The 60,948-nt window shown below is 39.8% G+C and overlaps 2 protein-coding genes and 1 long non-coding RNA gene across 8 annotated transcripts; 1 reads left to right on the top strand and 2 right to left on the bottom strand.

Annotated features, from left to right (window-relative positions):
- Positions 1 to 426: 426 nt before the first annotated feature.
- On the bottom strand, positions 427 to 3,068 carry LOC108876304 (uncharacterized). The gene is made up of 3 exons (XR_001959967.2): positions 2,455 to 3,068; positions 1,831 to 1,959; positions 427 to 913 (listed from the first exon to the last, which is right to left on the bottom strand). It is a non-coding gene; the product is annotated as an uncharacterized LOC108876304 (long non-coding RNA).
- Positions 3,069 to 3,125: 57 nt separating this feature from the next.
- Positions 3,126 to 17,507, top strand: LOC108876303 (cytochrome b5 reductase 4). The gene is made up of 15 exons (XM_018665742.2): positions 3,126 to 3,639; positions 3,948 to 4,101; positions 6,276 to 6,376; positions 7,164 to 7,248; positions 8,727 to 8,808; positions 8,961 to 9,018; positions 9,425 to 9,518; positions 10,354 to 10,386; positions 10,482 to 10,604; positions 10,788 to 10,928; positions 12,875 to 13,021; positions 14,093 to 14,243; positions 14,522 to 14,608; positions 16,613 to 16,774; positions 17,034 to 17,507. Exons 1-15 carry the CDS (start codon positions 3,556 to 3,558, stop codon positions 17,086 to 17,088), a joined length of 1,557 nt encoding a protein of 518 aa, XP_018521258.2. The 5' UTR covers positions 3,126 to 3,555; the 3' UTR covers positions 17,089 to 17,507.
- Positions 17,508 to 20,953: 3,446 nt separating this feature from the next.
- On the bottom strand, positions 20,954 to 49,795 carry cep162 (centrosomal protein 162). Of its 6 annotated transcripts, none has more exons than XM_018665734.2 (30): positions 49,742 to 49,795; positions 48,523 to 48,624; positions 48,029 to 48,161; positions 45,566 to 45,622; positions 42,378 to 42,521; positions 41,894 to 42,071; positions 41,226 to 41,305; positions 41,074 to 41,135; positions 39,644 to 39,674; positions 38,859 to 38,933; positions 37,537 to 37,743; positions 36,726 to 36,807; positions 34,881 to 35,145; positions 33,365 to 33,575; positions 32,644 to 32,774; positions 31,582 to 31,713; positions 30,352 to 30,483; positions 29,802 to 29,914; positions 29,591 to 29,690; positions 29,377 to 29,503; positions 28,788 to 28,951; positions 27,520 to 27,624; positions 27,176 to 27,415; positions 26,072 to 26,284; positions 25,660 to 25,978; positions 24,183 to 24,315; positions 23,960 to 24,101; positions 23,773 to 23,871; positions 22,821 to 22,955; positions 20,954 to 21,486 (listed from the first exon to the last, which is right to left on the bottom strand). In XM_018665734.2, exons 2-30 carry the CDS (start codon positions 48,580 to 48,582, stop codon positions 21,310 to 21,312), a joined length of 4,047 nt encoding a protein of 1,348 aa, XP_018521250.1. In that variant the 5' UTR covers positions 48,583 to 48,624; positions 49,742 to 49,795; the 3' UTR covers positions 20,954 to 21,309. The 6 variants fall into 6 exon arrangements, with proteins under 6 accessions (XP_018521250.1, XP_018521252.1, XP_018521253.1 ...); XM_018665736.2 differs by having other exon boundaries at positions 32,644 to 32,771; XM_018665737.2 differs by having other exon boundaries at positions 45,566 to 45,619.
- Between the last annotated feature and the right edge of the window lie 11,153 nt (positions 49,796 to 60,948).

Below are 60,948 nucleotides of genomic sequence, written 5' to 3'. Positions count from 1 at the left end.
AGATAGATAGACCTTAGTTCTAGCTCGGCAGCTAAAGGCTTAGAACAAATGGCTGCATTTACCTGCATGCAATGTTAGTTTATAGTCACAGATTTCTCATTGTGTGTCTGCTGTGTTGGACTGCCTAAAACCTCATCCTTTCCTGTACATAGGCCTATAAAACTTGGCTAACATGGACTACAGTGCTGCATAGGAGTGCTTAGTGTCTTAAGTACAGTAAACTGGCAGACTACATGAACTGACCCCAACAAAGACTCTACGCTGACAGAAAAACAAGTTCAAACTGGTTTTGATGGTTCGTGGCAGGTCATTATATGAGCTGTAGATATAAATGCTTTTCATGGAGTTTTGTGAACTCAGCTTATTACAAAGTATATAAAACACAATTTCATTACAGGAAATAATGAGTTGTTGAAATCTTGACAGTTTTTAATTAGGCATGACTTAAATAAACACAAATAAAAGGGTAATTAATTTATTTCAGCAAAGCAACATTTCAAATGTAGGTAGTATGAACTGTACCGGTGAAAAGCTTTTTATGCTTCAGACAAGATAATGATGACAATTAGTCACAGTGGATACAGTCTTTTACAGCGAACATAAGTCTAAATAATAATTAAAAATCTCATCCAGCTTCACACAACACTCACACAACAATTTCCACTCTGTTGGGTCTTGTGATCCATGCTTATCCCAGAGGAACACCCCACCACCCACCCTCAACCCCAACCCCAGCGGTCCGGTGGCCCTACAGGGCAGACCAGTGGTCCTTGGCTAGTATTTGTGAAAGAGTCCCAAGCTGCCCTGCACCGTGGCAAATGAGGTGCGTGACTCATCAGACCAAACATGGGATTAGCTGGTAATGATCTGGCAAATGGTTTTGAAATTGTAATTATCTGCCTGTGTGCTGGATCTACAGGGAGAGAGGAAGAGATGGGTGGAGTGACAAAAGAGAGAGGAAAAGAGGTGGAATATGAGACAGCAAGAGATGGAGAGAGGAGGATAGTGTTAGAATACAGCACTATACAAACCAACAAACACAATCAAAACACAATCACACTTACAGATACACTAGTCACATGACACAGATTTTAGCTCCCATGTGTAACATTTACTTTAAAACTGTCTCTCTACATGTGTGCAATATCTGAAACTACACAATTTAACTAGGTGTGCTCACATTGCCCTGTTATGGAAGATAAAACATTTTGAAGTTTTCTGCCACTGGATCACTATTATTGATCTCTGCTGCCATCTGCAGGGAGCTGCAGGGAAAAACATGCATGCTGAAGTTCCATTTGAACCTTATTGATCCTCATGTGTTCTGGGTGATTGTAGCAGCAACTTCAGCAAAGCAGAAAACAGTCCGAATAATATCACAAAAACAGTCAATCAATCAATCATCTGATGATTTGCCAAAACTCCTTTGAATATGGGGGTATATGTGATAATGGTATAAGCCAATGTGTTGGCAGTTGTGAAACTGTACTGCAATATGTATGTGTGTACTTAGATTTATGAATGTGTGCAAAAATCTATGTGAATTCAGAATTACAAGTACTGATATTTCTGAATGTATGAAAGCAACTGTTTTGAACATGGTGCAATCAAATTCAGTTCAATTTGATTTGATTCGATTCGATTCAGTTTTATTTATTTATTATTTATTTATTTATTTCAGCAGAAGTTATATCAAGGCACTTTTCATACAGAGCAGGTCTAGACCGTACTCTTTAAATGATTATATTTACAGAGAGAGACCCAACAAGGCCTCCGAAGAAGTCAGAAAAAAATCCTTAGGAGGTGGGGGTTTGAAGATGGAGATCTTACATTCATTCCCTCCCAGGTTTCTTCATTGGTTCACAAGAGGTTATAATGTCCCTCAGCAGAGCTACATGTGGAGCTCCCAGGCAGCACCCAGAGACTTCTAGAAGGCTGGAACTGCTGATATCCATAAAACTGTTGAAAGAAATCAAATAAGATAGCTTAATTAATCAAATTCTTAAAAAGAGCAAATAATAATGTAGATTACCATAGAATTATTATTTTAGAATGATGTACATCACATTACAAAGAGCTCAAGGTTATCACATAAGTTTACATTGTTAAGACCAAAGTTCCATAGTAGAGCTTATTGACCATCCAGTCAGTAACAAAGACCTCTGTTTCTCTCTGACTTGTGCTTTTACCTTTTTATTGATAAGAAAAGCATCAATAACATTAGAAATGACTGTATTCTATTTAGGTGAGCTACTTCCAGGGCTCTGTATTGAGCATGTTGGACCACTGAAATGGCTCACTCAGACACTTGAAACAGAGCCATCATAAAGTTATTATCCCCACCTGTGCTTTTCCTGCAATGACAAGCCAAAATATATCATCTCATCATCTCATCAACATTAAACATAGTCTCTGCCAAGTCAGCCTATGGTCCTCATGGCTAGATGCTTGTACCTTTATTGTGAAGTTGGAGAACTCTTGAATCCTCTTAGCAGATTAGCCTCTTTAAAGCACACCCCTCAGTTGCCATGATGGAAGTGAGAGGCACACTTTACACTGTAAATAAATACTACATCAAAGCTGTGTGAGATACCATGTTTTAACAATGTCAGATGAAAGCCAGAGAGATTCAGAAGAGGAAGACGATGCTGACACTGACAGTGGCTCAAGTGGATATTTCACTGCTTCCTTCAACAGTTTAATTTCAGGTGTGTTACTAGCATTTTTCACGTCAGTTTTAGTCAAACAAGTATAATTAATAAGCACAAGTAAAATTATCACCACTAATGAAAAAATTGCTCCATTTAAGTGTGTCAACTATGTTAGTGAGCTAGCACGCACAATATTGGACTGAATGTAATGCAGCCGTTATCAGTTATATTAATGGCACCTGTGCTTCTCTTGCTGTGACATGTTAAAATATCAACGGTGACAAAAGCATATTTTAACAGGAACTGCCACCAGTGTTAGCTACTGTACTGACGTGATGTCGCTTATGTAAATACTGGCGTTGTTTGTAACGTATGATATGAACACCAGAGAGACAGACAACGAAAATCCGTCGCAACTTGATGACACCATTTGTTGACGATGTCGTCAGAATGTGCGACAATTATTGTAGTCCCTATGGTGGCGGAACCTGACACAGTTAGCTCGCAGCCAACCTCTAGATATCGAGCAACGACTGTATTTGCGTGTTAATTCTTGAATTATAATAATACTTTTTCTCGGTATTTTAATGTGTCGATGTAGAATTTGCTGTTATGAGTAAGGTTGCTAGTACGTAATGTCTTGTTAGCCTAGCTTAGATTAACCTTCTAGCTAAGCAGCATTGCTCAACACAGTTTTGGAAGTTATGTGTTGCAACCAACGACTGCATATAAACACCCACATATATACATATATTCAAATTTATATACAGTCATTGGTTACAGCACGGTGAGGACTTGTGCCAGTATCACCTAGCAGTCAGCGTCCATGTGTTATTGTGGTTATTTAACCGTTGGTTAAATAGGTTTTCTTCGAAACTGGGGCTGTTTCCGAAGCGTTCAGAACATGTTGAACATTCCGACCCAGTCCTTCCCTGCGCCGAGCTCCCAGCAGCGGGTCGCACCGTCCGGCCAGTCCGGGAGGAACAAGGTAACACTCCAACCATAACAGTATAAAACAGTTGCTCCCGTTACAGAAAGTATACGGTGCTTTGAGATGACAGCTTAAAGTTGAGTGACAGATATACCCCTTGATAATGGGGAAGTTCACGCTAAATCTTTCATTCTATGGGTGTTAATTTAAGATGAAAGCATCATAAGTAATTGGTGTGTAAGCAATATTATGTAACTTCTGTAGTCTCATTGTGATGCTTTTGTACCTTCACGTGCTTTCAACACATCTGCAGATGAGAATAAATAACGCACTTGTCTGCTTCTTGACTGTCGTTGCTTGCTCAGGTGGCCTTAAAGCCTGGCCACAGTCTGATGGACTGGATTCGATTCTCTAAGAGTGGCAAAGATCTGACTGGGCTCAGAGGGCGTCTGATTGAGGTTACCCAGGAGGAACTTCAGAAACACAACACAAGAGATGACTGCTGGACTTGCATACGAGGTAAGACTGAGTGGTGGACGTGGAAGAAGGCTGGTTCACACTCAAACAGAAGAACAACCTGCATGGTAGCTGTACTACTTGGCAGATTTGGAGGACACTTAATGTCAGCTCCATGATTCTTGATCCCTCTTTGTCTTGTATAAGAGAAGCTAAGATAATCCTTTATTAGTCCCACAACAGGGAAATTTACATTGTCGCAGCAGCATAAGTGATTGAAAAGAGAAAAAAGGCATAAATACGAGAAAAGACAGGTATAAGCAAGATAATATTATAAAAATATAAATGTAAGGACAGGAAAATGTAATAAAAGTATGAACAAAGGAGCAATATACACAGGACTATATACATAGAGACAGAACTAAATACAGATATTGCACATTTTGAAATGGTGCCATGTGCTGTGAAATGTAGAGAGATGTGCTCCAGACAGGATGGCCCACTATTAAGGTCAACTAGACCAGAGCAATGAACCCTAACACTCAAATTAACATGCCCTGTGTGCAATCAAAGTTCCTCATGATAAAATCAAATTTTACATGGAGGCAAACACATTTATTTGGTCAGGTGAAGTTTAAGTTGCGCGATTCATACAAGAACTGGACACCTTTGTGCTGACTCTGTACTTTAGCACTTTTGATTTAACAGGGCATTATAGCAATTTGATATATACTTAGACTGGGGGAATGGTCAAAATCGATGCAACAGAGGTATCCTGACCTGTAGTCTCTTGTTTAGATTAAACTTCAAAAACACTGGATTTCACACTTCTCAACTCAGTAGTTAACTTTTGTTATGATTGTATTTCCTAGTAAATGCCAGTGTTTTTTTAAACTTCTTAACTTCTGAGACGCCAAGATGACAAAATCAGGATTCTTTTTTCACACTCCATAAAGCTCCTCTGGCACCACAGAAGACACTATACTGCTGTTACTACAAGCCTAGTAGTAGTTCTTGTGAAGTGTAAATGAATAAATAAACTAATGAACAAAAACTAAAACATGTCACTGTGAAATGTTTTAATATTTTAGTTGCAGTCATGCCATTATCAGTAAACACTAGTGAGGTAGAGTCCCAGACCACGGCATGGCTTACATACAGAGTAACATGTCTTTGTTTCACCTGTCCGTAACACTTGGCTCCACACCTCTTGTAGTATCTTTTTTTTGCAAATTGGAACCTGATCTTTCTATTGCTCAAACTCACCACAACTTTGCATTTAGTGTAAGAGTGAGCTACTCATTCCCAACAAAATAACAAAGTGTTCTCAGGCTGTTGGGACAGTTGTTGCCTGCTTTACCAGCATTGATGCTGGCTGTCTACTCTCTGTATGCCTGCTTTGGTCTCTAAGTACACACACTGCATTGGTAGTTATATGAGATTTCTGTGATGGTAAACAGCAACTTAACTGACACATAATCCCTCTTCAAATCAAAAACTCTTTACTGCTGGAATCAGTGTCTGTCAGCAGAGGGCACTGGACTGTTCTACAGTGCATTCAGAAAATATTCACACACTCTACACTCTACCCCATAATGTCAATGCAAAAAACAGATTTTTTTCAAATTTGTTAAAAAGGGAAAAACTGAAGTGTTAGAAAATATTCAGACCCTTTACTATGACACCTGAAATGAAGCTCAGATTCCTCCTATTTCTCTTGATCATTTTTGAGATGTTTCTACACCTTGATTGGAGTCCAACTGTGGTAAATTCAATTTATTGGACATGATTTTGAAAGACAGACACCTGTCTGTATAAGGTCTCACAGCTGACAATAATATCAGGGCTAAAAACAAGACATGAGGAAGAAGGAACTGTCTGCAGAGCTCAGAGACAGGGTTGCGTTGAGGCACAGATCTGGGGAAAGATACAGAAAACCTTCTGCTCCATTGACAGTTCTCAAGAGCACAGTGCCCCCCATAATTCTTACATGGAGGAAGTGTGTAACAATGAGGACTCTTCCTAGAGCTGTCTGCCCAGGCTAACCAAGCAATTGCAGGAGACGGCCTTGGTAACAGAGGTGACCATGAACCTGATGATCATTCTGGCTGAGCCCCAGAGATCCTGTCTGGAGATGGGAGAGACTAGAACATTACAAAATGTGAAAAAAGCAAAGGGGTCTGAATACTTTCAGAATGCGCTGCATGTACAGAGGATTTTTTTCTCTGTCTTTTCAGGTATGGTGTACAATGTGACCCCCTACATGGACTATCACCCTGGTGGAGAAGAGGAGCTGATGAAGGCAGCTGGGATAGATGGCACTGACCTGTTTGATCAGGTGTGGAGAGTGATAAAGAAAATAAAGCACCAGTTTTCATGTTATCTTTTATAGCTGAAGGTGCAGTCCTGCATTTCCAGGTATTATGGTGATAATAAAATGACTTTTTCACATCAGTGGTTAAAATAGTCCAACAGATTATACATCTTAAAGACACTGTAATTATTTGAACATATTTGTGAAGATTATTATTATAAATTAAAAATCCATTTGGTATAGTTGTAGTGATGGCTGATGAATGGTTAAATTCCTAGTGGTCCACCAATGTAGAGAAGATAGCTTCCCTGCTAATGAGCCCACTGAAGGGCATGCATTTGTTATTGGTGGCCATCCATTGTTATTTTCACATTTAAAAGTTTCTAGATTTTGAAAAATTGACCTCATTGTGATGTGTTTTAAAATCTGTTTAAAATCTTTTTCTGTCAGCTTTTGTGTGTGTTTTTCCTCTTTTTTCCAGTTTCTAGTTTTTAATGTCCAACTGGGACAGCATTCGCTACTGGTAATAGATAGTATTCTTAGCTGACAAATGTTAGTCCCTGCTTTCTCTTTGTGCCTCACTGGGCCCATACTAAAGGATACCTGCCAAAATGTGACTATAACATGTTCCTGAAAAAGCTCAGGAGTAAAAACAAGCTCCAGGACCTCAGGAGTCCTAAAACATGTTTTGTTTTGGTGACCTTGAATATGCTGCAAAGTTTGATGTAGTTCTGTGAGCTGTTAAATGTGAGTGTGGGCAACGTGATGGGCTTACATGTGTTTCTATGGTAATATTTGTGTTTGTGCACAGGTCCATCGGTGGGTGAACTATGAGTCCATGTTGAAAGAGTGCCTGGTGGGCAGGATGGCCACTAAGGCCACAACAGCTATCAAAGGTACACACACACACACACAGAGCTTACAGCTCTTAGCTCAGTCTTAACCAGGCTGTCATGCACTTTAATTGGCAGTCAGTGATTGCAGTCACTGTAGTTTCTATCTTAAACAAAAGCATGGTCTGGTTTTGTCAAGTGTCTCAGAATCTCTGCTGAGAATCACCCTGGTAGTTCAAAAAGGAGAAATCAAATGAAAGTGAATTACAGAATTTATTGAGGTAGGCAACAGCAAGAGTTTTGCCGACTGGACTCCATCAATGTGAAGCATCTTCATTGAGTGTAGGCCCATATGAAGACTGGAGATAGGACAGGACGCCAGATTCTAGATTCTGGTAGTGGTGGAGTAGAGTGAGCTGTCAGCAGGAGAGGGTGAGTCCTACCAGGGAGTGTAACATAATAATACTAATTACTACTACTACTAATAATAATGATAATTGTTTTGGTATAGCACCTTTCTCATAGAATCAATAAAAACAAGGGTAACGGAAACATACAACAATTAAAGCCTCATAAGCTACAAGATAAAAGTTAAAGAAAAGACCATGAGAACATAGACTGAAGACACAGGCAACTGAAACACTCCAAAGAACAAACACTAGACATGTTAGGGTGTGCAGGCTTTGTTTGACTCTGAGACAGGTTTTGGAATGGTGTGGCAGGCTGAGCAGTACCAGAGACACTGAAGCACAGGGAAGACAAGGTTTCTATGCACACAAGAGACACATGGAGAATAATGTTCAGACCTACACAAGAGACTGCGTGACTGAAAGTCTAGATAGCACCTTACCGGCAGAACAGTCTGGTGACGAGTGGAAACAGAGCAGGGAATCTTATACTGTGGCTTCTTGCAGAGCTGCACCCCCAGGAAACACACACATACACAGACAGAGGAGAGAACGAGGAAACACTAGGTAATGCAGGAGTCACAGGTGGAGCTGTGACAAAGGCATGTTTGTCAGACAGAACTGTTTATATAATTTGTTTATGTAAAAAAAAAAAAAAAAAGAAAAGAAAAAGAATATTGTAAAAGTTCTGAAGATAACAAGGATTAAGTCCAGTGTTCTAAACAGCATCTCCCAGTCGACTCAAGTCTGTTACATTAGAGTTTCTTACACTTGAAAAACAGGGAGAGATTGCAAAACAACCCCTGCTTTCAGACTGGATTTCCACATGAGGAGAACAAGTTTGACATAATAATAAACACAACTGAATGTTTTGCAGGATTTTAAGCAGCTTGACTTTTTTAATATTATATTAAAACTAGTGAAAAGCACTGGTTGCCTGGAAATCAATCTAAAGAATTATGGTATGCTTTCATTAATAGAATGTATTAATGTACGGACTTTACAGTGTGGTTTTAATTGAAGAAAGCATACTAAATTCTTTAATGAAAAATGAACACTGGTCTCGGAATCTGTAATAGCAAAGAACTGAACAGAAGTCTTTGTTGTAGTGATATTTTCTGTTTTTCTTCTCAGCTATCATCCCTCCTCCACCACTGACTGGCCTCACTCCACCTATCCCAGCTGCTCCTCCGCCAGATAAAGATTTGCGGCCTCGGTATAAGAAATAGTACATCAGAAAAATATATATGATGCACACTTGTCAAAGTTTAAGACATAAATATTTATATAAATTATATAAATATAATATATATAATCTAAATAATTATAAATAATTACATTATTATCTGCTGTCTGTTGTTGATGCAGGTACGACTGGTTCCAAACAGATGTGACTGTTCATCTAGTTGTTTATGCCAAAAGAAAGGTACCCACTCATACATACATCCATGGACATCGAGTTAGTAGCCGAGTAGTAATTAACCTTTGTCCCTACATGTGGAGGTTGAAGGGGAGGGGATGATGATTGGGCCACCTTTCTCTTTCTGTTCATCAAATACAATTTATCAGAATAATTCATCAGAATTTCTGGTGAGAGCTTTAAAGCCTGGAACAGTTTCGCAACTAGTCTTATTTTAATAAGGTTTGTAGGCTGCAGTTACCAGTTGGCTAAACAGGTGCCTTGGTCAATAGTTGAAGAGGATGAAATAAGATAAGATAGGATAAGATAATCCTTTATTGGTCTCATCGTGGGGAAATTTACATTACATATATATATATGTGTGTGTGTATATACACACATTATATTTATGCATATTATTTTTTTCTGTCAGATTCCCAGCTCAGGCTGTACAGTTGTTGACCTGGAGGCGGGAGTTCTACGACTGGAAGTACTGCTGGGGAAAATGTCCTACATGATACATTTATGTGAGTAGAGATATGGCTAGTTTACTCCCTCTTTCTCTCATCAGTCCCTTTGTAAAGTACAGTACTGTATAATTAAAGTTTACTTGCTTGCTTAGTGCCAGGATTGGCTATTTTTTTAGAAGGTGATCATCCAATAAAGTGTGACTAATAATATACAGTTACGTTTCTATATGCCATTAAAGTCTGTCATTCCTGTCTGAGAATGACAGAACAAGTACACGTGTAGAATGAAAATCAATAGAAGTTGACAGACAGTGCATTCAGGAAGTATTCAGACCCTTTCACTTTTTTCACATGTAATGTTGCAGCCTTATGCTCCTCATCAATCTACAATAAATACCACATAATGACAAAGTAAAAACGGAATTTTAAAGGTTTCTTTCGGTAATTCATTAAAGCTCAGCCAGACTGACCATCAGGTTCTTAGTCCTGATTGCTCTGTTAGGCCAGGCAGACAGACAAGACAAGAATTATGGAAGCCACTGGAAGCCCACTCTCTTGGGAACCTTCGATGCAAGAGAAAGGTTTTTGAAGCCTTCCCTAGATGCCTGGACACAGTCCTGTCTCTGAGCTCCACAGACAGTTCTTCGATGTGTTGGTTTTTGCTCCGATATGACTCTTTTAATATTCATAACTCAAGAATTCATGTGCTAGTTAGGACAACATTTCACATAAATGCCCACGAGGTGGGAATTCTAGTTTGGAAGTATGGCATTAGACATGGCACTGACACCAACCATGATTTGCATGAAAGCATGACACAATGTACAGAATATTATTCTGTTGTATACAAGTTTTTGGTTGTAAAATCAGGGTTATTTTCCTGCTCTTTCAGGCCTAGCTGATGAAGTTGAGGGAAATGTTTCAGGTAAGACAGCTTGACAATATTAAACAAAAAGTCAGTCAATCAGTGTTGAAGTTCACTGGCTTGTTCTAATTCCAAAACTCTAATTTCTTCAACAGTCCACACTGCTTTCTCAGTGGGAAAGATCCAGGTCAGCATACGCAAGCAGGCTAAAGGAAAATGGACGAGTCTTGGTCAACCACAGGAATTCCACAACACATTTCTACGCAAAAAAGACAGAGGTGAGATCCAAGACTGAAGAAATCAGTAGGAGATTGTGGGTTCATCTCAGCCAGAGCCATTTCCACCTCCACAGTCTGCATTGTTTTTTAATCTTTCATCATATAACATTTGCTTGTTTGCTAGTTAGAAACCCGATCAAAAGGTAAAAAATTAACCTGCATCACTGATGTCCTTTTTCTCAGCTCCCTACTATCGGGACTGTGTGTTGCTGTCTAAGACTGAGGTGAACCACAACACCTATGTGTTCAGACTGCAACTCCCACGTGGGACTGTCATGCATGTGCCTGTTGGACAACATGTCTACCTCAAAGCCCTCATTCAAGGTAAGGAACCAAGTAGATGGGCTTTATGAAGGGAGCATTCCATGAGATGGCACCAAACGATATAAAGCAAGTCTTCATTATTAAGAAGAGATTATCTGCATTTATATGTACATTTGTCTAAAATATGGTCAGATCTTCATTTATAGTCTATCTACATCTATATCTCCAATTATGAAGAAATACTGTCTATGCTATCATCAGCTATTAGTGATTGCAGTTACTTTATTCTTAACCTACAGCACCATTATTTTCATTTTGGACATTTTTGGTCACCAACTAGTCGTGTATACTTTCTGCAACAGAAACCATTCAACAGTCTGAATGTTCAGCTCTTTGAGCACATTCCTGCTATTGTTTCTGTTGCAGATATATGTAAATATATGTCAGTTTCAAATGAATTTGATTTAAATGTATTAATGAATGGGATCCTATGGGAGTACAGACTCAATTTTCTTCAAACTACTCAACTTTAAAAGCTTACAACTCTTACATATATGCAGATACGGACTCCACTTATGGTTGGAATTAGTTGAATGACTTCACACATCACCACCTAGAGCATGCAGCAGTCTCTTTAGTGACCAGAAAAAAATGTTTGAACTGCTGTTGGCACATAATAGACATCAAGATGCAGCCACAGGCCTCCTGTCTCTTGTAATGGACACATCTAACTCCACTGAGGTTTCATATTTGAGATGTAAACCTTAATTGATCTGTAGCTTGCAGTTAAACTGTCACTCAGTGCAAGAGGAACTGCAGCCTTACTGCAGCTTCCTAATTCTTAAACTTCAAATATCTATTTAGTGTGGAAACATGATGTATCTTCTCAGCTGCTGCTCAGCTACTCATGCTCTAACTAAAAGTATTAAAATCACAGCTGAAAAACACTTTTACTCTTATAGCAGTGCACCTGGCCACTGTGACCAGCCGATACAGTGTAATCCTTTGGAATGATTGTTCAAAGAATGTGGGCACGTCGCAGAGCCAACCATACATGATAGGGAGAGAAAGTGAAATTGTTTTCGTATACTATGTCATGGAAAATTAGGAAGATAAAAATAACAAGCTTTTTCTGACTCAGGAATCCTACATCAAGTTTGCACAATCATGTATTTTTGAGAAATTATTTCAGTATAATACTTAAAGGTTAGAAGGCTCCCTGATGTTGGCGGCTGTGTCCCTGCCAATCATTTATATTCAAATACATGGGAAAACAAAATACTGGCATTATCCTTAATAATCCCACCTTGTCAGCAAAATGTTTTTGATCAACTGACATACAGGTCAATTTAACAATATTGTTTCATTGTTACACACAATAACCACACTTTGTTGCTTCCCCCTTATTGCAATATTTTTAGTGCAATACCACATCATTACATCAGTTTTAATAACGTCCTTAAGTAAATGGAAGCATCCCTCAAAATTTTACAACCTGATCACCAAACATAACCAGACCCTTTACTGAACAGTGAAACCAACATGTACTTTGAAAATGTACAGATGGTGTACGTCTCAAAATTCTTACATCGAATCATTTTCTATAAAGACTCACATCTGTAATCATATATAGAGAAATATACGCACATTATCCTTATGAGTCTATTCATCACTTTCTTTGCTTTAAACTTTCCAACTTCACCATCTGAGAAGTTGCTGATTGCTGCAGGAGAAGTTAGTCGCTGTATTACACTAGTCTGTAGCAGTATGATAACATCCTTTTTCAAGTGTCGACTGCAGGAAGTGACGGCAGCAGATGGCAGCAATCAAAAAGCAGGTCGATCTAAAGGGTTCACATACTTTTTCTCGCCACTGTAACACATCAGCACAGATTTGGGGAAGTTCTCTTTGCTAAGACTGAAGCTTGTCTGAAGGAGCAGAATGGACTTAACCATATATTTCATGTAATGATAGTAAGTTTTCTTTTCATTTTGGTCCATATTCAGACACTGAGGTAGTGAGGCCATACACTCCAGTTGATCAGAACCTGGCAGCAGCCTCCCACCTCTCCTCACAGGAATCACACCTCTACCTCATGATCAAAGTCTACCCTGATGGAGTGTTCACCCAACATCTCAACAGCCTGCACACTGGTGAGTCACAGCCAGGCCATCACATGCTGGGAGTCTGCTCTAAGTGTGTGTGCGTGTGTGAGCAGAGCAGAAAGAGGAGAATGTGGGAGACTGAAGGTCAGATGTACATACAACAACACCTGTAGTTAAACTCAATCTGAGAAGAAGCCTCTTCACTTTAATCACAGGTCTATTTATGTTTTTAATGTAATAGAAGATTTTAAATGAAGTAAAGAGCAAACTAAAAAAAGATGAAATGGCATAAGACACACAAACTAAATATAGCCTTTACACATTCACTATTTGCAACTGCTCTCTATAGGTAGAGAATTATTCATGTCTGTATCATATCTCCTATTATTTGGCTTCCTTAGATGAATATGCATAAAGAGAGAGGTCATGTTTGATACACATGTAACAGGAAACTGTGCTGCCATGCTGATGCTGTACCTATTAACAACCAGCTCCTGGAGCAGAATGCATCAGTGGTTTACAAAATCCTGAAGAAATGTGGCAGTGAGAGAGGAGGGAGTGTGCAGCTGGTGGTCTGTTAGTGAACCTCCCATGATTTATGACATAGAATGCAAAAACGTTTAAGACTGATAAATCATTTTAAAGGGGAACATTAGTTTCAACAAGTCTAACTTAACAATGAAATCGCCTGTAGACCAGTGAAGATAGTTAAATACTAAGTGAAACACAGCTGACATGACTTTTTTTTAGACCAGGCCTCCTGATATTATCCACAAAAAAGGAATGGCTTTCCCCCCGGAGGGAAGTGGGCATCAGGAGAACCTAATACTAACCTCCTGCTGACCTTTAGAGCTCAGTAATAAATGCATTTTTCTCTTTTTGTGGTTATGATGTCATTTCTAAAGTGTACGTTCTCCATACTGTCAGTGGTTTTCACTGTATAGGCTATATTACTCACTCTTTTTAGCAATTCTATATTGTCGACAAAATGCTGACTGTCCAAAAATCTCTGCGTTCCCCTATTCATTTTGAAACTCTTGAACTGTATAGAATGTTTGCACTGAGTTCTACTCTGTCTGAGTCATTTTATTAATTATATATTATTGTTCACTTCTCCAGGAGACCATATATCTGTTAGTGGTCCAGAGGGTACGTTTGCTGTCCGCCCCCTTCGTGATGTCACATACCTCTACCTATTAGCAGCAGGCACAGGATTCACGCCCATGGCTCGTCTCATCCAACTGGCCCTTCAGGACCCTGACACCATCAGGTGGGAACTAACACACGACTCAGATCAGGAGGTGGAACACTTAATTGGCACATCCATAAATATATATTATTATTCTCAGTCTTTTTCATTGGTAAAACCCAGGCTAGATAAATGTATTTCTCTCTCTATAACTCAAGTCTTGTTTGAACAAAGTATTCTTCTTGTCCTTCTAATCAGCCTCTCAAATCCATAGTACAATTTAGTTTTACTGTGTGTGATACTTGTTCCAAATCCAAGGCTTTGCCTGGTAAAGTCCTAACATATTTGTGTGTTGTCAGAAAAACCAGGCTGCTGTTTTTTAACCGGCGAGAGGAGGACATTCTGTGGCGCTGCGAACTGGATGAACTGGCTGCTAAAAATGAGAGGTACTGTAGCTGTGTATTTGTGTTTAAAGCCCTCTACTGTTGTTGCTGTCACAATCCAACCTGCAAATGTTTCTTTCAAATCATAAATTAAAGAAATGAGATGGTGGAGAGTGTAAGGCAGAGCATGTGTGAGAATTGTGAGAAGGAATCTGAAGAGAACAGAGGGGAGGAGAGACCATCCTTTACACAGACTCATTATTAAGTGATAATAGCTGCACGTGACAAGGGTGGGTTTCTGATTGGATGCTTAAGATTAAGTGAAACCTCCCTCTCTATGGCTTTTAAGCAGATTTTAGGTCTTGCATGAAGTGATAACTTGCCACAGCTGCAGCATCATATTAAAAAAGTTAGGTTTCACAGCTGTGGCTGTTTAGATGATGCTTGATAATAAATAAAATGTATGGTTCCTGGTGCTGTCCCCTTAAGATAAATGAGTTGATGCATCAGTTGAAAGGCGGCATAAATCACTTCTGTTGTCTGCTCTGATAATTCAATTCACACATTCAGTGTGTGACACGACTGAACATGGTTGCAGGAGTCAGCCACAGCAGTGGTGAATATGAAATAGTTAAATATGAAAAATTCAGTCACATAAAGCAAACTGCAGGTCCTCAACAGTCTGGTCATTCCAGGGCTGGACGCTCACTGTTCCCCCGAGGAGCACATAAAGAACTTTAGGGGCACAATGAAAATGTATTAAATGATGTGTCCTTAATAAAGGGATTTATTTGAATGCAAAAAGTGGGTGGTGCAGTGGTTAGCACTGTCGCCCCATAGCAAGAAGGTTCCAGGTTCGAGCCCGGGGCTTTTCTGTGTGGAGTCTGCATGTTCTCCCAGTGCCTGTGTGGGTTCTCTCTGGGTTCTCCAGCTTCCTCCCACAGTCCAAACACATGCAGGTTAACTGATGAGTGTGAATGGTTGTCTGTATATGTGTTGGCCCTGTGATGGACTGGTGATCTGTACAGGGTGTACCCAGCCTCTCAGCCAGTGTCAGCTGGGAGAGGATCCAGCCCCGCAACCCTTAATGGATAAGTGGTATATAGTGTGTGTGTGTGTGTGTGTGTGTGTGTGTGTGTGTGTATAGGGATGATAGTTACAGTTACATATTTAGATATAATATATTATAGTTAAATAGGGATACCAGAGGAGATGGGTTGACAACTCACTGTTAAGAGTAAGAAAAGCTCCTACAGATGTTGTCAGTCTCTGTAAATCATAGATGGACAGACACCGACCTTAAACGTCAGAAAGTCTTTTATTAGACTTTTATCAGGTGCACTATCTGCCACCAGTAACTGCAGTATACCAGGTGTGGCTATTAAAAAATGATGCTAATACTGTAATACAATTTTATTGAAGAAACATTTTTCAATTCTTTCTCCTTCAACGTACTCCCCTTCTGCATCATCACACCGCTGCATTCAGGTCTTCTTCAGACAGGGATCTCAGAGCCTGCTTTACAGAGAGCAGTGTGAGCTGGTGTGTTGTCTTGATGAAGAATGAAACCATTCTTCCACAGCTGAGGAAGGTATAGGAGGTAAAGGAGATAGACACTGAAAAATCTTTATGTTCAATAAAATTGTATTGCAGCATCAGTCTGGTTATTAGTCATAGTTGTAAAATGTGATTGATGTTGGGAGAACATTGTGTACATGTGCAGAGTAACAACATCACATGTGTATACCCAGTGTACCCCTCTGTTAACTGTTCTCTGTCTCACGGTTGGCTTTGAGTCCTGACAGTTGCAGCCATGTAACAAGAACATGCATGAATGTGATATGTCTTTTTGTCTATATGTTTATTTTCTCAGTGCTCCCAGCAGATCACAACTGAATATGTATGATTTTATGAAACTTTTTTCAGATGTAATAGATGAGACACTGAGTGACACTGAGCGGCAGTGTCAATGTACATCAGGCTTTACATGCCTTTGTAAAAATGTTTGAAAACGATTTTTCTGGACGTCGGTGTCTTTGTTCATCTTGTGTCGATGCTGCGTGTCAGGTTTCAGGTGGAGTACGTCCTCTCTGAGCCCTCTGAGGGTTGGACCGGCAGGAAGGGGCGAGTGGATGAGGCCATGCTCCAGGACTTCCTCAACAGGCCAGAAGGATCCAAATGCTATGCGTGTGTGTGTGGGCCCACTGCCTTCACAGAACTAACAATCAGGTGTGTACTGAAAGCTTTATTATATAACCCTCACTGCACCGTCCTCACACAGAGAAGACAGCGATCAGACAGGTCTGAAATAAAAGAAACAATATGTCCAAACAGCTTTATCTGAAGGCAAATCCAAATGTCTTATTTCTATTTATAAGCAGTGTAGATATTCAGTTTATACTCTCTGCCTTGAGGGTGTCAGCTTTGTCTCATTTCTTTGCACTCAGCGGTTTTTCACTTTGACCTTTCCTCGTCGTTCATCTTTCAGGTTGCTGAAGCTGCAGGGTTTCGGTGAAGGAGAGCTCCACGCCTTCCAGGGCTGATGAGCTCTGCCTTGACCCAACTCCACTCTGCAAAGACTGTGTGTGTTTGTGAGTGAGAAGAGAGAGTGTGAGTTGATTTTAATTTATAAAGTTGTGTTTGTGAGAAATGAAAGGAAAATTGTATTTCTATGCACCAAGGACCTGATGATGCCGACAGCAGACCAACACCACGCTCCAGGCTTTGACGGGCTGTAAAGAAAATCACAGTGCAGTAAGATTAGTCTAATTCTGGACGCTTTGGCCAGTGTGTTGAAACATTGTAAAATAAAAAGAAAAATGCAACATAGAGAGTGAACATGAGCCTGTGTGTGTAGCAGAAGGTGCTCTGCAGACACTTCTGGCTCCTGCTCCTGTTACATGGATGCAGTTTGACCACTGCAGTCAAATAAAATATATCATGGTTTTTAACCAATCCCAAAGGTTAGTCTCCTGTTCATTAAGACAGGGGCAGTTTTCATTATTGCCTCTGATTGTAGTCCTGACTCACCCAAGTTTAATTTTGACTCGACCTTTACAGACACTGAAACCTGTCACTGCTGCTTAATGTCACTGTTATATTTGATAGTTTGCACAGTGGTGTTACATTCCTGTTTGCAGGTGGCATGTCGCTGTGTCGACAGTCGAGTGTTAGTGTGTTAGTGTGGGTGCGCTGTAGGAATCTAACCAGCACAGAGTGACAGGACAGGAGATAGCAGCAGATACATTCAGGTCGGACAAATCATGTTCAATCAAATGAACATGACATTAAATGGAGGGAGCATAGCACACCGGGTGATATTACAGCACAGCCTGCTGTGGCAGTAGATCAGGTGTTCATTCATTCTTCACCACACAACTGCTTTTCATGCACTGAAAACATCCACAAAGCTGAGCCTCCCGGTCTGTTCCACAAACAGAACGTTACAGTGAGTCTGAGATACAGTGGCATCAGAAATTATTCAGACAGTGTAGTGTGTTGTAGATTTCATTTTAAGGGAATACAGAGGCCATTTTGACTTGTCAATCTACACTCAGAAATCTAAACTGATTTCTCAGCTGAAATCTCTCATTTACAGAAGTATTCAGAGTCTTAATCCAGCTTCTCTGCAGCAGTTACAGCTTCAAGTCATAGGTAACTTTCTACAAGCTTTGCACGTGTAGATTTGGGCAGATTATCACAGATCCTCTGGAGCCAGTGTTGACAGGAAGCATCTGTGAACTGCCAGTTTCAGATCTCTCCACTGATGATCTGTGGGGGGTTGAATCAGGGTTTTCTCTGGTCCATGCAAGGACAGTCACAAACTTTTCCTGAAGCCACTCCAGAGTTGTCTGGGCTGTGTGCTTTTGATAGGTGAACTGTCACCTCAGTCTCAGGTCTTGTGCCCTCTGGAGCAGGTTTTCCTCAAGGACCTCTCTGTATCTGACTGAAATCATCCTTCACTCAATTCTGACCAGTGCTGCTGTCCTCAGACCAAACCCTGACTTGTGTCCCTGCAGTGCTGCTCTTCAGGTCATTCCTTGTGATCAGAAGCCTCTGATATGGTCCTCATGCCTTGTCTCTTTCCCTCTTCTGTAATGCCCAGCAGCACTGCAGGGTGAGGGGCCACCAAAACCTCTACACCCTACATCTGTGGGTGGAAAGCAAATTCTGCATCCTGATTCCTCGTCATCTCGGCAGAGCACAGTCGCACTCGAGATGATCTCCTGCGTCAGGGCCTCAGACAGCGGGACAGTATCAGTATAGTATAATGGTTTTAGGGAACCTGAAGTGTACCGTACCTAATGGTACATACTTGCATAGGAGTGCGTTTTTTTTTTTTTTGAAGTTGTCCTTTAATGTAGAGAGCAGGTCAGGCCTGTCAAACAGACTGTGAGCTCCTCAGCTCCTTTTGAAAGCAGGCATGAGCACCTTGTGCAGAGCGTCTGCCTGGTCATCATCTCTATGAGTCTGATGTCGTGTTGATTTGTGTTGCTTCATGGCCCTGAGGTTTAATACTTGTGCTTGAAGCTGTTGAAAACAGGCTGGTGTGTTTGGGTTGGTTTGTACCACAGATGTGTTGAGCGGTGGCTCATGCTGCCTGCTCAGTTCTTGGTTTTATTCCAGAGGAATTACAAAAGGATTTCACCTGGTACAGACCCAGCAGGCTCTGCATACTAAGAACAGACAACGTGTCTGATGAGACATCAAGAGTTTTATTATTTTAAGTATTGCACCTTTTGTAGTCCACCATTTAAAACAAAGCTAGATCCTGCTAGAGATGTGGTAACATGCTCAAAGTCAGTCCAACCTCAGGTCCAGACATCTGCTCCCAGGTTACAGGTACATGACAGCAGCTTATTTCCCTGATGAATACAGTTCAAACCAGGGAGGAGGAAGTCAGCAGTGAAAGGAGCTGTTGACTCTGTCCACAGAGTGAGACACCACAGGCTTAAAGGAATCTTTGTTGTTGATACTCAGGCTGACTGTTCACCAGGAGCTGCTGTACTTTTTATATACCACATACCTCCTGTCATTCTGTCATGTACAGACAGTTGTTTTAGAGTATTGTGCTTACAGGGCTTAGACTGATACACAGGGTATTGTGTATAGGATAATATAAAGGACAATAATTGGCCTTTCATTAAAGGTCTACCAGTCACTACAGTTCACGTCCGGAAGAAAGATTCAGAGACGTGTTCCACAACATTCTGGCAGCTTGGTTTCATACAAACCCTCATTATCCCATGTGAACTAAACCCCGGAACAGGCCGCCATTTTCCTTTCTAAGTTTTCTTCTCAAGATGAAATCACCCCTATAGCACAGCGAGTCTAAATAAATCTGCTCTTCCTTCTCTGAGTGCTGTTCACCTCATAGCATGTCTTAAAGTGACAGTACATATATTTAGAAACAATCAGAATCCCAATTGGAACTAGAAACCCTGATCTCAGTGCAGTGATAAAGGCAGAGTAAAACACCTGGTTGTATTAATAAGTAGGCAGGTTTTGTTGCTTTCTGATTAGTCAGACCTGTTCACAGAGTGAACATCAGAGTTTCCACAATCACTCAGATAGTTCCATCATCCAAACAAAAAAGTTGCCACTTTAAGTACAAACCTCCACAGAAGATCAGTGAAGTGACTGAGTGCACACCTGTATGTATAGAATGATAATTAACATGTGACAGTAATATGCCCAGTCATGCACTTACTCTGATCACACAGTACTGTAATGCAGTATATTTCCAGAATGCTGTACAGTATTTATAGATTCATGTGGTTTTGAGCCAGATGCTCTCTGTGTAGGTATCCTGCTGGACCTCCCAGAGTCTTGACAGTGCACATAAGATATTAACATGTATGCACAAGATCTGTACCTTGTGCAAAGGTCGTGCACACAAATGATTATCTTCAGGGCTGCTGCACATAACTAACCTTATTCAATCTTGAGCCATGCTAGCAGCTCAATGATGTAACACTTTGACAACACCAAGTGCAGCTGAGGCTGATGGGAATGTTGTTTCTATCAGGACAGACTCAATTGGAGGAAAAGCTCGGAAGGTAATTCAGTGTATTTGACACGGAGCACACAATATTGACATCTGAAAATATATGAGAGGAATTTCTGAGGGGTCAGGCCATGAGTAGTACAGGACCATCCTCCAGTGGAGTCTAGACACTGGTGGTGGTGAAGAGGTGAGTCTCCAGGTTGCTGCATCACCAGGAGGAAGGAGGACATGTATGTTTTCCATGTATGGAAAATATTACACTGGTCACATGACATCATCACAATGCACAGCTGCTGTGACCAGAAATGTCTACTTCATCCTATAATGCAACTGGGGTTCCAGTGTAAGGAGTGACTCAATACAATGAATACAATGAATATATAAATAATATAATAGTTGAATAAGACTTGGGAAAACCATTTATTTTCACTACCTCCTAAATAAATTACAATAATTTAGATAAAGAGTAGAAAGTAGCTACAAAATATAAGAACCAGGTGCAGTACATGTTAAGACATTCTGTGTTTCAGTGTTTCTGTAGCTTTAGTTCTGGCTTTCATATAAACACTGAAATATTGCTAATATTTAACCAGCTAGTGATCTGGAACAGAAAGCATTGTTCATCTCTGATGTGAGAGATGTTGACCGATAATTATACTGGCTGTCACTGGGAGTACACAGTTAGCATTCACTTTCACTGACATCTATGAGTAAGATCTCGTGTGTGCATTAACTGAGGGGGGCTGTGATGGAGGGGTCAGGAGGGGGGGAACGCCACACCCTGTCTTTGAAGGTGTCTCAGGATGTCCAGGATGGAGTCGAGCTCCAGACGGAAAGCCTCCAGCTCTCTGCTCTTGTCCTGAGCCAGATGCTTCCAGCGGTCAACCTCTGACTGCTGATTAGTCTCCAGCATCTGCAATGAGCCACCAATCACCTGCAGGCAGAGGGATGGACAGTTAGTGAGGACACCCAGTATCTCTGTTCTGTAAATTCTTCAGTGTCTTCAAATGTGTTGGAAATTTCAGAAAGAGGGAGAGAGTGCAAACTATAGCTTGTGTGCACAGTGGTGGTGAGTAGGTTAAAACTTTGGTTAAATTTCTTAGTAACACTTATAGTAGTACAGTAGCACTGATACGTCAAAAATCCTGTTATGTTTCCAGGAGTGAGCGATGTTTTCCACCCAGCAGCAGGGCGGCACAACCATCAGTGAACCGCTGGATTTTCTTTTCTTTTGATGTAAAAATGATTCTCTCCTCCTTGTTTCTGCACCATCACTTCCTCATCTTCTTATTCAGGATATAATCAAGCAGTACAATGTTTGTGGACAGCTGCCTCATTCTGAGGGTCACAGTCTGCTTTAGAAAGGCATGGCAGGTAAAACACATGTTACAGGTTGTTATGTTGCTATAGTGGGAAGGCCTGTGTGACTCAGGAGAACAGCAGCTCTAAAGTGGCCCCAAAAAGCACCTAACAGTGATTTGTCATTAGCAGCAAACAATCATGGGGTTGAAACATCTACAGTGTATGGGTTAAACAGAGAAGGTCTCTGGCTTTGGGGCCTTTATCTTAAAGGAGCAGTGTGCAGGATTTAATGGCATCCAGTGGTAAGAATGCAGATTGAAACCAACTGAATACCTGTCCCCTCAACCCTGCTGGAGAGTCTACGGTGGCCATCAGGTGACAAAATGGCGGCAACTACCACAATGATTAGTCTGTCTGCACTGTGTGTGCAGCCTCTCCACACACAGAGCAGAGGAGCAGAGGAAACAGGTTGATCTCTGTAAAATCATAGAATGGACAGACATCAACCCCAAACGTCTCAGTCAGGCTAATAACTCTGATCCATCGACCTCCCCACCTCCACAGGACAACCCACCATCCCATAATAGTCACCCTAGGAGAAACACTGTATATTTAGGTACTATATTTAGTTGAAAACTGTGGGTAATAGCAGACATATAAGCTGTAACAAGCTGCAGTGTCAACATGAAGACTTTAAAGCCACTGTTTGGTTTGTTGTGTCTGGCCTGCTGTAGACACATGGCGGTGCAACATGGTGGACTCTGTGGAAGAGGATCTACTCACTGTGTAGATATAAATGGCTCACTGACTGAACAAAAAGCAACAGTTATTAGTTTTAGGTGGTTATACACTAATAACATCATACTTAAATACATTATATCCCCTTTCTGCCAATAGGTCGCAGTAAATGTTACACACAGCTCCTTTAAGCTTTGTATATAGAATCAGTTGTTCAGTCGTGTCTACCTGCTTCAGCTCTTCCTCTCTGTGTTGGTGTCTGAGCTCCATGTTGACCATCTTTCTCTCCAGGCTACACAGGAGCTTCACCTCTGGGCTTTGAGTTTCTTTAGCTTCCTTCAGCTCTTTCAGCAGTTTGGTCAGCTACATACAAGGTAGAAACAGCGACTTAAGAAAAAATACAAACCAAAAGAATGAACATTTCGTTTAGGTTAAAATGAAATATGATAATCCAGTGCTGTGACAGAAACCCATATATTCAGACAGAAAACACCAGCTCTTCACACTAACAGATGAAAACCAAATTATTACTGATAACTGCTGATGAAACACAGCTGACGAGGAGCAGAGACCGACTTCAGCTCTCTGTTGCATTCAAATGATATTGGGACAAATCGAATAGAGAAGAAAAGATTTATGTCATTTTACCTTTCAGTGACACTTATTTCCCCTGAATTACAACTCAGGCAACTGCTTTTTGCAAATGTACCAAGTCCAAATGTGAGGAGGTCTGAAAGCACACTGCAGCTGTGAGTTACATTCTAGAAACCAAAATACCAAACGGCTCAAAAATATCAAGTCTGAATGACCTTTCTAATTTAGATCGCTCAAGAAAAACAATATTGCTAGCAGCTGCTGAAATAGTGAGGTGCAAACGCCCTCTGAATTTTTTCCTCAATGTATTTTTACTTGAGTATGTTGAATATAGTGTTTTAATTAGTAATCTTATTATTCTGATATGTATCTGGTGCCTGGAGTCTTCATATATTTTATTTTAGTGGAACATGTGTTTGTGTTGTCAAGACATATTGTATCTGAGTGAGTCAGATTACCAATGCAGTGAGGGTGGGCAGCAGTTTTTACTTTCCTGTCGTGAAGTCGAACAAAAACAGTCGACAAACGATACATGCGTTAATAAAAATGAGGAATCTATCTATCTAGCCACCATCAACCTGCTCACCTGTTTCTGCAGAGCGTTCTCTCGAGTCCTGGATATTGCCAGTGCATCTTTGACTCCCTGCAGCTCTTTTAGCTGCTCTTGCAAATGTTTCACCATTATCTGCAGGTAAATGTCAAGTTTAAAGCAACAGGAACATCTTCACTGTTCTTCATCCTGATGATGAGACTGGCTGGTTAGTGACGCCTACCTCCTGAGTGTTGAGCTTACTGGTCAGTTCAGCAACCTTTGAGGATGAGTGTTCCAGGGCATGGGTGGCACACAGCTGCTCCAGTTCCCTGAGGTGCTCTGCCTTCATGGAGGACAGCTGCTCTGCAGAGTGCTCCTTCAGCCTAAAAAAAAAAAGTCACTATTCTGTTGTTGACTCACACTAAGACTGCAGAGAACGTTTGTTAATGTGTCCACACAGATACCTGCACAGCTCCTCCTTGGCTTGTGCAGCTTCAGCCTTTAAAGCCTCCTTCTCCTGCTCACTGTGCAGCTCAAAGAGCTCCACACGCTCCCTCAGAGCCTCGTTCTCCCGCAGAACCTCTGAGATATGACTCCCTGTCACAAGGAGCCAACATCAACATGGAATATTCAAATATCTGAAAACAATAATATCATGGCTGTATGAACACTGAAAAAGGCTCTGCTCGCTGTAATTATTGCTCCTGTTCAAACTGGCAGTAAATTAAGCTTTTGCTTTGAACATGCATTCTCTCCTCTCTGGACAGACAGTGAAGGTAACATGAGAGAATTATGATCTCTGTTCCTAGCTCCTTACAGTACATGTGCAGCAGCATTCTGGATCAGCTGGACAGTCTTTAGAGACTTGTTGTGGCAGCCTGATGATAAATCGTATCTGGTAAAGAAGTGCTAATTAATGGTAAAACTTCCTCCAGCAGCCTGGTTGATGGTTTCTGAAATTAGCTGGTGAAGCTAATGTGTAGCTGGTCTAAATATGCATCTGACTTTACAGCTGTTTCTAAGGCTTCCATGTTAGAAGAAAGATTAGCACTGGTTGAGGGCAGGAGGTGAGGGATCTTGTCTCTAATACTTAGAATGTTATTATTAATGAAGCTCATGTGGTTACTACTGAGAGCTACAGGAAAACATGGATCAATAGAGCTGTGACTGTGTCAGCCTGTCGACTGTGCTGAAGAGAAACTTGGCTGTTTTAGTTTTCTTCTATTAATGATGAGTAATAAGCAGCTCTGGCATTACAGAGGGTCTGCAGCACTATCAACAAGATGATCAACTGACCGACACATGGCACTGAATTAAATGCTGACAGAATTACCTCCTTAAATTACAGATCCAACAGACCAATCTAGTGAACAGTGTGTAGTCTGGTAGCACTGACTTCATTTAGGCTAACACACTCCTCAAGACAGAGCCAGGATTCAGTGATACTAAATACATCTGTATGATAATCTGATATAAGATTATTTACTAACAGCTTTAGGTGAGATGCATATTGTTTTCTTTTCACTTTCACCATTAGGTTTGCTAACTGACTTTTCTTTTTAACATTACTGGCTTTTCTCTTAACAGTCAACTTGTCCACTACTATAACCTAACCAGAGAAAACTGGAAAATAGAAAGTGAACCCTGACTGAGAACCACAGTATCCAGGTGGCAAATGAAAGATCCCAGAAGCTGAGGGGAACACAGACATAAAGACATCTCTGGACATACCTCCAACACAGACATTGGTTTGGGTTTGACTTAATCCCAGGGAAGTGTCCCTTTAATTAAAGACAGTTCAAACTGACTGTGCTGACTGCTAAACTCAGCTATTTTGTTATTCTGCCTTTCTTTTTGAATATCAGGGCATACATAATATATACATAACATATTTTCGTATTCAGAGAAAAGTGGACAGTAAGAAAATATCCACATTCATACCTGCAAAGACAGTGGGCTGGTAGGTCTTCTCATACTGAGCAGATGGAAATGTTTCTTCCCCTCCACGTGTTTCTCTTGCAGTAGCAGAGCAGAGTGTCTTGGTCTGGCCTTGTTGTCGTTTGGTCTCTGTACAGTGGGTTTCTGGTTGTGTGTTGGGAATAGACAGCATGCTCCTCCTCTCCTTCTGCAGTCTCTCCACAGTGCGGCTCAGCTCCTGAATGGTTCGTGTTTTGGTGGCAAGCTCGTGGTTCAACCGTTCTATCCGAACACCAAACGCTGCCTCGGCTTGAATCTGGTGCCTGCTTGGACTCGGCTGGGCCTGCAGGGGGGAAGGTTTCCATCAGTTTGTGGAGGAAGGTTTCTGTGACAGGTTGCTTTGCATTTTAATAACCTTAGAAGCTCCTGTACAAACCTTGTTTTTGAGCTGCTGCTGGAGAGACTCAATCTGGTTGCGGAGGGATTTCTCTTTCTCCTGGTGGGTTTTCTTCACCTGCTGTAGCTCTTCCTCCAGAGTTTGAACTTGTGACATCCCTGGCTCGGCCCCAGCTGTTGAGCTTACTAATTCAGCCTGCTGTTTCTGGGTCAGCTGGTGCTCCAGGTCTGAGATCTGCTGCTCGTAGCGGAGCTGAATGGACACACACACACACACACACACACACACACACACACACACAATTATTGGCATACTCTTGAAATGTCCTGTTTTCTGTTATCTTTAGCATTTCATCTTGTTCATTTCACAAAGAAGAAATTCATTCCTGAATGATCACACTCAGCGTTGTTTTTGTCTGCTTTAAGGGGTCTGTTCACCAAAATTAGGAAAAAACTAATCACTTCATTATCTCTAGTGAAATCCATTGCTGCATATATTTATAGTTCAATTTGCCCAGGTTTTGGAGTATCTGTCTCTTAAATGTCTCCTTTTATCCCAGTACAATGGAAATGAATGCAGATACACTGGCCCAATTACTCTGTATAATCCACAGAACACACAGAGGAGAGGAAACAGACAGAAAATACAGTAGCTGTTTAGACCCCTTTAGTTTCACTGTAGATTTCACAGTAAATGGAGAAAACTGCCAGTTGTGAGTTTTCTATAAGGACCACTCTGTGTTTTCATCCATCCCTCAATTCTGACCAGTCTCCCTGGCCCTGCTGCTGAGAAGCATAGTATCATAGCATATCATAGCATTAGTATCATGATGCCACCACTCTGCTTCACCATAGAAAATGGATTAGCCAGGTGATGATGCTTAAGTGTTTGCCAGACTTGGAGTTCTGCCCAATTTTGTCCCATCAAACCATTTCCTCATGCTCTCCTTTAAATGCCATCTGGCAAACACCAAACAGGCTGTCATATGCCTTTTACTCAAAATGGTTTCTGTGCAACAAATGCTGCTTTAATAACAAAATATATGACTGATATATATTCATCTGATAATGACATTTTAATTGTTGTACATCATAGATTAGTTATTACAATGTTGGTAAATCTGTTGTATCGATTGAGTTGTACCTTGACACTGTGGAACCGTTGCTCCATGGCTCTCAGACTGTGTTTGGCCTCCTCATCATGGTTTTCCAGCTCTGCTTCCAGGCGCTGAATCCTATCTTCCAGCAGAGCAATGATCCGGCTGGGTGCAGATGTCTTAGCAGTGTCCACATCCTCCTTACCACCAGCGCTGGCTGCAGCGTAGATGAGAGCAGGCAGGGAGTTTGGGTTTCTGCTTCTAAGTATCTGCTCCAGCTCCTTCACCTGGTAAACAGAGAAAGACTCTTGAGCAATGAAGAGACATAAACTGATGAGGGGAGGGAGTGTGACAAGATTGATTGGTGAGTTTGCTTGTTTGTGTGAGAAACCTGTCGCTCCAGGTCCTGCATCCTCTTTGTGTCCACAGATTTCTCTCTCGTCTTTCTCTGCTGCTCACTGCTTCTTTTGCCCACTTCCATTTTCAGTCTTTCAACCTGAAATTAGGTCAGCAATAATAAAGTGTTATGAGGAAAATTAGGAATTCAGGCTGTAAATTCTGTTTTACATTTCAATTTGCACAAGAGAATCTTTTCCCTGCTTTCCAGCAGTCACTAGACCCACACTGCCCCCCCACTGAAAAAAACTATAACTACACCAGTCCTGAAGAAACCTTGTCCTGTGGATGACAATTTATCAGACCTGTAGCTTTAACCTCCACAACAATGAGTGCTTCCCTATTTAGAGCCCAGTGTTGGATCCCTGGCAGTTGTCATACAAGCAGAGGAGGAGCACTGATAATACACCCAGTTTATCACCAGCCATTTAGAAGACAGTGAAACATATGTATATCTTTTTTGTTGACTCTAGCTCAGTGTTTAACCCTCTTCATCCTTCTTTATTATCTGAGAAACTAAAAGAAGAGTGTTAATGCCTTTATTATTAAGTGGTTTTCAGTGGTGCTAAGCTTTCCAGTTCTCTTCACATTATATACAAATGAGTGAGTCAGCAGGAATGCCCATAACTACATCATAAAGTTCTCTGATGATACAGCAATTGTTAGTTTGTAACACAGAACCAGAGATGCATCATCCCACTTGATTACAAGAGAACAATCTGTTAAATGATGTAACTCTCATCACCATCACTTTGGTCAGGCCCTTTTTGGCTGGGAGGTCAACTCTAGGAAGAGTCCTGGTGCTTCCAAACTTCTTCCATTTCATAATTATTGAGGCCTCTCAAAGCTTCAGAAATGGTTTTATTCCCTTGCCTTGCTTGATGTCTTCCCACAATTTAATCATGGAATTCTAAAGAGAGTTCCTTGAACCTCCTGCTTGTTTTTTTGTCCTGACATGCTGGGTGAATTGTGGGACCTTATATACATAGATGTGTACCTTTCTATACTATGAACTATCAATTCATTTTGAATGAATGAATTCGCTTATTCACACATTCAATAATTATGGAGCAAAATTATCACTGACTTGTAAACCCAAGGGAAGCTGCAGATTATTGTGTGAAGAAAGGGAAATACAGAAATACTATGAGTTGATGTGTCCAGTGAAAAGAACATAATGGACTTTGTATAGATTATAATGAAGATAAATGAAAGGCATTGAGAAAATGAATACACACACATATTATGACAGCTGAGTCTCACCTGCTCTTTGAGTTGATGTATCTCTGCTGTAGCAGCTTTCAGTCTGCCAGCATCTCGGTCCAGAAGCTCCTGGTTCTCAGCAAACCACTGCAGCTTCTTCTTCAGGGCTGACACTTCCTCTCTGTGCCTGTCCTCCACTGTGCGCATCTCAAGAGTTTTGTCACCTGACACATTTAGAATGGATACATGTTTTCCAAATCACCTATGCATATGCAGTATGAGGGTTGTGTAAAAACTGGGAGCTGCCTCTAAAGACCAGTGTATAGGATTTAGGGGGACCTATTGGTAGAAATGGAATGTTTTTCATTATTGTATAATCACCTGAAACTATGTTTTTGCCATGTTTCAACAGCAGGGACAGACAAACCAAATACTGGCTCTACAGAGGGCCTTTCGCTTTTGCATGTTTACATTTCCTGAAGGCAACTGTGGATTCCCCTATGCACTTGGAAAGAGAGAGATGAGGGGAGGGGTATTCAGTTGCAATCTGCAACCTCACCGCAGATACCATTAAATCCTACACACAGGTCCTTTAATATTCAAGTTGGTCACTGGTTCCACCTCTAGCACTGTTTGTATTCAGTCTGACCTGAGGTGGAGATGGCCTGCGCTTTAGCCAGGTCTCTCTCTTTCTTCATTAGCTGCAGGTCTACCTCCAGAGCCTGCTTTTCTTGCTTCAGTCTGTGAATGTCCTCAGACAGCGTAGCCTCATTCCTCTGCACATAGACACATAGTTGTATGATAAGTGAGTGGGCAGAAACAGATCTTCATTCTAACAGTATTTCAGTGATAGTGGTACTTACCTGAAATGTATTTATTTGAGCTAACAAGTCTGTAATGCGTTGAGTGTGATCCATTGAACAGATATTTCCCACAGGCTTTGAGATTTTACTCAGCTGCTCCCTGATCAACATGGAAGAAATGCCTTAGAGAAGTTTCACAAACAGGCTGACAGTAACTTTAAATGAACACTCTTATCTGAAGACATACGCAAACAGTAATGTATTTACAAACCTTGTGAACTCCAACTCATTGAGCAGCCTCTTGTTTTCATTAAACATGGCCTCCTCATTGGCTTTACTCTTGGCCTGCTGAGCCTTCATCTGCACATACAGCCTCTCATTCTCCTGTAAAATAACCTTTGTATTACTGCTATTTAACAGCACAGATATTAAAACACGAGAAGAATGTGAAAGCCTTGTTCTTAGTCTGTCACATCCAAAAGTGGAAAACATGACAGCCAATTCTATTTGTTATAGTATACTCTACTACTACTACTCTACTACTACAGTATACTTTTTATCTGATTTCTTAGCTTTTACCCAGTTTAGTTGTTAGTTGAGGTAAAGTAACTGTAGTAGGTGATTTTAATATTCTCTCTGTTTTAACTACACCCTCGACCTTGTTCTGACTTATGGCAAAGTAGGTACATTTTTTCTAGCTTAAAGCTATAGTAGATATTCTGTAAGAGTTGAAATCAGGATCAGAAGGAAAGCCAGATAAAAATGAAGGACAGAAATGAACAGTGAGGACAGTTATAGTAGGACAGATCAGGGGGACAAACCTGCTGGTAACCTTTTATGAGTGTCTCCTGCTCTTTAATTTCTTTATCAATTTGTTGGAGCTTGTCCTCTGTTGTGGGGCCAGTGGCCACAGCCAGTCTATTCCTCTGACTGGCTTCTTCTGCACTTCGCAGCTGAGGAGAGAAAAAAAACACGTTGATACACAGTTGATACAAAGCCTACATTAAACCTACATTAAAATTACTAATGCAGTGTGACAACTAAAGAGCTGTTCTGCATATCCACAGAGATGGGAGTGTTGTGGTGGAGCTGCTGTGGTAGGAGAGTTTAGACAGTATTTGCGTAAACTCTCCTCATCTCCAGCAGGAACAAAACACTGTTCTCACTGTTCTGAAAATAGAAGGCAACTGTTTCTAAACTCAGAGCAGCTATGCTCACATGGCTCTCTGACTCACTTTGTCATGTCATTAATTAAAACACCTGGCTGTCATGTTGTGCAACCAATATTATCAACACACTCCTGCTGGTGTTGCTTTTCTTGTTTCTCAACCTTTACGTTTTGCATTTTTAACTGAGTTGAGTTGTTATTTAACGCATTGATATCAAAGAGTAGAAGGCAAAGAGATGCAACACACACACACACACTTATGTAACTGCACAAAATTCAGACTGGTTCACTTTTGCACACTATTGTGTATGTTGGATTTTGTTACCATTAGCAAATCTGCCCATCAATCTACTGCATACCCAATAATATATGATGTGAAAACATATTTTTAGAAACTTTATTAAAAATCTAATCTCTCATTTATAAATGTATTGTGGCAGTCCATTTGGCAGCAATTGCTTGGAGAAACACTTATTGAGGTCACTGAGCTCCTGGGAACAATCAAAGCTTTAGAAATGCTTTAAACCACTGACCTAATCTATGCCACACCTTACCCAATGCTGTGCTTTTTACTGCTGACAGATATCTTTGAAAAATAATCAGGCAGCTGTGAGAATGATGCAACTACTCAGTGTTGAATATTCACCCCTGAGGTTGTTGCATAGCTAAACCTGAAAATGAGGTGTTCTGAATGTCCAGAATTCATAGTCCAACCAATGGTAAATAAAGTCTACAGCCAACTGTTCCTGCTCCAAATCACACAGAGTGTAGTGAACACACAAAATGTGACAGAATGTGAACATCAGTGGTAAATTTTTGTAATAAACATGGCCACATGGCATGGAATAAATATTTTGTTTGGAAAGCTTCTGTGTTTATGCACCTTGCTCTGCAGAAGGTAGTTCTGCTGTCTGAGTGAGTTGAGCTCCTCTGCTCCTTCTTTCATCACCTGCAGCTCCCTCTCTTTCTGAGCCAGCTGCACTCTCAGATCCTCCACCAGAGGATCCTCTTCCCTCTGCAAGTCAGACAACACCATTATCAGATGAATCATGATCTGTGTTGAATCAAATCAAACATAATGGTGTTACTAAAGGACAAATTGTCACAGAGGAAAAGCACAGCACACTGTTAATGTGCACAGAGGTTCATAATTCCATTCACTCAGGGGCTGCAACTCTTCAGGAGGATTCACTAAGATTATGATCATGATCCCCCACCAACACCTGCAAACACTGACAATTAAGGCTGGATAATAAATTGCATTAATTTAATTAATTCTAATTTGTGCACTAAAAGTGAAGTTATTACAATTTGCACAAAAAGGCTACATTATCGGTCACGAGTCACTACAGTCGCATAACCTGTGACATTCTGTGATTTATGGCACTGCTGTGACTCCAGTCGTCCCCTGACTCCAGGTGGCTATCTGCCTCTGATCTGTGCTCTCGGTTTGTGTTTGATAATGAAGAACCAAAGCTGCCACAGTCAACTTCATGTAGTCAGGCCCTTCCTGCTGGGTACACAGTTAATGATAGCTAGCTGTCTGCAGATATGCAGAAGGTTGCAAAAGGTTCAGGTCTCTTATTATTGAAAAATGTAATGCACAATATGTCCTATAAAATAAGATGTTTCAAAGAAATTATTTCTAAAAATCTATTTGAATTATGAAACAGTGACTGTTCAATACCTTTGCAATAGTAGCCAAACATGAGTCAAGCTCCAGAATCTTCTGGGTCTGTACTGTACTAATATTAGGGTAAACTTCTCTACACTGTCTGCATGGATCACTAACTAGTGGGAATGCTGACTTTTTATGTGTAAATATCTGAATTTATTAACATTTTTAGTCTTCTGGTGCTGAGTTAGCATTACATCATGTATGTAGGTATCAAATGCATACTAACAATCTTTTTGCAGGGTTTTCATTTTCAAAGTATTTTCTTACATTGTTCTTTGGAACATGATGTATCAGTCGGGTTTCCTGGTGACTGCTGGTGTCCATCTGCTGTTGGATGACAGCCACCAAGGACTGAACAGATGCCACCAGCTCACTGCTTGCCTTCAAACCTGGCTCTGCTAATTTAACAAATAGAAATATTATTCAGTGTCTTTACATCAAACTCACCACCAAATATGACACACTGATTTCACACCTCCACACCATGCGCCTGTATTATGGAGATGCAAAGAGATTATGGTATAGTGAGTGTGCTGTTATGTGAGTATGAGCTGTTGTGTGAATATGTTTGAATATTCCTATGTACAAGCGAATAACGGGAAGTGAAAATAATAGTAAATAAGAGACGTCAAGTCTCTTGGGAGATTATAGTGGAAAGCTGTTATCAAAGCATCATGCTTTAAATACTGGAGTTATTCTGGTCTGTTCAGTTTCTCTGTAAATAAACTTATTTGAATCCACAAGTTGTAGTTTCAGCCTTTTCATGGATAGAACATTCTGCATAGATTTAAAAGACAAAAAGACTGAAAATATTCTAAGCTAATATTGTAGAATGATATAATGTGCAAGAAAGAAAGGGGCTGAATATCTTATATACTGTAGCATCTGTATCATGGTATTATGTACAACAGTATCATCACAGAGACACAAACCCTTAAATTAAATCAGTGAGCAGTTTGATATTTTGTGTGTGAATGCCTCTAATAACCTCTGTGGTCATCTTTTTCTTGGCTCTTTGTTGATTTAGCTCTTAATGGATGCTGCGCAGACCGGGCTTTGGCTGTAGTAGCAGCTCTACTGATCCATGATGACCTGGAGGTCACTGCTGTTCTCCCCTCCACTTCCCTGCCTCTCACAGGAGCCGCACTGGGTTTCCTCACTGAAGATGTAGGACGAGAAATGGTGGAGCTATGGGAAGCCTGAGAAAAATGTCCATGATTCATCATGATTACACAATACTGTATCGAAAGACATGGAAGAAAATTATACTCTTGACGGATGGTGTGGTGGAACTGTTTTCTGGTTATTATATTAATAATATTAAGTATGTATGTTCTTATGTTACAAACCACTAAACAATGCCACTCTATCATTAGGATAACTTTGCACTGCTTAGGCACTGTACCATTAGCCTATTCCGATAAACAGAGTTACTTTCTTGTGTTTTATATATATATATATATATATATATATATATATATATATATATATTTTTTTTTTTTTTTTTTTCCCCTCATCAATCTACACTTAATACCACATAATACCGAGATCAGAACAGAATTTTAGTAATATTGTCATATTGACATAAGCATTCAGCATTCAGCAATCAGGGGAAACAGACTTGGTAAAAGAGGCGACCATGTACCTGATGGTCACTCTGGCTGAGCTCCAGAGATCCTGTGTGGAGATGGGAGAACTTTACAGAGGGTCAATTTATGTTAAGTGTTAAGGTTTCCTCTATGCATGATGCTTAGAGGTGAGGCGAAACAGTTCAATCTTGGTTTCATCAGACCAGAGAATCTTGTTTCTCACAGTCTGAGAGTCCTTTAGGTGCTTTTATTTTGCAAACTGCCAAGTGGTCTCTCATGTCTTGCAGTGTTGCAGTGATGATTGTCCTTCTGGAAGTTTCTCTCATCTCCACACAGGAGCTCTACAGCTCAGCCAGAGTGACCATCAGGCTGGCAGGTGGCTAGTTCTAGGAAGAGTTTTTTTTCCATTTAAGACTCATGGAGCCCACTGTGCTCTGAGGAAACTTCAACACAGTGGAAAGTTTTTTTGTAGCCTTTGTAAGATCGGTGCCTTGACCCAATCCTGTCTCTGAGCTCTGCAGGCAGCTCCCTCAACCTCATGGCTTGGTTTTTCCGCTGATATGCATTATCAGCTGTGAGACCTTATACACAGGTGTGTGCAGTTCCAAATCACGTCCAATAAATTGAATTTGGACTCCAATCAAGGTGTAGAAACATCAAGCTGATGATTTTTTTAAACCATGTTTTTACTTTGTGGCATTTACTGTAGATTGATGAGGGAAAAAAATATCATGTAAGCATAAGGCTGCAACTTAAAATAAGGGTCTGAATGTATGCACTATATGCTGAAGTAAATCATAAAGTCAAATTATATTTAAATTGCCAAATATCATAAACTTGCCTCTTTTTCTCTGTTAAATCTATTTAAAAAAACAAGCATTACTGAAATAGAGGAAAGTTTGAAGTTTGCCTCACCAGTTGTTTCTTAACTTTGCCAGTCTGAGAGGATATGTAAGAAGACTTCTGATCCTCCATCAGCCTCTCTACTTCTTCTCTGATGCTCCATGTCAGATCATGATGGGGAGGGTCTGGGGAGCTGGATGGGTGGCTAGTAAATCCCTTAGTTCCCTTTACCTCTGCAACTGGGTCAGCCATTCCTGATCGTTTCAGCTGAGACTCTGTATAAGTCACATCTGTCCTTTCTGAGCGGGATGTTTTTTCTTGGTCAAGATTCAAAGTTCTGTTATTGGAAATTGTAGAGAAGAAAAACATTTTGTGTTACTGATGTAACTTGCTATGAACTATTTTTTCTCTACTGATATACAGTACTAGGCTCAACAATGTCTCAAAACACTTGACCCCACTTTTTAACCCTAAACATGTTCTTTTTATATCTCTACACACAACGCCAAGGGAGGAAAATGACATAGTCTTTTTCATTTGTCTGCAGGTTTATTGATAGCAAACAAGTCCATGTGTCAGACTGTTCCTTTAATAAAGACAGAGCTTTTACGAGAGACACTAATGGTCCTGAAGGGAGTCTTTAGAACAACAGAATGTGCACCAAAGGCCTGCAAAGGTGTCTAGGTAATCATAATTAACAATAATTCGTTTTTTGGTTTTGGTTTTAAATTCATCCTTCCTACTGACCGCTGCCTCCTGACCAAGACCTTTTAGGGTCAATCCCATACATGAACTAGTTTTCAGATACAAATGGCCTCCTTTCTTAGACATATAAAGACAGAACAATGAGAATTATGATTTTTGATGAGGACATGCAGGTTATTATACTTAGTCATCTGTTGATTTCCTTATCACAGCTTGATTGATTAGATTTATACATGCTAAAACATAAAACAAAAAAAGTTTGTACACACAAGAAAACACAGTCCAGATTTTGGGGCATTGTAAGCAAAACGACAAAAACTCTAAAGACTAAGTGTTTGAGACCAAAGGAGACAGAAAATATAGCAATGAATTTGGCATTAAAATAAGACTTTGTTTCAATTTGAACAATTCAGTTAATTTATTAAATCATTAACTGCAGAACTCACTTTGGCAAAATTGTTCATGCATTTCAAGCTTTTTTAAACATGATTTTAGATGAATTTTTAAAGTATGCTTATAATTAAAATGTATTTCTTCATGATCCAGATAACTATCAATAAGCCTACACTTTTGCAGGTTTGGGGTTGTTGCTCTGACAGTTGCAGGTGTATTTTAAAACTGTTTCAAAGAACCAAAAATCCAGATCATTCTAATTTGAATAACTCGGTTTTCCACATTTGAGGAAGGGTCATCAAACAAGAAATTTGGGTTATGGGTATACAATATATATTCTATGTATGTGCTGCCATATACACCTCTGTCATTATATGTCTTACAGAGCCATCTGAGTTTCAATAGGTTAAATAGGCTTTCCCTCCATATTGTTGCATTTAAATGATATGTAATGGTATTCTCATTTTATTTCTTCATTATTTTATTCAACCTTCATTCTTGATTGATTTATTATAGTTTATTATGTTTAATGTGAAATTTCAGCTTTTATTGTACTGCTACAAATTTTTTCCATGTAAAAAGTGAGTTAACAGCTCTGAGTGGATGACACTGCAACTGTTAGAGTGATTATTACTATTATTCATTTACAATTAAGTGTACTCATCTTAAGTACAATTTTAATGAATGAATGAACTGCTTAGGCTAATCAGCAATGCCAGAGCTCTGTGGTGCATGTGTAATGTCCCCAGATATGTTAATCCAGACGTCTGAGATACTTCACATGAATTTTGGATAATTCCAAGATTTTGCAGTCCTAACCTGACAGGCTGGAGTGTGAACCCTCTGATATGGTCCTGCTCTGGTCGAATGGGCCTCATCAGCTCTTCTGCAGTGGGTAGCTCTAAATACAAATACAAAATAATTATTCCAAATAGTTCAGTCCTGTCATGATCTTGGCATATGGAAACACCTCAGTGCAGGTTTCCTTCAATGGACATGGCCCGTAATGCTGTGACCTTTGGACAACTGAAAACCTTGTCTGCTGATCCCAATAATAATAAAACCACCCAGGCTTTGAGAGACCAAAGGCAGAGTCTGAAATCTATAAGTATATTTTATTTCAACTCATGACAGTTCAAGTAACAACTAGCAGAGGTAGTAATGTTGCAACTGCTTGTAGCAACAGCCATGTACTGGTGAAAATGCTGCTAACAAGTACAAACAGTGAAGACTCTGCATGTTGATAAGGTGTTTTATTGCCTCAGTATTTAGGAGGAGACAAGGACTGCCAAAAAATATCACTAAAGAATTTACCAGAGTATGATGGATTGTGGGATACTGACAGCTGTAAAGGATACGCTGGTTGTGTCCTCCAAATTTGGGAAAGAGAAGGCTCCATTTCTCAGGTGCTTTAGTGGGGAAAATTTGCAGGAAACTTTGCACTGAGACAATTGTGTTGAATAATGCAATCAGTCTTTATATACAGACTTCAAAGGAGTCAAGTCCTTAACTGGGGAGCAGTTTTTGTAGATGCATCCCTGCAGTTAGACCAGTGAATTATACAGACAGACAGACAGACATGGACTCCACAGTTCCCCCACATACTGTTTACAGTAGGGCTGTAACTGACCTGACTCGTTGGTAGAGACAGGCTGAAGAGACTGTCTGGCATGTTGAGGAGGCGAGGACGGAGACACAGGTCTGTGGATCCGGCCCCTCCCTTCCAGAGACGAATAATGGTGATTATAGTCATCTGAATCCTCCACAACATGGATCTGTCTGTAGGCCTCCTGCAGAGCCTCCATCTCTGAGCCACCACTCTGCACATACGTCTGGCCTGTACAGTGAACACATTCAGTGTGAAGTGGTGGTGAATCATAAAAGTCTCCATAAGAAACAATCAGAGGCTCAATGACTTCATGTGAAAAAACACATTTCCTCAAACAAAAGTAGAAGGAAAGTGGGAGGAAAGAAAAATCACAGATGAAAGTCTTTATGGACTGAAATGTATACACAATGATTTTTGTTGAGTAAAAGCAACAAAAATGTACAAAAACAACAACAGCAAAAAACCTCTCAAGATTTAGTCCCATTTTTCTAAACCTGCTCCTTTGCAATGACATTTATGTACTACTAATTTTTTTACAGCAAATATGTTTTCAGGGAAAAATATGCAACCTTATCAACTTCTCTGGGTCATTTATTTAACCAGTAGCATGAGTGAGTGTCTCACATTGCAAATGCCCTCAGCGTAACCTCAGAAGTTCCCTGACAGCCTGGATTGGCTGGAAGCAGGTGTGTTAGTGTCAGGAAGGATAGAGACCCTCTCCACATAAAAAGGATTGACAATACACTGACAGTCTGCCTGGCCACACACGAGCAAGGAGTGGAGGAGTGAGGACTTCTTGATTTCTTCTCATAATGTGAACAATTACATCTCCCCCAAACACACTTGGCAAATCCATTTAGTAGTAAATAAATTATGTTGTTTCATTATATCTATAGAGTCTGCTCATTATTAAGTATCACATCTGGGTGCTCTAGGTCTAAATTCTTTTTCTACAATATCTTTCAAGGGACACCTAGCTATAAACTATGTGATAAATCATTGATTCGGATTTGGTGTTTTGGGAATATCTGCTGTGGAAGTGGTTTGGGATAATTAGGCCAATTTTAATAATGTATGGAGGAATGTGTATTTTAAATTGGGATAGCAGAGAGCCATCCACTGCCTTACTACAATGACAGCCTCCTCTCTTGGAGAGAACTTTGTACTTCTCACTGTACCTGCACCTGTGCTCTTCAGTCCCTGTCCCTCTGACCTAGGGGCCTTGCTGTGCAAAGTTTGCATATTCCCCCCCATGCCAACGTGGGTTCCCCCCAGGTACAGTGAGCATGAATGGCTGTCCATCTCAAACCTGTGATAGGCTGGTACCCGTCCAGGGTGTATACCTCTGTCCAGTGATCCTGCTGTATCCTTCCCTCTGTCTTCTCCACCATTGTCATCCAAAGAATCATACAGAGAAACTGACACAAAGGTTAAGAGTGAGCATGTTTAAGACATACTTGACAAAATAATAATAAAAACAGAGAACACTAATGAGACATTTCAATGATTTTACACACACATACAGTGCATTCAGAAAGTATTCAGACCCGTCCCTTTTTTTTTTCTTTTACCATTTTGTTATGTTGTAGCTTTATGCTAAAAAACAAAATTGCTCCTCAATCTACATTCAGAAAGAAATAACTGATCATCTTTGAGATATTTCTACACTTTGATTGGTGTCCACCTGTGGTAAAATCAATTGATTCTGATGTCACAGCTGACAATGCCATCAGATTGAAGGAACTGAGAGCAGAGCTCAGAGACAGGACTGTGTTGAGGCACAGATCTGTGGAAGCCTACAAACAAATTTCTGCTGCATTGAAGGTTCAGGAAACAGCCTTGATAACAGAGGAGACCAAGAAGCTAATGGTCACTCTGGCTGAGCTCCAGAGATCCTGTGTGGAGATGGTAAAAACTTCCAGAAGGATTACTTTTTTTTATTTTAGCATAAGGCTACAACATATGTGAAAAAAGTTAGGGGGTGTGAATATTTTATAAAGGCACTGTACATATTGTTGGTAGTGATGTTATCATTAGTATTACTAAGCCATCAAACTCATTTCTCTTTGACTGAAAGACTATATTCCTTTCTTACCCACAAATGACTTCAAGGAATTTTTTTTCTTACCTTTGGCAATAATTGAGGACATCGTAGACTTCTGAAAACAGATAATAATGTACATTTGTGATATTTCAAAATAAACAGGTAAAGCTTAGAGCATGTCTACACTTTGACCTTGTTTTCTGAGCTGACTTCAGCTTTGAACCCATCTAAACATTATCAGCATCTTGCAGTCCAAAGATAAGTGCACTTCTACCACGTTATCCTTGTTAAATGTCACCAACATCGGCTGTAACTTTCAGGGGACATGTAACATTTAACAGTGTGTTGCACTGTTATCGCATCCCTCTGGATTTCATGTTTGCAGAAATCCTTAGCAACATAGACACACAGATTTTTTATCTTTTCCAAAACTCATGTCACCTTCATTGCTGTCCCATCAGCCATACTCTTGAAACTATGTTATCTCTCTTTGCAATGCAGTTAACAAGAAGGAAAGTGTATTTTCAGGTGACTCCTTATCCTTTGCCCAGGGGTTGGAACTGACAAGATGCAGACTGTAGTAGATTATTTTTATAATTTATCATCATTGTTATCATTTTCATCTCAAGATATAACTTGTGCACACACATTATTCTCTTGTTTGCACATGATCCATTTCTTGGCACAACAAAAACAACTGCATTGCATCAATTGAAAAATGTTTTGGGATTCCAGAGACTGTAGTTGGCTTCAATATAACATTGCTAACATAGTATCAACACTGTGTTGTAGCAGCACAATGTTGGTTGATATTAGCTCATGGCACATATATCTGTACTGATGTACAAAATGTGGTGTACTAGTATAATTTCAGCCAACAAGTAACAAGAAATTGCAATACAGAAACACACACTAGACATGAAGAAACAGAAACAAACAAGTTCCCAGTGGTTAAAAATGTCCCCTCAATATGTACTGTATCAAGGTCACAATTTAAAAAATGCAAGGAATTAATATAAAAATTGTTCATGTTATGTGCCTATATTTAAAAATGCTATCAGCTGATACATTTCAAACTCTCTATATAGCAGTCTAAGTGTCATCAGTTGAACTAGTTTTTCATCTTGAATGGTAATGTTGTGTTAACAGCATCCAACATTAGACACACCCCTTGCTGGCATATGAACCTAATTGGTTTTAAGTCACAAGAGCATATACTACACTCATCCATAGCCAGATGCTGTATCAGCGAATACCCCATTACTGTATTAACTTCTGTGTGTTTGTCTACTCATATGATCGGTTGTTTTTTTTTCTTTCACACAAAATATTGTAATGTTCTCCTTAGCTTTCACATCCATCAACAGAGAACATTAATGAACAGAGACAGGTTATGATGTCCCAGCCCTTTATGGCACACAATGTCCCCAAGATCAGGAAGGAGTTCTCATGCTCAAACTTGGATGACCATGAGTGACTAAGGCCCAAACTTAACAAAGTCTCTAAGTACGTACCTCCTCCAGTGGCTCTTTCGCATTCTCCTCATCTTCAAAATCCTCACTGTAGTGTGGAGAGCCTGTAAAAACAGAAGGAGAAAAGACCTGATTAAGATGCACAGAGAGTGATAAAAAAACAAGGGAGTTTGCCAAGGATTCATTACTCTTACCTGGAGAAGTTCTCATGGTCTCTGTGACTCTGGCCTTCCTTTGACCATCATCACTCTGCTCCACTGCTTCTTCAGCTTTCCTGGAGGGAAGATATTCATCCTCATTAATGATAGTGACAACTCTGAGCTTCAAGGACAGAGAGGCAGCAAAGCCACAGTATGAGATGACCCATAAGCTGAATGAACTCTGACCAGGACGCATGCTATTATTTTGACTGCATGTAAATCTTATGTTTTCACATCACAGATGATGTGCAAGGAAAATACAATGAGAGTCTTTTGGTTAAAATGTGAGATGAGCATGATGTAGGAGTTTAGTGCGGCAGCTACTCTACACTCACTGTCAGTGTGACTTTGACCTTTAACCATCAAAATTTTATTAGCTAATCCTTGAGCCCAAGTGAATGTTTGTGCCAAATTTGAAGAAATTCTCTGGTGAAGTTGCTGAAATATCACATTCACAAGAATGTGACAGACAACCCAAAAACACAATGTCTCCAGCCACAGCTGTTGCCAGCACAGAGGCATGAAAAACCTGACGAGTGGGTATGAACTGTTATGTTGGCACCAAAACAATCTTTTTGTTATCGTATATGATGGGAGACCACTAGATTTATCTGTTTCAGTCTTTTAGTGGGTGTAATATCAAACCGAGGCCATTTCCATACCTGAGGTTAGGACCGATGGTAGAACTTGTTGAGTCAAGCTCTCTGTTCAGCTTGGAGTAATCTATAGTTGATGAGGCTCCTGCCTCTAGTTGAGCAAAAAACCTGGCCTTCTCTTCTTCTTCCTCCAGAGTGTCCATGCCCATGCTGATCGTGTTCACAGCTGGTACCATCACTGAGTCTGCATACATGTATAAGAAGAGCACACATGGAAATCACAACTGTGATACTTCTGAACTTTAAGGTGGAATGTCCCACACTCAGACAGGATGTGGATCACCAAACAGAGGGACTGATACCCTTAAGGCTGCTGGGTGCTTCCGTGACTTGTTACTTGGAATACCTGATCACACTGAAAAGCTCCTCTACTCTCACTGGACAGATTAGAATAGTTTTGTGATATTCCATAACAAGTAGCCAGAATAGAATATGAGAGGCATGCAGGCAAACTGCTCCAACCAGAAGCATATATCTGCACAGTGCTCACCATCTGTCTGAACGTTATCTATCCTGAGAACTGCCTCCAGTCCATCTTCCTTCAAACCAGTATCTCCTGCATCCTCATCCTCCTCTTGAATAGGGTGAGACTTCCTCAAAGACTTTCTGAAAGACTTCCCAGAGCCCAGCAGTCCTGGACAAAAATGTAATTGAAAAGCATATATGAAGTTTGTGTTGGTTAATGCAGGACATGTGAAGCCACATCAGTTAACCTGAGGTTATGATTAACAACTATGAATACACAACCTATATATTTTATTTACAGGTATTTATTTTAGTGTATTTTTTTCTCAAAATATAATATGATCATGACATGTTCATGTAAAGGATTCAACATCTGACCCAATCGCAGCAAAAAACATCACAATAATTGGTGCATTTGTCATAGAGACTATATCAGATGTTAAAAATTTTACAGGTGTGTTGCGTCTTTAAACCAGACATAATGTTTTTTCCTTCCAATTTTATCCATCCATCCATGCAAAGACGTGTCTATAGTCCTTACCCTGTTCAAAATCACATGAATCATCTACATTGTTGTTTCTAGCTGATGTTCATATGAAACATCAAAATGGGAAATAAAAGTCTCAGTGACTTTGACTGTGGCATAACTGCTGGTGGCAGATGAGCTGGTTTAAGTATTTCTGAAACTGCTGTGAAATTTATCATCTTCTCATATCTACTTCTACCATTATAATGCATCATTTCATTTGGGAAAGAATCATTTCAAACTGGTTTCATGAACTAGATCTGATCTGCTGAAACTATGTGATGCAATAATATCAGCACAGAGCAGAGTCTGAAAGCTCTGTTTCCAACATCTTGTGGAATCCATATCACTGAGAACTGTGGCTGTTTTGAGAGCAAAGGAAGGTCCTACCCAGTGTTAGTATGGTATCCTAATAAAATGCTTGTGGTGTAAATTTGCTAACTAATCTATTAAATTAATTATATCCATGAGCTGCAGGTGGGTTCCTTGGTACTAACTGGGACCACTGGTTGATGGAACCCAAATGACTCGAGGCTTAATTCCTGACAAAGGTATTTATAACAGTCCACAATTACTCAGCACTAACTATCAGCATGAATATCTGACTAGTACTGTATACAGCCTCTGACAAGAGCAATAACTTGCTTGAATTTGTCTTTCAATTTATTAGGGACATTTTCATAGTCCTTAATAAACTGCATGCTAAATGGTGAAAACGTCACAATTTACTCACATATGTTAAGATGGGTAAGAGATGAAACTTTTACAGGATACTTCTGTGTCACTAATAGCCCCATACTGCCACCCAGTGACATACAGACCCACAGTTTTAGCAGTTGACAAAAGTGTAAGATTTAACTCTACAAAAGAAGCCTGTTGAATATTTATGGACTCAATACACTGTCAATAAGATTTTGAGCTTGTAAAGTGATGTCCACAATTATTTTAAAAATTTGTTTAGTTGTAAACATACATTAGTTGTAGACATACAAAATAAATCTACATGAGAAATTTGTAGAATCACCAAATTATATCAGTGGATGTTACAAATAGATACTGTGAACATCTGTGTTCAGATGCAAAGCAGAAAACTGCATGTAACAATCTGGAGCTAAATGTTTCCACACTTTGTGACACTAAAATTACAAGTATGATTTTGACCCTGACTTCTCCCTTTGAATCTGATCGATCAATGAAAATCCAATCACAAAACGCAGTCAAATTGTCCAATCAGAGGGGAGGTGGTTCTGTAGCCTTCATCTCCACCTCAAGTCCTGAAGGGAATAGAAGATTTTCAAGATGGATGACGACACAGGCTCTTGTGTGACCCAAGTAGGTTTGCATATACACACATCAAATGTTAACCATTATTTTCTATTGCATCATTAAATATAGTTAAACCCATCTGTGTTGTGGAGGAGCCCATGCCATCATTCATCTTGAAGATCTACTGCAGCTTTTAGGCAGAGGAACCATTTGCCCTCTGACCGAACTGCTGTGTGATTAGTGTTTTACATGCTGTTTCCCGCTCTGTATCTGCACACAGATGGTCGTGAAAGCACTTATTTTTTCAGTGTCTAGTATTACCACTAATAGGATTTTCTTCACAGATTTTTTTTTTTTTCAGTCTCATTTTTTTTTTTTGCAAATACAAATCTTTTCTCCAAATGCAAATCTTTTCTAAATCTTTTTTCAGAGAGGTTGATTTAAAGCTACTTTCCAACAGTAAGAGAGAGATTTCTGCTGCCACCTGTACGGCTGTCAGAGTGAAAACAGCAGCAGACACAGAGGAAAAGCCAGCTGACCCTCTTGTGTATGCACCTGGTTACACTCAGCTAGTGGACGATGGTTGCATTTGCCCAGCTTCACACTGTGTGCTACCATGGCAACAACAGGAGCCACAACAAGAAAAATAATTGAACAGCTCATCTGTAAGCGAGGTATAGATTTCTGGCACCTTTACCTACTTAAAGGGTGTATGGAAAATTGGGTCAATTTATACGACAACAGCGCAGTGTGCAATGATACCTATTAACACCTTACTGTGTGCAACATGTACACCGCCGAACAAGACTGACAGATGATACTGCTGTTCTGAGAATATGACCACATAAATCTGGCTAAATATAAAAACTACATTTTCTCTGCCCTTTGTGCACATTTTGCAAGCGTTTTCTTACCACAACAGCGTCCAGAATGTTAAATCTGGAAACACTAGCTTGATAGTGTGGACAAGTAAAACTTAGCTTGATTACAATGCAACTTGATTCCATAAACCAGTCATGTGAAGATGTGGCTGAAAGAGGACAACCTTTTATTGCCTCTAACTTTCGCTAAGTCGCTCTATTTAAATGTCAATATAGCCAATCACCAAGAACAGCTGTTGTCACTTGCCTGTATTTCTGTTCTGGAATGAAAATCACTATTTCATACTCATTCTGTTGTATGACAGCAGAGACAGAAAACAGATAAATGAGAACAAGTAAATCATAAGTTTATCTGAAAACAAAGTATAGGTCATCAGTGAGTGAGCAGGAAGGGATGGAACTGAGTTTTAAACAACTGAGACTCAAAATAACCATGACCTTTACAGAAACATTACAGCATTTTCAAATGAATCCGCTGAATGTGGAAGTAGTCTAAAAACTTAAGCGCTCTGTGGTGTGACTCTTTCAACTTGTTCTCACCTTCATCCTCAGATTGGGACTTTTTGGTTTTGATAAATCTGCTTTTGTCTGTCTCTGCTGGGACAGGAGGAAAGACACAAAAGAACAATCAATCAAATCAGGAGATTGTTAGCAGACAGAGCTGTGAAAAGTGCATCCAGTTTTCTGCACATTTGCTTGTTTTTGCAGTGAATCTCATGTTTTAATTTTATCAGTGACATCAAAAAGGGCAACACTTCCAAAGACTCATTAGATGAGTCTGATACTGGTCTCTGAGAAAGTAATACAAATTTTAGCTTAACCGGCTTAAAGATTTGTGTTAATGTGTGTTATGGACACAGCGTGCTGTGTATAGTTGTTCAACTGCTCACTGAGCATAAAGCTATAGTATTTAACAAATCAAACTGAATGTCTTCTTTAAGACATTCAGGCTCTACAGTGGGGCATTCAGCTGCATAAGGCACTGTAAATTAGTATGTGAATATGAAATTTAATCTGGGTATAGCAGTGACTGACTGAGTTCAGACACTGAGTGTGGAAAAATACACAGATTCACTACGCTCTAATTATTAGCTAAGCAGTGTATAAAATATTCAGCTGGCAACTTCTAATTTTCAGCCGATACTGCGAATTGCTTTTGTCACTTAAAATGACATCACTGGCAGAACATCATATCAGCTGTCACTAATTTATGTTAATTCTGTGAGTTGGTGACAGGCCTAAATTAAACTTGGCTGTTATGGATTCATGTAGTCTCTGCACGCTGCTGTGTAGCAGTGTCTGTGTCTGGGAAACACTATGTCGATATTAACACTAAAATCACAAGGAAACAGAGTGTTTGTTTAGTGAGGTGTCTTCTGTTCAGTGTCATGTTGACTGTGTCATGTCACGGTCAGTGGTGACATTCTTCAAACTCAACCTCCATCATATCATATCAATAATTTAAACTTGTTAACTTTATGATTTTGAACCATGAGCCTAAATATAGTTATGGGATTGGACCCCCATGTACAACAACAATAATAATAATAAATGACTCAGACTGGGGCCAGACAACTTGATAGTGACATCCCTTTACTGTACTCTTCCTAAGTAAGGTCAATTTACAACTTGGTTGTCATTAGCAAGTAATTTGTGATTTTTTTCTCAATTAATCGTTTGTACCATCCATTATCTACACTGCTTATTCTCTGAGGGTCATGGGGTGCTGGAGCCAACCAGATGACATTGGGTGAGAGGCAGGGTACACCCTGGACAGATGTGGATAGTGGACAAACTGTGGACACAATATAAATATTGCTCTTCCAAAGGCTTGTTGAACAGGTGGTTTGATAAAGTTCTTATTGGCTTTTACTCTGTATTGCACTTAAACTAACAATCATAGTTGTCATCAGCTCAAATTATCTTAACTACACCTCGGTCACTGTGTCCACAGCTGCCTCTCTACTCAGCTGATCACTCTGTGTGTGAGTGTGTGTGTGTGGTGCATGCATTGGACAGAGGAGCAGCAAGACATAAATAATGAAATAGAAAATCAATATGTGATGGTCAACGTTGATACTGACGCAGTCTGCCACAAATATGGGTATACGGTGAGTATATTTGCAGCTCATGCAGGGGGTCTGAGTTGTAAAATTTTGTCGCACTGTCTCAAAAAATGGTTGCAAAATGCGACTTAACGGTAATGGTCTGCAGCCCTGATTTCCTACAGCTCAAGATGTTCAACTCACAATCCAAAAATCCAAAGATATTTGATTTACTATCAAATAAGAGGAAAGAGAAAGAGCACATTGATCAACAAACTAATCATTTCAGTTCTTACAATAAAACAAAAGCTTGTAGATAAACTCATAGTGTAAAAAACTGTGCCAAAGTCAACATCTAAACAATTACCAACAAGTTTCTGTTACAAACAACCAAATGGTGCCACCAGTAATTCCTATCTGAGTGAATTACAGCATTAAATCACACTTGTGCTCTCACCAAATCCAAATAATAATAACTGTACTGCACAATTTCAAACACACAACAGTGTCATTATAAATATAAAAGGATGTAGTTTGTAGCAGAAAATGCAGTCCCAGTGTATATTTACAACCATATTCAATAAAAAAAAAAAAAAAATCATGAATAAAAAATATATCTGCATCCAAACTTTACATACTGGATCTACAGCAAATTAGAGGAATTCTAATGCTGCTCTCTCTCTTTGTCCTCTCTCACTCAAAATATTCCCTGCTGAGCCAGTGACCTCTATTTAGCTTTTTTAGACTATTTATATGGGAATTTGATGACTGCCAGCTGTTAATTGCAGTTGTAAAATCCTGTAACATATGCCCAAATCCTCTCTTAGTTCCTGTCTCGATTGCACAGCTTCAGCACTGACACAACTGTAGCCAATGACATTACACAATGTCATTATGAAAAGTGCCAAAGGCTAACATGTCTAGTGTGATAGAAATTATAGGGTTCTCTCATTATTACCTTTCCCTGTTCCTCCCCCACTGCATTCGTCATCTTGCCATGATATTGCTGGTTTCAGGGCTGATTTCTGACTGCTTTTAGCACAGGGCTGCTTCTCAGAGCTGCCCAAATCCACAGAGTCATCTGAAACAGACTGACAGGGAATCAGGTTTAAGTCAGAGAGATGCTCTCAGGATAACACTGTGTTTTAAATCATGACATCCTTTGTATTTGTCTCCATCTCAGGCAGATTTAGAAACTCAGCTGTCAAACTAACAGTAGTTGAAGGTAAAGATCAGTTTCTTGCTCTTCTTTAAGGCTTACAGTACTTTTAAATAAAAGAAGTGACCATCCAGTCAGTGTTTTAACTTGTAGGAGAATTGGAGTTGGTGTCTGAAGCTGTGAATATGATATTATGAATAATACCTGATGATTAATTTCATATGCTGCAATTCATGCAGTGCTTTTAGGATCACATCATAATCCATAATGGCTTGTACAGAATGTTAAGTTACCTCCTTTAAGAACAGCTCAAACTGTTCATCCAGCTCCTCTTTAGTCAGTCTATGAGACATAGTGGTACTGTCCACTCCATCAGTCAATGGGAAGCCAGACAACTGACAGAAACAGAAAAGCAATTTGGGAAAAGAAATTACACTTCAGGTGTGTAGCATATCTTGCTGAACAAATGTTATCAAATACACTGAACATCGAAGTGCCTAAATGTGATAAAGTGCAATATATTTACAGACACCATATGTTCTTTTTTAATTGTGTATACCAATACAAAATACTGGCAGAGAATGGTAATATAACGAAATAATGAAAAGATATCCTGGATATGCTGAGCGTAGTACAGGCCTTTGGTGACCAGGATTATTTGCTCCCACCATAAACCATGCTAGAAAGGCAGAATTTCACTGAAATAATATGGTGCTCGCTAGAACAATGCTTACTAAATCTTTCATGATAACCTTCCGATTACTAAACCTAAGGCCACTGTAGCGGAAAATTGTCTGATTTACGAACAAAGACTGACTTTTTAAGATACATTCATGAGGGAACTGGACGTTATCAGCAAGGAGTAAAGAAAAAGCATAAACAGTACCACTTCCGGTCACAAGTTACTGTCAGAATGTATCAAAAAGCGTCGACATTTAGATTCTTTAAGTAAATCTCACACACTAAATGACTCAAGTAAATCTTTGGCTATCTACACTAAGTAGTGTCAAGAGAATCTAGTACAATTTCATTTAATTTCACTTGAAGAATGTCAATAAAAAGGGGAAATTGGATTCTTTTTTTAATCCTATAAAATAATGTATTCAAATAGTGTCGAGTTATACTGCCTAATCTTTGTTACAGGAAAGTCAATGGCCGGGCGATTTCTTCGTAATTGTCAAAATGTCACTTGGGGACAGTTCAGATTTCACTGCAGTAACGCGCCTCCCCATTTCTATTTTGAAAAAATATTCCCTTACTTCCGGTATGTTTCAGGCAAATTGACACAGCTAACAGTAGCTAACTCGTTTATCCCTCTCTAGCTAGTAGTAACGTCAGCTGGCTAGAAGAGGGACGCTAACTTTTCCTGTTGCATGCGGAATAATACGCTATACTTATACTAAACTTTAATTAGCGTACAAGTATCAGTCATATGTCGACAGAACCCACATGAAATACTCCACTTTAGCTGCTCTTTCAAGGTAACACTTGTTGAGGCTGGCTGATACGTACCCTTGCTTGTTTTGTTTTTTGGAGAGTGTGGTAGTTCCCGCGACAACACCCGGGTGAATAGACCAACCGGATTGGCTAGAAAAGAATGCGTCATAAGAAATGAAAACCGCAGCGGCTTTGGTTTCCATGGATTGGTAAAAGCATATACTGACGTAAACGTTGTGTGCCATGTGACACAAAGAGCACCTCATGATATTCATCTTGAATGGCTATTTCCATTTTTATGGTGGACTATGCAGATTCGGACGACCAGAACCCAAATAAACAACATAAAGATAATTTATGTTGTTTATTTGGAATAAACAGGAATATACCACACAAAATTGAAAGGCCACTAGAAGCCCACTACCCAGTCACATACATTCTTGAGGACTGCCGCCACGACCCACTACACTGGGACCAGTGTACAGTATTTGGTTATTTGATTTGTGAAGTGTTAAGTGTGTGGTGTCACCCTCAAATCTTTTAACTGGGACTAACGTACCTGACAAAAAAAATCTAATCCATTTTCATATTTTGTAATGTTGTCAAATCATTGTAGCCTCATAAAGCTCCAGTAATGCTGTATTTCTTCCTTCAGAAATGCCACACAAAAATCAAGTATTGATTAAGTCATTGATTTGGACAGTATTATAGTTATGTTGCTGTAGATCAGAGTCACCTACTGCAGTTACACAGCAGGAGTTCTGACATTGAAATACCTTGTCACATTTTCTCCACTTGGTGGCAGTACTGAGCTAAGGATCAGTCTGTTTCTCCATGGATTGGTCTCTCCCCTGTGACTGTGTACCTGGAAGGGCAGTCCATCACCAGAGATCAGTAGTAATCTAATAAACTCCCCTGCTTGCTTTTCTCTTTCTTTCAGAGGTCAGAACAGATCCATATAAACTCTGTTTTCACCTGCCTGCTTATATGGCTCTGTCCCTCGTAACCTCGCACACACTCCTACACTCACACTGTTTGTCAAGGATACAAGAAGGGAAAGAGACATCATGTAGGTTGTTGTTTTCTCTGCCCTCATCCAGTTTATGAACCTTAAACACATCACACACACTGTAAACATAATGTTCTACTGCAACACAATGTCTGGTTATTATTATTATTATTATTATTTGAGGTGAAGCCCATAAAGCAATGTAAGGAACAATAACTGCATGACAATCATGTGTTTGAAGGTTATTCTGATCTGAACATTATATAAAGACAATGGAAAGTCAATATTTTGTGGGGTAGCATAAAAATAGACTTTTTTCACAGAAGACGTTTTATGTCGACAGTAGGAAGAACATAATAAAATGAATGATAGCTGAATTCCATTTTGCTCTTTCAGTTTCAGGGTGCTTATTTGTTATTGTACATACAGGCTTACTTTCACACTGTCATGTCTTAAGGTATGGTCAGAAGGAAATCTCAACAAGTATTTGATGATTTGCCATGAACAGGCATTCATGGTACCTAGATGATGACTTTGCGGACCCCCTGTTTTTTTTTTTTTTTTGTTTGTTTTTTTTGTAGCACATGAGGTTGACATTTGTTGTTTTGAATGAAATGTCATGGGTTACCATGAATTCCATTCAGACACTAATGTCCCCCAATTATCATGAAACATGCTGAAATATTTGCAGGATTATTCCTTTATCTTAAAAATTACCAGGTTATAAGAAAATGAGCACAGTCACACAGCCCCATGGACTGTTTTATACATGTGTCTTAATTCTGAACTTTAAATCATGAAGTATAAGCCACACTGTTTGCTTTCCGTCTGGTTTTACAGTTGTGCTTGTTGTTGGTTGTGCTCTCTGTGGTTAAAATATTTACGTGAGCCAAGAGAGGTAGTAATGATATTCTGTGACCAATTTCTAAGAGCAGATGTACAGTGTATGGTTATAATAAAATACCTATTTCCTAGAAGCAGTCAGACATACATCATGTTACCTTTACTTCACTTGCTGTGTCATTTCTGCTGTTGTCATAAATTAGAACAATAACAGGGGGAAGCTAACAATGAGAAATGCTTTCCCTGGTCATCTAAATGAGTGTATAATGTCAGCACACTTTTATTTTGTGGTGGTGGAACTTGGATAAATGAAGCAATAGTTCAGTTCCTACTATCCTATAACTTTTATTACTCACATACTGTATTTCAGTGACAATGTAAAGTTGAATAATGTTTCACTTCAAAATATGAATAGGCCTACCACACTGTTGATTAGTTAACAAAACAAGTCAAATAAATGACAAAATGAAAAGTCAGAATTCACTTCACTCTTCTAGAAAGAAAGGCCTATTGCACCATTCTTTACAAGCTTTGGTTTACAGTTAAAACTGAAAATGGCAAAGCCTTACAGCATCGGCAACTCTTTAAGCAGTGGACTGGTTTCTGCAACTTTATTACTGCCTCATTGTCTATGGACAGACAGATTTCCTTGTCAGTGTGCAATAGCATGGAAGTCTCTAAATACTCCTGACTCAAAGACCATTTCCTCTTTTTAACAAATCTCAGTGTCTAGAAGATTCTCTCATATGTGACTGAAGTATTTGAAAGTACCAGCAGAAACTCATTTGCCAGTCCAATTACATGGTCGGCACCAGTGAGCAGGTTGTTCTGTGAGAGGATCAGATGAACACAAATGATACAGTTACAGCAGAATGAACAGGTCTGCTCTACAGGTCTACCTCTGGTTCCATATAAGATGGTCCAGCTCTATCCTCCTCACTTTTTATGTTATCTCACTACCTTTCCTGGTAACCATGTGACCCTTCAAAGCGGATTCTTCAGTCTCTTCCAATGGGAATGTCAGGCGAGACAGCTCAGCATGTTATGTGCCAGCTGTGGCTCTGTCATGAAAGTGAAGCAGACATTTGCTGATTTAGCTACACCATCAGTGGAGTTGCCCATACATGTGCAAATGTCTATACTGAGCTTGTGAAATGTGTGTTTCAGTATCTCTGTGAAATATTTGCCTGTGGATGTTTCACAATCCACCACAGCAACCAATCACTAATAACTGGCATCTGTATCATATGTTAGAATGATTGAAACCTCATCTGCAGTTGCACCCTTTATCATGTGGCTGATGATATCCACAACATTACAGATAATGATGATGACTTGCCTTGACTGACTTTAGTTACATCTATGTGTACTCCATCACCTGATGCTTCCTCTTCACTTGCTGAGGCAAGGACATTTGGTTGCCAGTCAATAGGCTTTTCATATCTGCCTTTTCAGCCATTAGAAAATAAGCATCTGTTCTATCACTGTGGATCTTACTTTTTTCCTGCTCTTCTATAATAAGTCTATAATAAGTCAACCACTCATAGTCGGTTCCATCCTTCCTGTGAGAAACTTTTTTTGGGATGTTTTGCTGGCTGCCACAGATGATGACTGAAAAACATGTCTAGATGGCATAATGCAGATTCCACATAGAGATTTAAGTGTAATATTAACAACAATAATAATGATAGCAATGATAATAATGACAGTTACAATAGTAATAATAACAATAATAGCAATAAGACTAGAAGTAGGACTAATAATTTTAAATATAACACCAGCTGTTGTGCAGGATTGTAGGTGCAGATGGAGGCATGCCTTCATAGACCAGACTCTACAGCTCCAGAGGCAGAAATACCTGCAGAAAGAGACATATACGTACAGACAGAGGAAGAGAGTGGAGCTCAGTGCATCATGGGAAATCCCCCAACAGACTAGGCCTATGGCAGCATAACTAGACAATGGCTCAGGCCTGAGTCAGCCCTAACTGTAAGCTTTATCAAAGAGGAGAGTTTTTAGCCTGATGTAAGTACAGAGGGTGTCTGCCTCCAGGACCCAAACTGAAAGAAGGTTCTATAATTGAGGAGCCTGGCAGATGAAAGCTCTGCCTCCCATTCTACACTTGGAAACTCTAGGAACCACCAGTAAACCAGCATTCTGGGAGCGCAGAGTTCTAGTGGGATAATGGGGGGAGTCTATGAGCTCTAGATACTATGGTGCCTAGCCATCAAGGGCTTTGTAGATGAGGAGCAGGATTTTACAGGGAGCCAATGAAGAGAATCTAAGCAGGAGCGATATGATTTCTTCTCCTAGTTGATGTCAGTAATCGTGCTGCAGCATTTTGGATCAACTGGAGAGTCTTTAGAGACTTGTTGGGGCAGCCAAACAATATGAATTGCATCCTTTTGAGACAGAGTTTGCCTGATTTTGGCAATGTTACACAGGTGGAGAAAGGCTGTCCTTGAAGTTTGTTTTATGTGGGAGCTAAAGGACATATCCTGATCAAAGATGACTCTGGGTTTAATAACAGAAAATTCCCTCAGATGGTAGCAGCAGTAGAATATTGAAATCATCCTTTTAGAGCAGGCTGACCAGTATGATGATTGTTAAATTAAATTATTTTGTTTCTGACCGGGTCACCAGCCCACTAGCTAGCAGCCCATCTGGAATGTCCGTGGAATTCCTGATTGGCTAAAGTCCTCTAATAGGACCATCAGTGTTTTATCAAACCATGTTGCTGCATGTTAGACTGACTGAGTTGATGGAGATGGTAATGCTGATCAGCACATTCCTTATTTAATGAGCATATCTGATGTAAATGCATCATATCCCTGCCTTAATGAAGGCTTTGTCCTATCCTGCCATACTGACATTGGGATCACTGTGAAAACTGGACAGGTACCTTCATCCCCCAACCTACCAGCCCCATATTCTCATTCATATTCATGTGTAGATGTTTCTTATGGAAAAGTGGCTTATGACGGTGCACTTCCATCACATAACATTGTAGTGACCTTAAGTGAGATTCAAGCATACCTCCAGCATTTAACTTCATGTTTTTATAAGGTATGAGGATAATGGGTGCTGCCTCACAGCAAAAAGGTTCTGGCTTTGAACCCCAGTTGGAGTTTGCATGTTCTCCCTGTGCCTGTCTGGGTCCTCCCCAGGTACTCTGGCTTCTCCCACAGTCCAAACACATGCAGGTTAATTGGTGACTCTAAATTGCCTGTAGGTATGAATGTGAGTGTGAATGGTTGTCTCAGCTAGCTTGCAGTTAGTCATGAGACACATGATAATTTTATCATTTCCAATCATACACATATGATAATATAGGTAAGTATTTCAGCAGTGTGCATGTCCATTATCCATTTCCAGAATTTTGGAGGCCTTAAGCAGAATCTGACTTGGCCTTTATCAGCCGTCAGTGCATGTCAGCTACCTTCTGCTGGAAAACACCTCTTCCCTCTTGTAACACACCACAGGTATAGGATTTCACTATTACACATATTATATAATTGAAGGGAAAACTACAGGTTATTATAATTTAATTCCTGGTTATTTGTTCTATTAGTAAGGATAACACTATACAACAATGTAAATGGCATTTATGACACTTCTGCTGCCATTGAGGACAGCAGTAATATTTTATCTTGACTTGGTGAGGACCAATCAGCTGCCCTCTTAATGAGGCAAATGCATTTCTGTTCATTTAGAGAAATATGAAGTATTCTGGTTTCATAATTTGTTTGAGTTGATGTATATATGTAACACACAAAAACACATCCAATTCATTCATTCAAATTCCTGAGATTTTCACATTATTATTCTATTATTATCAATAAGGAAGACTTTTAGACTTCTATAATCTGTGTTTCAGTGTCCATGCCCTCACATTTTCAGCGGCTGCTAAACAGTGCATGGATACATTATAAATGGAGCATGTCCAAATCATTCTAATCATTTGAAAAAATGATTCCTCTCCTCTCTGTCTTCTCCTCAAGAGAGAGGAGCTGATGTTCTCTTCTCTGATGCTCTTCAAGAGAGAGCATCGCCGGCCTGCTCGTCAACAGGCGCTGCTGCTCTCTGACCTCCATGAGGCCTGCCCTGAAGCAGAGGCATGTACTGGACTTTGGCAGTGAGCACTAAGAACCAGCAGGTATGACACAGGGTCTGGATACAGCTGTCCAGCAAAAAGAGGCTACAGAAGAGCACAAAGAAACAACCAGAGAATTCTTGAACAACACTGATGCCACACAGCCAGGACAACAACAGCACACATAAAAGGCTTCTTATTTTCTCTCCAGTGGACTTAGTAATGTAACTGGGCCTAGTACCTCATCTTACATGGCATAGCTTGGCTGAGCATAGGACTGTTCAAATCAACACTGTATTGTATTGGTATTAAGCCACGTGGCTCTTGCTTTGCACCAGCACACACGCACACACACACACACACACACACACACACACACACATACACACACACACACATACACACACCTGTCTATGGTGTTAATTACTGTGTATGAGAGTATTGAATATTCTAATGGTTTAGTGTAACATAAAAGTGAATTTTAGGTATGAGTTTGGCTGCGTCATTCCTATATAATATATTGATCATTGAAGCAAAAAAATAAAATTACAATGAATGAAACAACTGAGAGATAAATGGGTGAAAAAATATGTCACACTGGAGAACTAACAATCTGTTTAGACCTCACCAACTTGAAGTTCAGCCTAGTGATTGATTAGTTCTGTCTACACTATTTAAAAGTTCAAGTCTGGTGAATCCTCTCCATCACTTTCTTCTAGAGCAAACCACATAATGTCTGCTGAGAGCAAAACAGCTGACTGTAGGGAAGCTTTCTTCACTTTCTTTCCTGGAGACAGATCTCCTCTGTGCTGTCTGTTCCTCCTCTGGGCAGAATGTTTGAAATGACACCTTCCCTGATGGTGACTGGCAAGGATCACATACCCTCAGATATCCTTGTGTGCAATCTCAGCTCTTGTTGTTGTGTTGAGAAATCTTCCAGATGCTGTCACTCACAGTTTAGTGCTGTGCCCACACAGATAAAGGTACACCAAATAGGTCAAATGTTTATTAAATTTAATCCTCGCTGTCGTGTATGTCAAGAACTCTGTCACATTTGTGTATATAAACCTTTTTTTTTAAATCACAAATTCTCTCTTAGTATCTCAATATCTCTTTCTGATTCATATTGACACCTGCCAATGCCATATGGGGAAGGGATTAGTTTTATTTCCCTAAATGAGAGTGTTGTGATTTAAACTGGTGAAGTGATATTCCAGAAAAATTGTAATCAAAATTGGTCATGTGAGTACAGATTTTAAAGAGCCTTTCGTTTAATTCTAATTTAATTTTTAGCTCTGTTTCTGTCACCAGCTCCTGAGATGCTGCTAAACACCCCATTATGTTCACCAGCTCTGTGTCTCTCTGCTGTTTGATTCTTGGCATGTAGTGAACAGTGAGTTTATCAGAGCTTCTCAGCAAAAAAGCTGCCGTGGCTTGAAATGGTTCTTGAATGTGGGCTGAAAAATCTTAACAAAAGCATCATGAAGCTGAGGGGTATTGCAGAGTTCATTCACAGATCATTCTTTGTGGGTTTGTCACTACACATAGTTATTTGATTCATTGTTAATATACATTTTTTGATTATTGCAGTCAACCTGTAAAATGATTTAAGCTCTAAATTACTGATGATGCCTTATTGAGCTAATTTACATGAGTAGATTAGATTTTACAAGAAATGTAATATAATGGTAAATGGACTGGACTTTTCTTTTCTAGTCTTAGTGACCCCCTCAAAGTGCATTGCACTAAATGCCACATTCACCCATTCACACACACACTCACCATTACTGACCATCAGGGGCAATTTGGTGTTTAGCATCTTGCCAAACGATTCTTCAACATGCTAGAGATCAAGCCACCAACCTTCTGATTAGTGGACTCGAACCTCTGACAGCCACCCCATCTGGATTTTTTCCTATCACTCTACTGGAAACGTTTCTACTGAACATATCCACGAAACTCCTGGGATAGGCTCCAGCCCCCCAGTATCTGCTTGTAGCACAAGTAACATTTTTATGGTTATGTTTAGGCAACTCTAATGTTTCTTGCAAGACCACAACCTTTCCAAAACGTTAACCAAACATTGTAGAAGCCTAGGCATATTAGACAAAGCAAATTTGTTGTACAAAAGTGTTTTTTGCTTGAGAAAGCGTTTGATGAAGATTCAGGTAAACAAGGTGTGTACTCACAAGTAGGCCAGGTATGGTGAAGAGCAAAGTTAGGCAGTCAGCAGAAACGTAATCAAAGTTCAAAAGGGTGAAAGCAGACAGGCAAAAATTCAAAGTGACTGGACTGACATGGAGCAGAGGCTAAAGGGCAAATACGTATGCTAGGTAGCTGAAGAGGGACCCTGTTCACAGAAAACATTTTGGCATGTCACAGTAAGAAAAGTGTAGGTGTAAGTCTTAAAACGAATGACGATTGAATTCACTTTAGCTGCTTCAGTTTAAGGGCGTTATGTATGCTGACTGATGGTCATACTCCCATGGCTTCCTGGGACACTTTAATAGATCAGATCCATCATTGATGCTATTAGTAACACCTATATTGTTCCTACTCAGACCCCATTCACACTTAGTCCCTTTATGTGTTTTTGGCAGATCAGATTGCCAACCAACAGCTAAACCAATGCGCCCTAGAAGCACTCAAAATGGATTGAAATCCAGCTGTTCACATTACATTGGGATTAGAGCTGAGACATATTCTAGCCAGATATTAATGTTAAATGCATTTACCTCTTCAACATGCATACACAATCTTTACTTCTACCAACTGTAACTATGTCAGTAAGCAACTGGTGGAGATAGCCACACAGGGTCTGTCTTCTGTGATAATGGCAGCTTAGGTTACACAAACATTGAACTGAAATTAGCTGTGATAGTGTCTTAGGTCCTTGATCAGTTGAAGCACTGAATTATGGGGGAATGGGTGACAAAGCACTGAGTTGTATTAGTGAGTGAGAGCCTATGAAGATGGTTAAAGTTCTGTTTTTCAAAAATGCACCTTATTTTTTTCAAATGTTGTTATAAGTATAAATGAAAACTCCACATTTGTATTTCTGGATAGTTGTTAGCTGAACTGTTGTTGTAGCTACTAAACTGCTATTGCACATACATTTTTCTTCCTCTGACATTTTATCAGTTACCAAATAGTTTCAGGTATATTGCCACCTCCTGATCTGGTCAACAAAGATGCATACAGTAAGTGTAAATGAAAGTGTCTTAAATCTCATCTGTTTTGTCCAGAACCAATACACTTGGAATGATAATTGTAACTGTGGCCTGAGACCAGATGAAAAAGGCCTTTAACAGAGGTGTACAATGTCCTGAAATACTGTGTATGTAAATATCTGACTGGGATTCCCTTGCTGTTAAGAAGCCTCAAGTGAAAATGACTGATCTTTCTGATCTCCTCCCCAACAGCCTATTTCAGGACAGAATCCTAAACTCCAGTGATAAAATCAGTGCTGCTGGCAGAGTAAATATTCTGTCTTTCTATCCTATTTTGTGCATGTGTGTGTTCTAGCTCAGAGGATCTACATATGTATGCGGTCCATGTCATATTTACTCCCCAAGTCATATGGAAGGTGTATGGATTGATGTTTGAGAATAGTGTACCCCACTTAGCTCTGTATTTATATTAAAAATTAAATCCAATTTAAATATAAAATTACCACATGAAATATTAAGCGAGAGTGTAAATATTTAATGTGAGGCCTTTACCATAGGCCTGGTATTCATTACCATGCAGTGCTGGATTTTAATGGGCAATTTCCCCAGGGGACTGTGTGTGGGTTTCCTCTTTCCCTGGCAGCTACAGCAGGGGACGCTGTGGCTCTGTGATTCTTTGGTGAGCTCGTCCAAAAATTAAAACATTATGAAGAAAGGAGGAAATGAACTGAGAAGCATGTTTTGAGAAACTAAAAGATGTTTTTGTACAGTGATGATTGCGTGTCTTTATCCCCTCTGGCAAGTCATAGGTCAAAATGTCTAGTGTTGAGGTAATTCTATGGCTGTGTGTTTAGAGAAACAATGTAGAGAATTTGTGTGACAGTGCACATATCATGTCTCTTATGTGACTGGTAACTGCTCAGCATGTTTTCATGTTGTACATTTAATGCATGCTGAGATAAGCTCAAATTACTGAGAGGGAAAACAGGTTCTATTAATTCATCTCCTGCACATTAAAGCAAAAAAAAAAGCAAAAAAAAAAAAAAAAGAAAAAGGAAATAATTAAATTCCAACTTCAGCCAAGAGGGGTCAGACTTACACTACTTGACAAAAGCTTTTCAGGCATTTCAGATGTCAAATTACAGTAGGAAGAGGATGAAGTGGCTGACAGTCTCTATTTGTTTCTCTCCATGATTGATCCCTTCAATACACAGCCTCGCTGTCCATAGTCTTGTGACATTACAGCACATGATTTACAATTAAACCCTTTAACTAGAGGCAGTAAAAATTCAACTTCATGTAATGTTCTACACCCCCAGTGCACTGACTGGAACAATGTATTGAACTGTCTTGTTGTTTGCTCTGAATTGCCAACGTATTGGATTACCATTTTTTAAAATTTGAACAAAAATATGCAAGAAATTTAAGCTTCTAGAGGGAAAAATAGAGAGGTATAAGAGGGGAAGAGGCAAGATGAAACTAGAGAAGACAGAGAAAGCTTTGAGTTAAAGAAATTAGCTTTATATAGTGCTAGGGAGGAGGTGGGTGTAGGGTTAGAGATGCATGGGCACGCAGCTCCTCTGAGGCAAGGCAGGGAGGAACATTAATCATTGGGAGACATCTGTTCATTCTGCCGCTTTACAATTCTGTCAAAGAGCTAGGACTCAACCCCACCCCACCCCATCCTCGCCCAACACACACACACACACACACACACACACACACACACACACACACAACCATCTACTCTGAAAAAAACCTGTCTTCTGTTAAGCATGGACAGGCAGAGTGAAACTTCAGAGCCACTCTCTGCTAAGAGCCGCCTTCAATTTGATTTCTATTCAAGCCCATTTAAGATGAACAAAACACAGGGACAGGGAACAGGGTGAGTTTGTAAATCAGTGTTATTATCTGCATACAGCCAGTTTTATGGACAAAGAGACTTGCATGTCATGGAGCAAACAGCCGTGCATATGCGCACGTCACAAGCTGACGAACCCACACACACACAAACCCATTCTCATTTTTGAAGAACTTAACTGGAATTAATGCATGTCCACTCCAAACATGTCAGAACTTTAAATTGTTGATTCATTTACAACTTCTGATGATTCCTGTTATAGTAAAAACAAACTGCTGCACTAAATGCTAAATTTGTATTTAAACA

The sequence above is a fragment of the Lates calcarifer genome, linkage group LG15, assembly GCF_001640805.2.
Source record: "Lates calcarifer isolate ASB-BC8 linkage group LG15, TLL_Latcal_v3, whole genome shotgun sequence".
Taxonomy (NCBI): domain Eukaryota; kingdom Metazoa; phylum Chordata; class Actinopteri; family Centropomidae; genus Lates; species Lates calcarifer.
Note: the sequence above shows the minus strand (reverse complement) of the source record. Positions and strands in the feature narration are given on the sequence as shown.

What these genes read in the sequence shown, in the direction of transcription:
- cep162 (XM_018665734.2), bottom strand. Translation starts at nt 48,582, where the DNA reads ATGTCTCATAGACTGACTAAAGAGGAGCTGGATGAACAGTTTGAGCTG. An exon ending in TGGGGGAGGAACAGGGAAAG is followed by an intron (nt 45,623 to 48,028) that starts GTAATAATGAGA and finishes CTCCTGTCCCAG; the next exon opens with CAGAGACAGACAAAAGCAGA. An exon ending in AGAAAAAGATGACCACAGAG is followed by an intron (nt 32,775 to 33,364) that starts GTTATTAGAGGC and finishes TTGTTAAATTAG; the next exon opens with CAGAGCCAGGTTTGAAGGCA.
- LOC108876303 (XM_018665742.2), top strand. Translation starts at nt 3,556, where the DNA reads ATGTTGAACATTCCGACCCAGTCCTTCCCTGCGCCGAGCTCCCAGCAG. An exon ending in CAGGACCCTGACACCATCAG is followed by an intron (nt 14,244 to 14,521) that starts GTGGGAACTAAC and finishes GTGTGTTGTCAG; the next exon opens with AAAAACCAGGCTGCTGTTTT. An exon ending in TTCACAGAACTAACAATCAG is followed by an intron (nt 16,775 to 17,033) that starts GTGTGTACTGAA and finishes TTCATCTTTCAG; the next exon opens with GTTGCTGAAGCTGCAGGGTT.